Here is a 70,673-nt window from a genome sequence, read left to right on the forward strand (position 1 = left end):
AATGAAATAAGTTTCATCGTTAGTGCTTCCAAAAGTTCGGCCAACTTCACGCTTAAATCGTGACGTCATAATTTTTATTTAGCTAATAACTTTTTTTTTATAAGGCGGTTAAGTAAATTAATTACGGAATTTAAATACACTAATTAAGCATTAAAAAATGGCGAAAACCGGATGTTTAGTACTCCTATAGTTTTTGTTTTGGCACGTCGCCATTATTTGTTTATTTTTATTTTTTTTGCTAATAACTTTTTATTCTTAAATTCGGCTACAAAACTGATTAAAGCACTAACCTCTACTAACGAAGCACTAAAGAATGATATAAGTTTCATCGTTAGTGCTTCCAATCGACTTTTAAGCGTGAAGTTGGCACAAATTTTTATTTTTGCTTATAACTTTTTTTCCTTAAATTCGGCTACTATACGGATTGAAGCACTAACAAGCACTAACGAAGCACTAAAAAATGACATATGATTCATCGTTAGTGCTTCCAATCGTTCGGCCAACTTCACGGAGCTGAATTGCTCTATTGAAAAAAATGAACTTAGATAAGGTACATATCATAAATATACTTTTTTATAAAAAAAAATACATATTCATAGTTAGCTAAAAAATTATATATTTTATGCTTTTTTTTTGATTTATTATTTTCATGAAATTGTATAAATATAAATTTTGGCCTTAACAAGTTAATACTAAAGAAAAATTTCCAAAATTTTGAAAAATTTGATTGATTTATAATTAAATAACTTTTATTTTATATATTTCGAGATATTTTATTTTCTTTTATTTTTTACATTTTCAAATTTATTTTTATTTTTCTAAAAATAAAATAATTTTATATAATTTTAGTTTAAAATTTTTTTCAATGCCTAATATTTTTTTACCTAAAACTGATAATGATTATAATATTTTTAAAACGATATTAAAAACTCCAAAATATAAATCTATTCTAAATATACCGGCAAAATTAAAATTTAAAGTTTTTTCTTATTTTTATTTAGAAAATGAGTCTTTATTTTGTAAAAAAAAAAAAACCCATTATTATCATATCCAATATTCAATCCATATTAAAAGTCCACCATAATGACAATAATCATCCCGGTGTCAACACAACAATTAAAAATATAGAATCCGTATATGCTTCAATTCCTTAAAAGATCGTTATAAAATATATCCAAAATTGTCCAATCTGCTCTATAAAAAAAAATCTTCCAAAGGCGCCAGTTGGAAAACCTTTAGTAAGCCATTCCGTCTGGGGGCGGGTGGAAATAGATTTAATTGATATGTCATCTACACCAGATGGTATCTATAAATATATATTCCACCTTAAAGATCATTTGAGCAAGTTTACATGCGCTAGTGCTCTGCCGTCAAAAAAAGCGGAAGGAATTGTTGATATTTTAAGAAACTTATTTTATCAATTTGGGCCTCCAAAAATTGTGCAGAGTGACAATGGTAGGGAATTTAAGAGTAATTTATTATTTATAAATATCTAATTAATTCTTATTCTTAGATAACTTATTTACAGAGATGATAAATACGGAGTTTCCATCCATAATGATTATTCATTCCAGGCCTAGGCACCCTGAGACAAACGGGCTCATCGAAAGAGCAAATTCTACCTTGGAAACGCGCATATCTGCGTATATGCTGGAAACTAAAAAAACTGACTGGGCCCACCAGCTTCCCAAAATTGTTTCTAAAATAAATAACAATTATAGTAGAATCATTAAAAGCACACCTTACGAGGTATTTTACGCTCGTGATCATAACCAAGAAATAATCTCTAGTACAAATGAAATGGATTTAACATCATGTTCTGATAATGGTATTGTTTTTTACATTGATTACTTATTTTTTTATCTCTTTCATATTCTAAAGATGAAGTATTCTCCAACACAAGGGCGGCCAATAGTAAAAAATAATGTTATTTATTTTTAATTTTTTTTAAAAATTTAGTTTTTTTCGATTCTAACGAACCCTCGACATCAAATAATGGTATTAAAGATAAATTTTAATGCATAAATTGAATAATTTTTAAAAATATAAGATATGTGGATGATTGATACACCTTATCAGTTGCCAGACCATACATCTTCCGAATCCGATAGTACTTCTTCGATAATTGAAATTGGTGATATAAACATTATGTTTCCACTAATTATTTGTCTAAATTTTAGATGCTATAAAAGAGAAATATACTCATACGATTGATGTGGAGGACTCGATCGATAGCAATGGTAAAAATTACTCAAATATTTGTTAATAAAATTAATTAGATTTAACCATTATTGATCACATTCCTGGCAATTCTCTGCTCCTTACCGAGCCTACAGAATTAGGTAAGCTATAATTATAATTTCATTAAATTTATTCTACATGAAATGTTAGATGTTAGACAATATAAAAATCTAAATACATATATTAAAGAAGAAGATTCAAATAGTAATAGCAGCGGTAAATTTACCAAAGTTTATATTTCTTAAATAATATTGTTTAGATTTAGCATATATTGAACATGTTAGTGCAACTCGTCCAATCAAAGAGTATAACGTCATGGGTAAGATATAAAATAACAACATTTCCATTAATTATTTGTCCAAATTTTAGATAGCAAATGTTTATTTACTTGTGAATCAGAAGAGTCGGATTTAGATTTAACCATTATTGAGCCTTTTCATGCTCCTTTGCCTCAAGTAGAAGAAGATAAAATAATAGGTAAGATATAAAAATGACATTTATCATATAATTATTAGATGTTAAAAATATTGTATTCTAATACATTTCCTTTTAATTTATTCACAAAAATCCAAAGTAGGACTGGGGTTAGTCGAACCGATTTTTACAAAATTGGCTATAGCTCCTGGTTTTTTATAGATAATATAAAAAATAATATATGATTAGATATCTAAAACTATATGGTTCGGGTTTGGTTCGAATCCCTTGAGATAACAATTATAGAGAAACTTTTACAGAGAAAACAATTATAGAGAATGTCGTTTATAGAGAATTTTTTTATAGAGAATAATTTTATAGAGAATGATTTCACAGAGAATGTTTTTACAGAGAATGATTATATAGAGAATTTTTTATAAAAAATTTTATTTAAAGAATATGATTATTTTATAAAAAGTAAATCTATATAATATATAACATTTTTGTGTAAATTTGTGAAATCATTATTTAGGCTCTGCATACATAGGGGAAAAAAAATTACAGTTTTTATTATAATATTAAATATTATAATTACCTTATATAAGAGAATAATTGGGTATTTTTTATTGTAAGAAAATTATTACAATCGGCACAGAAAAATGTTTATCTTTGTACAAAGTTTTTCAATTATTAGAAGCTAACTTAACTAGTTACAGTTACATTGCCAAAGTAACTTTTAACAAAACTATTCTTATCTTTAAAAATAAATTTCGCGAATTCCTCACAAATCATGTCAAAATTTTGTTCTACCATTAGGGGAAATGTGCCATAAATGACCATGTTTGAAGACTAGCCACCACCCTTTAACATTTTATCTATTGGACCGATTTCTAATTCCTGTGAAATCAGATGTTTAAAATCCAAAAATCGCCCTTAGTAAATGATTTAAAATTGAGAGATTCCGAAACCCCATACGACATATATATTATCCATAGGCATTTAGCATTATTCACACAAAAAATTAGAGCTTAAGTTTTATTTAATAGATATATAAAGGCGATGAATAATAATAGACAGATGAGTATTGTCTGGTCCTGTATTGACTGGCCACAATTCACACATTAATAGATTAACAATTTTTTATTAATCATATTCTTTAAATAAAATTTTTTATAAAAAATTCTCTATAAAATCCTTCTCTGTAAAAACATTCTCTGTAAAATCATTCTCTATAAAAAAATTCTCTAACGACGTTCTCTATAATTGATTTCTCTGTAAAAGTTTCTCTGTAAAATACATTCTCTATAAATAAATTCTCTATTTTTGTTTTCTCTATAAAGGTTACTCTGTAAAATACATTCTATGTAATGGTTTCTCTGTAATGACGTGGAACCAAGGAAAATTATATTTTTATTTAACGATTAGGGAAAGAGGGGATATTAAATAATTTTTTTTATTTATTTCACAGATAAGCCGTCACTTTTTTTATTGTTTGCCGATGAGCAAAATTATGTGAACGCTGAATACATTGCTACTAAAATAGCAAAGGTTTCAAACAAAGATTCGTGTTTTCAAATTGTCCATAATATTAATAGTAGTCCTTATTCAAAAAATGTTGGCAACAAAATTATATGGAAAAATAGTTGTGCTACCAATAATATTGGGAATAGTATTTCTAATATTTTAAAAAGGGCCCCTTCTTTTATTTCATATTTAAATGATCGAGGGCATCAAAACATAATTTACTCTCAAATAATTGGAGAAAATAACCTAATCTTAGGTGATCACGTATTATTACCTATCCATAGGACAGATAGAACTAATATCTGTCCTAAAAATTTAGTAGGGAAAATATTAAAAATTGAAAAAAATAAAATATGGGTAGGTACGTGTGCTGGAAGAATTTCAACACCGTTTATTGCCTCTAGTCTGTATAAAACGATAAAATTAAATGATTTTGAAGTTCCCGACAAAGGTATATCAATCATAGGTAATTTAAGCTTTTTTTATTATAGTAACATACTCCTCAAATTAATTCATCTATATAAAATATATTAATTATTTATTTAAACTGCTAACAATATATAGGAGCCTCCCGGAGTGTTACAAACTATGGGAAAACGTCGTTATGTAATTGCAAAATGGGTTGCATGAACAAAAGATGCGAATGTTACAAGAACAATCTTAAATGTTCAACTAAATGTCATGTATCATTAAATAATTGTTGTAATAAATAATTTATTTTTTAATTCCGATTTTTTTTAAAATATATATTCATGCGAAAATATTTATGATTTTTATCCTTTTTGAAAATTTATATTAATTAGTTTATTATATAACAAATAAAGAAAATAAAAACTAGACGGCAAAAATTGACAAAAAAAGTATATTATTTTATTTTAGAAATAAAAACAAATTTAATAGAAAAAAATATATTTCGAATAAGGTTTGACTTATAAAAACAGGAGAAAGAAAATTAAGATTATATTAAAAAAATTTCTTAATAAATAAAAATATATTTATAGTAGAATTAGGCGTATTTGATACATAAAATTAGTCCTGACCCCCCCCCCCCCCAATAATAGCATCTCCATCGCGAGGTATCGCTTGGCTTGTTGCCTATTCAATATTATATCTATAATAAGTTCAATAAGAAATTACTTAAAATATATGGGTCTGAACCACGAATCTGTGCTCGGGGATTTTTTTTAAAAAAAATGAGTTTTGATGATTTTACATTTATATGATAAAATAAATTATTAAAGATAAAAGGTGGTTAAAGGGAAAAATGAATAGAGTTTAAGTTTATTTTTATTATATAAAAAAAAATAGCTAGATTTAAAAAAAAGTTGTTTTTTTTCGTTTTTTCAATTTTTTTTTGTTGTTTTTGTGAATATTTTTTTCAAAAATTTTAGGAAAGTAATAAGAAAGAAAGAAAAATTAAAATATGAGTTATTGCTTAAGTCGGGTATATTATTTTTTTTAAATGTTTTTTTTGTTATTTTAAATAAATATAGTATTAATGGGTCAATTCAATTTTATTCATTAAATTGAAATATAGTCTTAAAATCTAAGCAATTTTAGGAAAATTAGCATAAAATCTTAAATTTTGTATTTATTAGGGGTAAAATATACCCCATCTTTAAAGTTTAAGTGATTTTTTTAACCTTTGTCGAAATAAATTGATATTATTGAAATTTATACAAAATAAAAATATCGAAATATAGTAATAAACGAGTCAATTTTATTCATTAAATTGAAATATTGTATTAAAATGTATACAGACAGATGATTATTAAATTCATAAGAAATTCTCCAAATATTAAAATAAAAAATTTTAGGAAAGTAATGAAAGAAAGAAAAGAAAGATCACTTAAAGTAATAAGAAAGAAAGAAAAGAAAGATTTTATTAAATTCTTAAGAAATTCTCTAAATATTAAAATTTTTATATAAAGCTAAAATGTTTAATAAAAATTATAATTTTTAAAAAAAATTTTAAAAAAGATTCCAAAAAAAACGTGGGGATTCAAGATCTCGAATCCCCACGTTGGGATTCCGAATCCCACGAGATTCCATATCCCAATACGACATATATATTGTTATATTCAATATCTGTCTGAATTTTTTTTTTAAATAAAATTTTCCTGTTTTTTCGTTTTCCCCCTAATCATAGTTCCCGAGAATTTACACCCCTAGGCATAAGCAATGATACCCTGGTTTAAGCAAAGATTTTCATCAATTTTTTAGTTTGAATTGTTTTATGGTGTAGTTTGTAGAAAAATAATATCTAAGAATTTTTAAATATGATTAAGTATATTTTACTAATGGATTGCAAAACTATTCAATATTTACATCAATCAAGAATAAGAAAATACCCATCCACTAATGCATTGATTTTAATTATAGTTCAAACTTTCTCTTTACGTGGAATGTAGTTGATAAATATCTTGGAAATCTGCAATTAAGAATAAGGATTTAGTATCTTTCCATTAAGATTTTTTCGGAAATAAATATTATACTATTTTTAGGAAATAATGTTCCCCCTCTTTGATCCTTCTATCCTTTTTAAACTCTTGCAAGTCCTTATAGTTCTGAAAAATTGAAAGCCAGATTTTTTAAATAAATTAAAAATTATTATCCTTGAACAATACCTGTCCCATCAACAGATAAAATTTTTCTGAGTTCATATAGTGAAATTTATTTTTGAATATTTTAATTTGCTTGATTTTATAAATTAAACTGGGAAGGCGAATTAAGAAATAATAAAACTTCATATATATCTCTAAACCGATAATAGGAAAACATAGATATGATCATTCATAAAAGAAGAAATTGACTATTAATCATGGCATTATGGATTTTACCCCTATTATAATAATTATCTCCAAAACCGTTAAAATTTCATTCTGCATGACGATTTATTTCTTACTTATTTTTTTAAATATATTTTTTGGATTAATGAGTATTTTAGGCAATCATTTTAATCATATCCTTATGATAAAATGGATTTAGCTTGATTAAAACTTCAGAACCTTAAGGTGAAACAAAATTTAGCTAGGGAACAGATTTTGTTATAGTTTAATGAATTCTAAAGGAATTTCATAAATTTTCTCAAGACCGATTATTTAATGTTTCCGAAGCCAAAACAATCGTTTTCTGACTAAAAATTTTAATGCATATTTTTAAAAATTAAAATAACCGGACAAAAAACGACTGTAAGATTTTTTAGTATTTTCAAAACATTAATATTTTTGAAAAATGTATATAATATTTAAATATTTCTTACCATTTTTATTTTTAAAATTATCTAAATTTTTTATAAAAATAACAAATATTTCGCATAAAAGAAGAGAAAAGTATGTATATACAAAATGCGAAACAATTTTTGTAGTAAAAAATATAAAAGTGCAATAAATTTTTAAAACCCTATTTAATAATTTGTCAAATATGTATAAAATTCTATTTTTTTATGTGGGACACTTGTAATAAAGGGTATAAAATTTTATGAATATTCTTCATTTTCCTGATATAAAAACTTTCAAAGGGGAAAATGTTATGACAGTTGAAATTCTCTTTTTTGAAATATATATTATTTTTTTTCGTTTATATCTATTATCTCTATGATTTTTGGGTAGGTATTTATGTCATAGAAAGAATATGTTCCGGATTCGTGGTCAAATATTTATTTGGATTGGCAATCAGTGCTCTTAACCTATTCCAATTGATCCCTATTTAGTTCACATATATTTTGATTTTTTAGGATTTAGATTTAGGATTTTCAAATAATTTATAGTCGTTGCTTTTTAATTATATTTTCTTCATTCATTTTTAATTAGAGATCTATTAATATAGCGTAAAGAATTATTCAAATTTTAATATCGTCAGAAAGAAATAAAAGAGGGTAGGCATGGTTAATAAACATGTATGTAAAAGTTAAACTCTATTTGTTTAAAAAATAAATATTATCTGTTTATTGGTGAGATTTTGAAAGATAACTTTTAAAATATATCTTATTACGATTATAAAAAGATAGGCACAAAGATAATAGCTATCATTTTTATTTAATAAATGAACAATTCACTTGTATTAACATTAAGTCTATATAAATAATATATATATATAACATAAGATGTGTAATAAAATTTAATTTAACATTGTATGCTTATCAAAAACATTCTTTCTTTGTTCTTGAACCTGACCCTTCCATTTATCCTTGTGCAGGCCCACTCTACAAAACACATTATCATAAATTCCCATAGAATGTGAGATGCCACCACTTCTATAATTAATAATTGCAGTAGAGTCATCCTATAAAAATATACAATTTATTTAAAATAAATTACATATAGATATTCAAAATTTTGTATAAACGGATAAGGCTTGGATTAAATTTTTTTTTCACTTTCTCTTTCTTTTAAATAAAACTAGCCTGAAATATGTAATGACTGTATTTTGCAAACAAATGAATATGTAAATCAGAAGTATACCAATAGCAAGTATTAGTATCAAGCTCCATTGATATCGGTCGAGATTAAAAATTATGTTTCTAAAAAATAGATACCACAATCTTAAAATTTTTATTTTGCATTCCCTTCTTTCCTTATTGAGGGTAGTATTGTTAAATGGCCAATTTGGATAGATTAAAAATGGCCCGATTAAAATTTTAGCCAAAATAATATTGTGTAAGTCTGAAGATTTTGCTCATAGATGACAGAAAGGTTTGGATCTCTATTTCCAAATCTCGAGGTTTATACATAATATTATTTTGGGCAAATCTTACTTAAGCCTTTTTTAAAAATCGACCCAAATTGGGCCATTTAACTACATTAAGTGGGGGTAATAAAATTATAAGACACATGTAATATAAATGTAATTGTAAATTGAATTTAAATTGAATATAATATTAAATTTTCGTTTGTAAATTACATAACCTGAAGGATTGAATTCATTATATATATATATACGTGATATTTTGTATTAAATATACTTTTACTTTACCTATTTTACTTATTTAATAAAACACTTCATTGGCGACGATTTTTAGAGAAGATTTATTTGATTTATTAAATTTAAAGTAAAAGACTCAATGGAAGTAGCTCCTATTAAAGTTGAAGATTCAATGTAAGTAGTTCCTATTAAAGTTAAAGACTCAATGGAAGTAGTTCCTATTAAATTCCATATTCCAGAATTCGTCAAAGAAAAAGTAAATATTCAGGACTACTTATTTAACTTGGAGTTAATTTATAAAGTAAGAAATATTATAGATTTAAATACAAAAAAAGACCTGCTTTTAGCCTATATCGGAACAGACAATCTTATCAAAATTAAGAACTTTCACTTTCCAATAGATTTAGAGATGATAAATTATGATACTTTAATAAAAAGCTTAAATTTGGTGTTCAAGGATAGTTCGAGCATTTTCGTAAATAGGAAAATTTTTTTACGTTAAAAAGATGCAGTGAGACGATTATTGACTTTTCAATTAGGGTTAAAACTGTCTGTTCCCTTTGTAATTTTAAACCGCCTTTTGATGAACTTTTAAGAGATATATTTATCCTAGGAGTAGGCTTACTTGAGTTGGACAAAGAACTTCGGTCAAAGTATATCGAAGGCAATATTACTTTTGAAGAGACCGTGCGTTTAGCGATCGCGCTGTCTTCGTTGGAAAATGAAACCCAGACTGAAGTTAATAAAATAATTAAAAATAAGCCAACACAGGGTTCGAAAAATAATTATTTTTGAAATAATAATTATACAAACGTCAATAGATTCAATAATAATAAACACTTTAGTAACAATTATATTCCTAATAATAATTATAGACCTAGTATCAAACCTAACTCTATTCAAAAGAAAGTGATATGCTTTCGTTGCGGTAAGGCAAACCACATAGCGAAAGATTGTAGAACCCATGCCATACAAATGATTCTGCCACGGACACCTCGCCTGTCATTTTCAAATAAAGCAACCATCGATGCGAAGATAAATGGGTTGCAGCTAGCTATGGAGTTTGATACCGGCGCCGCGTGTAGTGTGATTGATGAGGTCACCTAGAATCGTATTGGCAGACCACAACTATCACCGGCTTATAAATTAGTGGGATATAATCATATCCAAATCGAAGTACTAGGTAAATGTACCGTAGAAGTCAAAGTAAAAAATATTTCAAAATTTTTACTTATTTGGGTAGTTAAAGGGGAGAATTCCCTTATTTTTGGGATGCCTTTCATTAGAGAATTTGATATAAAACTACCGGAAGAAGTTCGTATTAATAAAATAAATATGAATGTTCCCTCTTTAAATACGATTGCTTCAAAATTCCCTCAAGTTTTTAAAAAAAATTAGGTGAAATCAAACTGCAAAAGGCAGTCATCCGAATAGAACCGAACACGTTACCGATTGCATTACCAGCAAGAAGAGTTCCTTTTCCGTTGCGTCGAACCATTGAAGCTAAGTTGAACAGACTTTTAGACGAAGGCGTTATCGAGAAGGTGGATCCAACAATAACTCCAATCACTTGGGCTACGCCAACGGTTAATATCTTAAAGAAATCCGGTGCCGTACGGATATGCGGAGATTTTCGTTTAACAATCAACAAATATCTAGCGATCGATAACGATTTACTACCAACTTTCGTCGACCTAACAAATAAGATCGCGGGTGGTAAAATATTTTCAACAATAGATTTAAGAGATGCATTTTTACAATTCGGAGTTAGTCCAGAATGTAGGGACCTTTTAGTAATTTCGACACATGTCGGTTATTACCGATACCAAAGAATTCCATTTGGTTTGACTAGCGCTCCGATAATATTCCAACGCTTTATGAAAAACCTATTAAAGGGAATTCCTATGGTTAGTGTATTTTTAGACGACATAATTATTGCAGGTGAGAATAATTCCGATCACATAGTTAATTTGGAAGAAGTATTAAGAAGGCTGGACTGACCACGACGACCGATAAAATTAAAATCGGAGAAAAGTCAGTCACTTATTTAGGTCATGTTATTGACAGTTTCGGAATTCACCCTACAGAAGATAAGATCAGCGCTATAAAAAATTTTAAAACACCTTTCAATGTTAAAGAACTACGTTCATTTCTTGGAATAGTGAATTATCATGAGGCATTTATTAAAAATTTGCATTCTATTTGTGCACCTTTACACCGACTAACGAGTAAAAATGTTGGTTGGTTTTGGTCAGCTAAAGAAAATGAAATATTTATTAAAGTTAAAAATATATTGTCAAAAGAAGATACAATAATTCCTTATTCAGCCGATATCCCTGTCGTGATTTTTTGTGACGCTTCCGAAGATGGTCTAGGAGCTGTTATTGCACACCGATTTCTTACTGGCCAGGAGAAACCGATTGCTTACGCATCGAGGACACTTTCGGCGGCTGAAAAGAATTATGCCACAATTGATCGGGAGGCTTCGGCGATCATGTTCGCTATCGAGAAGTTTAATAAATATATTTTTGGAAGACATTTTATCTTGGTTACTGATCATAAACCATTACAATATATTTTAGGTGATAAAAGATATCTTAACAAAATAACAAATAACCGTTTAATACGGTGGGCGACGAAGCTATTAAATTATGATTATGAGATAATATATAGACCAGGTAATCATAACAAATGTGCCGATGCTCTGTCCCGTTTGGGGGTAGAGAAAGCAAAAACCAATGATGTTACAAAAAAATTCGAAGAAGAAATCAGAGGATTAAAAATTAATTTAATAGAAGATTTATCTTTCACTCGCAGTAAAGTCGTAAGTGAAACGAGCAATGATATAAGCCTAAAAGAGATTATTAAATTAATAAAAAATTATTGGTATATTGATAATATAAATAATTATTCGGAGATTGTAAAAAAATATATTTCGATTAAAGATAATATTTCGTTCGAAGAAGGATTATTATTTTATAATGATAGAATTATTATTCCAGATATTTTAAAAAAGGAGGTTTTATATGTGATTCATCGAGGACATCCTGGGATAGTGGGGATGAAATCATTGTGTAGATATTACGTTTTTTGGACAAATCTCGATACTGATGTTGAAGACTTTGTTAAATGTTGTAAGAGTTGTCAAGAAGGAAGGCCGGGAGCTAAAGAAGTGCCATTATACAATTGGAACATTCCTACCCGACCTTGGGAACGATTACACATTGATTTGACAGGCTCCGTATCTGGAAAGTATTGGTTAATTTGCGTAGACGCTTTTACCAAATGGGTTGAAGTTGCAATTTTAACACATATTAATTCGGCGAGTGTAATAAATAATCTGCGTAATTATTTCGCTAGATTTGGGTTACCTCGCTACATTGTCTCAGATAACGGTACTCAGTTTACTGGGTCTGAATTCAAAACGTTTCTTTTTAAAAACAATATAAAACATTTTAGATCGGCCCCTTATAGCCACAAATCGAATGGTTTGGCTGAACGATATATACGGACGATAAAGACGCGTTTCTATGCTGGAAGGAGATGTGGGACTCCGGACCAGTTAAATTTAGCGAATGTTTTAATTACTCACCGTAATACTCCCAATGCAACTACTGATAAATCCCCTGCCGAGATGATGTTTGGAAGGTCGCTTAGGACGATATTAGATAAGTGGAAATTATCAACGAGAGAAAGGACGGAAAACGCACTATGGAAACAAAAGTACTACAAAGATAGAAGTGTTGAACCTCGGGAGTTTGAAGAGCAGCAAAAATTTTGGATAGCAAACGAAAGGACATCAGGGTGGCATGAAGGAAAAGTGTTACAACGAAAAAGTGCAATATGGTACGATGTGGAATCAGAGGGGATCGTTAAAAACAAGCATGCAGATCAATTGAGGGATGCACATATACAAGAGAAGGAAATACCCGTTACGTTGACAGAAGAAGTGGAAAAGGCAGAACATGAGAATACAACTCTTGAAAAAAGAGTTTCGAAACCCCCACTACGTTATCACGATGAATTCAATTTATAGTGGGGAGAACTGTAATATAAATGTAATTGTAAATTGAATTTAAATTGAATATATTAACTTTTCGTTTGTAAATTACATAACCTGAAGGATTGAATTCATTATATATATATACGTGATATTTTGTATTAAATATAATTTTAATTACTTTACCTATTTTACTTATTTAATAAAACACTTCAACACAAATATTTGTGTACCTTAAGCCCTCCCTATTCAATTTTTTAAATTTATAACTTAATTAGAATTTTTTTCTGAAGTAACCCTTAATTATTTATAGGTTGGTATAATTCGATTCCAAACCACGGCACAATTAGAATGACACTATCTAGCAATACCAGCTACTACACTGATATCAGAAATTTTTCAGAAATCATCCAATAGCAGTGGTTGGAATATGTTGAGAGGAATATTGTTGTCATAATTTTATTATTCTAACTATATTAGGTCTAGAGAATAAAAATTAATTACCCGTAATTTAAATTGATTTTTTATTTCCAAACCCTAATGATGAAAACAGTAATATTAAAATTTTGAAGAAAAAGTAAAAGGAAGGAAATGAATTAATAGATATTTTAATAAAGTTTAAGAACTGGGACCATCTTTTGGAATTTTCATAAACTAGAATTTCAACCCATTTAAAAATTTTCAAAATGGTTCCAATAAAGTTGTACAATAAATATTGTGTGATTCATTTTATAGGGTTTATTTATTTTTTTAATTTTTTTAGTTAATAGCTTTAACAAAGTTTGGAACTGAAATAAGAACCTTGCATCAATCACATTCGAATTTAAGAACCAGAACCCACATTCGAAACCTCCAGGTTACCCAGTATGCAAAAGAATGAATTGGTCTGTATTTGGAAAAGATAAGAAGTTCAAACTTATTGAAGTTATTCCGAACTCAGATGGGGGGGGGGTAAATTAATTTGTAACTGAGATTTGGATGAAAAGAATATAATCATCAATAAAAAGGACTTATAAAATGATAAAAGATGGATATGCATATTCTTTTTGCACAGCTTTCAATAGAGATTTATGAGTGAATGTTATGAAAGTAAATCCCAATCTCACTTAGAAAATGTGCTATTAGGAGCTTCGTGTTTAGGGCTGAAATTTGACAAGCAATTGATTTGGATATGGAAGGTAGGAAGAGTATTATCAAATTAAGCAAATGATGATAAGAAAGCTGGTATATCTAGGGACATCAGTGAATGAAGGCCTAAACCACCTGATGAAAAGGTCATTCAATGTCAAATGAATCAGCCCACAGTCAACCCCATTGATTTCGATAAAAATTTGTAAGCAGGTTATATATGTTCTATTTTATTTAAAACAAAATCTAGATCATTAGATACAAAATCTTATATTTTATGAAAGGGCTCAAAGAATCTTAATTTTCTTGCTTATTTGCACAGGTGAAAGAGACTTGCATCCAAGAAAGTAATGCAAATATTTAAATAATTCATGTGTAATAAATTATAAAAGTTTCAGGATGGGTTGTTTTTATGCTGTGCCAATAATAAATATTGGATAGGCACCGATATTTAGTGTTTTCAAAAAATATAAGATTGGGTCAATATTTTTTAAAAAACCAATCTCATTTTTTATTGTTTTTGTATATTTTATAAATAATTTCATAATAATAATTTAATGAAAGAAACTAAAATACAATTTATTGCTGTAATGTTTAAAAAAAATTGTTAAAAATTTACACTTTTTTTATATTATCTGCAACAAGAAAAGGATTTTAAAATATTTAATGAATCACATAATGGCTCCAATTTGCCAATTTTTAAAAATGGTTACTCAAGATTTTGGTCAAAAGTAAATTACTCAAGCTTTTTAATTTTGCCCACAGATAGTATTGAGGCTTAGTTAATATAATTTTGCAAAAATCTTGTAGTCCTTTTTAAAAACCGGCTAAATAAAGTTGTTTAAACACTACATTTACACCACAAACATTTCAAGTATTTTAAATGAGTTTATTAACTTAGAATAAAAAAAACACTTATCATTTGTGAAAGTTAAATTGTTTTTTTATAGAAAATAATGATATTTTTATGATATTGATATAAAGATAGATGGTATATAAATATCGAATCAGTTTTTTTTGTATTATTGGAAAATATTGAATTGGTGAAAAATTTGGATCAACACACCATAAGTTGCTATAAACACTATTAAAATGAGCATAGGTAGTAGATATCTGTAAAGCCTGGCCTGTTAAATAAATTTGCACAAGTTGCTTGGCAGTAAAATTTTATACATCGACAGGTCTGGCCCATAAATTTTTTTTTACATGAATTTCCTGTCCGTCATAATCTATATTTCTCCTAGTGATAATCAAGGTTCTTATATAACTGCTCTAAGATAACCTATTTCTTTCTAAAAAACATTTATTTATCTCACATGCTTGATATCTGTATTAAGAATTTGTAATTAGATCATATCATGAAACTTGATTAATTTTAACGGGCATAATTAAAATGTGCGCCGTAAACTATGGGCCCATACGCGCCCTCTATCAAAGAAGTTTAATTAAAATTATATTAATAAAAAATCGTATAGCTTTATAAGATGATTTAGAAAATATTTTTTTAATTTAAAAAAAAATGGTAACATAGTAAAATTTTTTAAAAATAATTTTTTTTTACATGACTAAAATACGCGCCCTCTATCAAAGAAACTTAATTTATAAAAAAATGAATGCAGAATCATATATAGTTTATTAAAAGGTATCAAAAAATGATAATATTATATTTCAAAATTTTTTTATAACTTAGTGGGGTTTGAAAAACATTTTTTTGACGAAACCAAGCGCCCCTACACGTCAGAGACCTTCATGGGCTTTAATTTTTTGACCAAGCCCAGCCCAGCCCAGGCTTGAAGTAAAAAAATTTTTTGGCCCAAGCCCAGCCTATATTTAATGCTAAAAAAAATTCCCAAACTAATAATAAGTTTCACAAAAATTTCCCAAGCCTGGCCCATGCCAATATACAAAAAATTAATTTTTTTTTATTTAATGAAAATTAACAATATTTAAATATATTTAGGCAATCATTTTGTTTACAATACTGAAATTTATTATTAGAAGAAAAAAAAGCAATTAGCAACTGTTTTAAATAATTTAAATTTAATAATTTTAGACCCAAGCCCATTAAAAAAAATTTTAAAAACCCAGGCCTGGCCCAGACCTGCTAGAAAATATGATATTGCAGGCTGCAGGCCAGCCCATAAATATCTCTGCTATACGCCCCCAGTAAATATACATTATTTTAAAAAAATGTAAGCATATCATATTAAATTCATTAAAAGGTTTAGAAAATGTTAATATTAAGTTTATAAATTTTTATAACTTAGTGGGCTTTTGAAAAAACACTATTTTTCTTTTTTTTGACTAAAATATGTGTCTCTTACGAACCTCCGTAAATATACATTCTTTTTAAAAAATGAATGCAGAATCATGTTTAGCTTTTCAAGGAAATTCATTTCAATAATTAAATTTTTTTTAAAAAAAGTGAATAATACCATTTTCTGAATCTCCTTGAAAAGCTAAACATGATTATGCATTTATTTTCATAAAATAAAGTATATTTATGGAGGGTGCATAATTTTAGTCAAAAAATCTATAAACTTAATATTAACATTAAATCCTTATGAGCTTAATATGATTATGCTTTCATTTTTTAAAAATAATGTATATTTGCCAGGGGCACATAGTTTAGTCAAAAAAAAATATGTTTTTACAAAAGCCCACTAAGTTATAAAAAAATTTAAAATATAATATTAACATTTTTGATTCCTTTTAATAAGCTATATATGATTCTTGGTTCATTTTTTATAAATTAAGCTTCTTTGATAGAGGGCACAAGGAGCAATTTTAGTCATGTAAAAAAATTATTTTTTTAAAATTTTAATATTGCCATTTTTTTTAAATTAAAAAAAATATTTTCTAAATCATCTTATAAAGCTAAATACAATTATATATTAATATAATTTAAACTAAGCTTCATTGATAGAAGACACATAGGAGCATGTATTTTAGTCATGTCCTATTTTCAAATAAATTTATTAGTTTTAAATTCAAAAAAATATATGAAAATTTTAATGCCTGGGCTGGCCTATTAAAGTCACATAAAATGCCTCTGACTTCTTATGTATAAATTGTCTGGTTTGGCCCAAAAATTCTTTTAGGCCTAATATAAATTTTTCGATGGGCCAGGCATTGAGATCTCAAATAGGTTCGTATAAAAACTGTTATTCAAGTAACATAAAAAAACTTACGCCTTCATTGTGATATTCTGTATAGAAATCTGGACTAGGTTTGTTTATCATTGGATCAAGACATAATAAAAAGAGCATATATAGGAAGAGAGAAGAGAGCAATGATATAATAAATATAACTACAACCTTATTATTTAATTTGTAAAATAATCAATATAAAAATAAACTTTAATAGTAAATGTGTTTCTATATTGATATTTACATTCACACTTTGAACAATGTTGAATTTCTTTGTAAAAGATGACAATTGATCTGACATCAATACAATTACTTAAATTATTAAGCCCTTAATTTGATGTAATAAAATACTATTACCATTTACTAGCTGGTATATTGCCTATATAAATTTGTCTAAAGTTTTTGGGACTGAGAGTAGAGTTTGGAGGAGGTGGGCATGGAAATATACATTTACATCTCTCATCTCTATATTGTGCCTATAAAACAATCAACATTATATAATATATATTGCTAAAAATCTTAACTTCATATGTCTTGAATAAACAAACCAGCAAAAAGATTAACAACATAAATCTACTGAAGAAATCTTGGGTTCATAAAATTAATTTCTAGCATCTGTTTGACAAGTAACATGATATTTGATAGAAAATGACATAATGACAAGTAATTTAATTTTCCGATTTTCATTAATATAATATTATTATTTTAGAATGATAATGTAATGAGCTCTTAATTTGCTTATTAATACTTTTTATCAATGGAATTATAGATTTTTTAAGGTTAGGTTTTTTTTACTTTCTCTTTATATTTTCCAAAACAAAAAAAACGAAGAATCCAATATTATTTTTTATATCAATTATTTATTATAAAATAAAAATACAATAACATGTATTCCCTTTTCAAGGTAGTACACTACACAATTTTCCGGTAACTATTAACAAAAATTAATCAGCGTAGAAAAATCAATACATAATGACCTATAATTTAAGAATTATTTTTATGTTCCCTTTTCTTGCATTATTTCATAAACGCTCTCTGTTCGTCAATAATATCCGTTACAGCATTTTACCGTTGAGCCAGAACTTCACACCGTTGATGTTCCGTTATTGTCGATGGTTGTCATCTTGCGATTGTATCCTTCTACTTTGACATTATCGGATATACGATATTCTTGGTCATGCGGCGATTTGATTTTTGATTACATGATGTTGTATCGGTTGTTGTCTATCAAAGATTATCCTGCAGGTCTTTATTATCAATATTATTTGCACTCAAACAAGATATTGTTGGTAGTTTTGTTAATTGGTTGGTTGTGTAAAACCCAGACCCTAAGTTTGAGTCTAAAAAATTGACCAAACCAGCTCTGAGAACGAACCCCGAGCACAGACCCAGGGTCCAGACCCGGGGTTCAGTCTCGGGGTTGAGACAAAATCTAATTTAAATATCTTTAGATTGAAAGTATTCATTTTTTGTCTTGATGGGTATGACTTGGTCTTGGGTGGGGGGGGGGGGGGTGTAAAAAATAATATTTTTTGATGTCAAATAAAAGGCAATTAAAATATATTTTTTATTGTAACAATAATAATCACGCATAGAGGGCGGATCTAGGTCGGGGTCAGGAATATTTTTATCAACACAAAATATGGTATCAAATAAAATTTAATTTAAATATTTTTAGATTGAAAGTATTTATTTTTTGTCTTGATGGGTATGAATTGGTCTTGGGGGTAGATGAAGGGGGTTTGTCTTAATGGGTATGACTTGGTCTGGAGGGTGGATGGAGGGGGATGGATGTAAAAAATAATTTTTTTTGATATGGGTATCAAATAAAAGGTAATTAAAATATTTTTTTTATTGTAATAATAATAATCACTCATAGAGGCGGGTCTAGGTCTTGGGGGGTCAGGAATATTTTTATCAACCCAAAATATCGATGTGGGTATCAAATAAAATCTAATTTAAATGTCTTTAGATTGAAAGTATTCATTTTTTGTCTTGATAGGTATGACCAGGGTTGCCATGTCTCCCCCCATTAGCGGAAGACTTCCGCAATTTTTTAGCTTACACGCTGACATCTCTTCCGCAAAACTACGGCAATTGGAAATCTCCCGCAAAAATCTACCGTAATTTTTTAATATCTCCCGCAATTTTTTTTTAGTATTAAACATTTTCAATATATAAATAATAATTTTGAGAGACATTAATTGATTATTTTTATATTTTTAAAATAAATTTTAAATATTTGTTCGAAAAACATGTCTAGTTTGTAAATTTCTTTTCATCTTGTTTAATTTTTATCCAAATCAACATCAATTTATTCATATAAGTCAGTACAGGGGAGTATATCAACATCAATTGCAATACAAAAATATTCTCAAAAATAATAAATAATACAGATGGAATTACATTTGCGGAAATCGTATACATCTATCATGTAGTTCAACATTCACAGAGCTATAACATCACAACGAATCTTTTTCTCATAATATTTAAAGACTCCAATATAAGTGCAAACCTTTCTTGTGGCAGAACAAAAATGAGCAAGGCTATCAAGGGTTTTAGTACCTGAATCCTAGAGGTCAATTCTAGACGATTTGAAAGATGGGCATCCATATGCAATTCTAACGGGCATGACTAAAATACGCGTCCCCGAAAACTACGCGTCTACGCGTCCCCGGTCAAACGGGTTTAATTTATATAATATTAATAAAAAATCTTATTTAGCTTTATAAGATGAGTTAAAAAATGTTTTTTATGATTTAAAAAAAATGATAACTTAGTAAAATTTTTAAAAAATTATTTTTTTAAATTAAAACTACGCGTCCTTACGCGTCGCCGATCAAGATACATTTTTTAAAAAAAAATAAAAGTAGATTCATATTTAGCTCATTAAATGGATACAGAAAATGTTTTTTTTTATTTTAAAAAAAAGTGTTAACTTAGTAAAATTTTTAAAATACTAACTTTTTACATAAAAAAACTAGGCGTCCTTACGCGTCTCCGGTCAAGATACAATTTTTTTTTTTAAATAAAAGCAGATTCATATTTAGCTCATTAAATGGATACAGAAAATATTTTTTTTGATTTAAAAAAAAGTGGTAACTTAGTAAAATTTTGAAAAAACACTTTTTTTCTTCATTTTTTGGCTAAAATACGCGTCCCCGGTCAAGATAGATTATTTTTATAAAAATGAATATAGAATCGTGTATAGTTTTTCAAGGAGATTCCGAAAATGGTATTAATAATATTTTTTTTAAAAAAAATTGATTTTCGAAAATTCTTTTTTTTGACTAAACTACGCGTCCCTACGCGTCCCCGGTCAAGATAGATTATTTTTATAAAAATGAATATAGAATCGTGTATAGTTTTTCAAGGAGATTCCGAAAATGGTATTAATTATATTTTTTTTAAAAAAAATTGATTTTCGAAAATTCTTTTTTTGACTAAACTACGCGTCCCCGGTCAAGATAGATTATTTTTATAAAAATGAATATAGAATCGTATATAGTTTTTCAAGGAGATTCCGAAAATGGTATTTATGAATTTTTTTTTAAAAAAAATTATTTTTCGAACCGGGGACGCGTATTTTAGTCAAAAAATGAAAAAAAGAGTGTTTTTTCAAAATTTTACTAAGTTACCCCTTTTTTTAAATCAAAAAAAAACATTTTATGTATCCATTTAATGTATCCATTTAATGTATCCATTTAATGAGCTAAATATGAATCTGCTTTTATTTTTTTAAAAAAAAATTTATCTTGACCGGGGACCCGTAGGGACGCGAAGTTTATCAAAAAAAAATTATTAATACCATTTTCAGAATCTCCTTGAAAAACCATACACGATTCTATATTCATTTTTATAAAAATAATCTATATTGACCAGGGACGCGTAGGGACGCGTATTTTAGTCAAAAAATGAAGGAAAAAAGTGTTTTTTCAAAATTTTACTAAGTTACCACTTTTTTTTTAAATCAAAAAAACATTTTATGAACCCTTTTAATGAGCTAAATATGAATCTGCTTTTATTTTTTAAAAAAAATTGTATCTTGACCGGGGACGCGTAATTTTTTTATGTAAAAAATTAGTGTTTTAAAAATTTTACTAAGTTACCACTTTTTTTTAAATCAAAAAAAACATTTTATGATCCATTTAATGAGCTAAATATGATTCTGCTTTTATTTATTTTTAAAAAATGTATCTTGACCGGGGACGCGTAGTTTAGTCAAAAAAAAATATTTTCGAAAATTAATTTTTTTAAAAAAAAAAAAATTAGTAATCCTTGAAAAACTATACACGATTCTATATTCATTTTTATAAAAATAATCTATCTTGACCGGGGACGCATAGGGACGCGTATTTTAGTCAAAAAATGAAGGAAAAAAGTGTTTTTTCAAAATTTTACTAAGTTACCACTTTTTTTTAAATCAAAAAATTCTGTATCCATTTAATGAGCTAAATATGAATCTACTTTTATTTTTTTTAAAAAAATGTATCTTAACCGGGGACGCGTAGAGAGGTGTAGTTTTTAATTTAAAAAAATAATTTTTTAAAAATTTTACTAAGTTATCATTTTTTTTTAAATCATAAAAAACATTTTCTATATTCATTTAATGAGCTAAATATGAATCTGCTTTTATTTAAAAAAAAAATTGTATCTTGACCGGGGACGCGTAGTTTTTTCATGTAAAAAAATAATTTTTTAAAAAATTTACTAAATTATCATTTTTTTTTAAATCATAAAAAACATTTTTTAACTCATCTTATAAAGCTAAATAAGATTTTTATTAATATTATATAAATTAAACCAGTTTGACCGGGGACGCATAGTGACGCGTAGTTTTCGGGGACGCGTATTTTAGTCATACCCATTCTAACAGATGCATCTAATAAAGGAAATATTAAAACATTTCCCTCGATCCTTCGCTATAACAACAAGAATAAGAACATTTCAATAAAACTGTTAAAATTTTTTCCTCGTATAGTGAAAAATCCAACGATGTGGCTAGCTACATGATGGTAAATATAGCTGATTCAGGGTTATCAATGATTTGCATGTCAGCCTTTCTGCGCTGATAATGCCTCTGTAAATTTTGGCAAAAACCAAAGTTACCGAATTGAGGCAGCACAATAATGAATTAATACCATTTGGATGTATATGCCATATACTACATAATTCTTGTAAGAGGGCAATAAATGTGGGGGAGACCAGGGCTAGTCGGCACAATTTTTGACAAAATCGTGATAGCTCCAAAAATAATGATCATATAAGATCTTACCCTAGTAGCCCCGAACCCGTGGTTAGTCGGATCATCGATTAGGCTAGTCAAATCAAGTAGTTAATTAGGCTTCTTATGGGCCAAAAAAATTTTTATCTAGATTTTAATATATAACTATGATACTTTATTTATATAATATTCTATTTACAATAATAACAAATAAAATAACAATCTTTTTTGACAGAGAACCACTCTACATTGAAACCAATCTTCAAAATTATGAAAACTTTTATAATCCAATTTTAAAATTCTATCGATGGCGGGTATTAGGAACATATCGCGACCAAAATTGTGCTGACTCAATTCTGTAAATACTCTCTGTTTTTACCAAATTCCCTGAGACATTATCAGATCAGAAAGCTGATATGCAATTTATTGATAATCTAGAATCTGCTATATTTACCATTATATGGTTAGCTATATCTTAGGATTTTTCACTATTTGAGGGGAAAAATTTTAATAGTTTTATTGAAACGACCTTAATTTTGAAATAGAGGAGGATCAAGGGAAATATTTTAATATTTCCCTTATTAGATGCATCTGTTAGAATTGCATATGTATTCCCATTTTTCAAATCGTCAAGAATTGACCTCCTTGATTTAGGTCCTAAAACATAGATGATAGCCTTACTCATTTTTGTTCTACAAATATAGTTTTCATTAATATTGGAGTCATTAAATATTATGGAAAAAAGATTCTACCAACATTGTGATGATAAGTATCTCTGTGAATGTTGTACTACAAGATAAGTGTTTACAATTGTCGCAACTGTAGTTACATCTGTATTATTTCTTATTTTTGGAGTACCTTATTATGTATTTAAACGTGATACGTGATAATTAAATCCCATGTTATACACGCACACACGGTAGATTTCCAATTGCGGTCATTTTGCGGAACATTCGTATAAAATATAATTTTAATTGTAAAATTAAAGTCGTTTTTTGAAATAAAATTTTATCTTGTTTACATTCTTTTATATTTAAAAAAGATCGTTGGTTTTTTTTATAAATTAATATATTTTATTAAATCAAATGTTATTTTACCTCCTCCCCTCCATCCACCCCCAGACCAAGTCACAAGTTACCGACAAATTTTTTTTAACAATTTTTATATTTCTACCGCAATTTTCATATTTCTCCCGCATAATACTAAATTTCTCCCGCCATAATTTTGACCTGGCAACACTGGGTATGACTTGGTCTGGGGGGTGGATGGAGGGGGGGGGTGTAAAAAATAATTCTTTTTGATATGGGTATCAAATAAAAGGTAGTTAAAATATTTTTTTATTGTAATAATAATAATCAATCATAGAAGGGGGGTCTAAGTCTTGGGGGGTCAGGAATATTTTTATCAACACAAAATATCGATGCGGGTATCAAATAAAATCTAATTTAAATATCTTTAGATTGAAAGTATTCATTTTTTGTCTTGATGGGTATGACTTGGTCTGGGGTAGAATGGAGGGGGGGGGGTGTAAAAAATATATATTTTTTGATATGGGTATCAAATAAAAGGTAATTAAAATATTTTTTTATTGTAATAATAACAATCACTCATAGAGGGCGTATCTAGGTCTTGAGGGGTCAGGAATATTTTTATCAACACAAAATATCGATGTGGGTATCAAATAAAAGCTAGTATAAATATCTCTTGATTGTAATAATTATACTCTAAATAGGCGAGATGTCTTAGTTAGTCAGTGACGCAAATAAAGAATAATTGCGCTAAAAAGAATCGGTAGTAGAATAAGAATATGTAAGTCTGGTTGCGCTAAAACGAATAAGTAATAGGATAAGAATATGTAAGTCTGGTTTCGTTTGCTTTAGAATAAATAATAACGATATCTCCAAATAATAATAAAAATGCGATTAAATTTATTCTTTTATTAGTGTTTAAATACGCAAATATATATATATCAAGTCGTTAAAAAAGTAATTTTTATTAACAAGTAAAATTATCGCGTACTTAGAAAGTCAAAAACTTCAAATTATATCTAGTAAATCAATTTAAGGTAAATCAATTGATGGTTTGAGGCTTCGTATGTAGAAATAAAATAATATATTATTTAGTGAATGTTTTTGTATATGTAAATAGTCATAGTTTAAAGCTTCAATTAACTTTGTATATTATGATATTAAATTATATTATGCAATAGTCAGGAATATTTATATAAACACAAAATATTGATATAGGAATCAAATAGAAGGTATTTTAAATATCTTTTGGATGGTAAAAAAATATTTTTTTAATATGGGCATTAAATAATGGGTCACTAAAATAGTTTTTATTGTAATAATAATTAAACTCTAAATGGGCTCTAAGTCTTGCGGGACCAGGGAATTTTTTATCAACACAAAATATTAATATGACTATAAAATAGAAGCTAATTAAAATATTTTTCTACTAAAATAACAATATTCACTCTTGGTCTCTTACTGTTAGTGTTGTTAATTGGTTGGTTGTGTAAAACCCAGACCCGGGGTTCGGGTCTAAAAAATCGACTAAACCAGCTCTGAGCACGAATCTTGAGCACAGACCCGGGGTTCAGACTCGTCCCAGCAAAAGCAAAGATCATATTATTTTTAAAATCTAATTTGGTGGTTCCATCCTTGGGGGATGATATATAGGGTCGGATTCGACCATGTGATTCCTTTATAATATATGTTAAATAATAAGGGTCTTTATATATTTTAATAAATTTTGGTAGGTATTTAGCAAATTAGCTTGGTATTTAGAAAATCCCTAAACGTTGAGTAGTATCTGTCTGAAAATTTTTTTTGACCTAACCAGGCCTGATCAAAAAACCAAGTTCCATACAATTTTCATAAAATTTTGCCATTTATTTTTATTGTAATTTAACAACAGCCTTAAATTTAATTTTATATTCTATTTATTTCTATTGTAAGATTTAGAATAAATTTAAATTTGTGATAATAATCATATTGGATGAAAAGAATAAAAGGCTCAGCTCAGGATGGAAAATCCTATGAGGTTAGAAAATAGGGATTTCAATATATCTATCTGCTATATTTGTCGAGGGAAAGTTTGAGAAAAATTTTTTAAAATTAGAATGGGTCCGACTGGGCTTGGAAAATATTTTTATAAATTATATTGGGCTAGGGCTTGGAGAAAATTTTCAAAATTATTATAAGCTTGAATATTCGGGAATTTTTTTATTATTAACTATGGATCAGACATTGACCTAAAACAAAATTTTTTGCAGGCCTGGGCTCGGCTTTATCAAAAAACTAAGGCCCATAAAATCTGATTTTGATTGTATTTTTAAATTCTTCATGCTTTTTTAAATATTTTATTCCAGTTCTCAACTATCAAAATTCTTATGATTTCTGCTTGGGCTTGGGAAAATTTTTTTAAAATTAATATGGCCTTGGACTTTGTTTGGGAATTTTTTTAATATTAAATATTAGGCATAGGTGATCAGCAATATTTTAACAAATAATATTGATATAGGTATCATCATTATAAGCTTTAAATATATTTTGACTCAAAACATAATTTACATTTAGTTTTAATGGATTGAACCTGCCCTGAAGGAGGGAGGGGATTATAACGAATAAAAATTGGATATTATTTCAAATATCCGGTAACAACTATTATAAAAGTAAAGAGAAAATTCTCATTCCTCCTCAATTTTTACGATCCCAGCAATGCTGATAACGGGAGCTCTGGTATAGAATATCTTATGAGGTGTACCTCATTTTCTCCTAAATTTTAATATTTTTATAAAATATTTTAATAAAGTATATTTAGTACCATATAATAAAAACTAACTAATTAGTATTAGCTAGTAATTAATAAACAACTTCTAAAATATAAAAAAAACGCATGTGAAAGGTGACTGATATTTTTCATCACAAATTATAAATTTACAACATAATTTCTTTTTTAAACATGAATCTTTATTTTATTTTATTTAATTTCAATAGTAATAAATTAAAATAAAATCTTATTTTGTTTACCCCCTTTTATTTTATATTTAAAAAAAAATAATAATACTCGTTTGTTGCGTTTCACTTGACTGTAATCGTAAATTATGAGGAGAGGGGAGGGGAAATTTGTTTATAAAAAATATTCAATATAAATATGATTTGTTGTAACACATTTCCATAATGTGAAAAAACATTCTTATATAGTTAAATAACTTTCCATAATTATTGTAAAAAACATTTTGATAAAATTTAAAAAAAATATATTTTTGATGTAATTTTTTAAAAATTTTTTAATAAAAGTTTTAAACTTTAATGGAGACTAACCTCAAGGTTATGAATCGAATATAGTTTTTTTTATGTTTTGAACACAAGTTTAAGTGGGACAATGAGAATTTAAAAAAAATTTTTTAAGATTTTTACAATAACATACATTGTAAATTTTTTTAAATTTAAAATATTATTACAATATATTAATTTTTACTTTTAGTTATCTAAAGAATCGAAATCAGGATAAGAAATTTGAATAATTTCTTAATAAATATGACCGAAAATTCAAATTTAGGGTTTTCAGCTAATTCTTATTTGTTTAGATTTATTTTATGATCAATTCGAGACACTAAAATAAAATAAAAACCATTTATTAATATAATTATAAATTCAATCATTTAAAGAAATGCATCGAATTCCATTTTCAATGAACTTTGTGGTGTGAGAATAAAAATTTGAAAAATTGTATGTAAAATAACTGCTCAAAATACTCTTAACAATTGCAATAACTTTTATTCTGTTAATGGGGTTAGGAGAATTCTATCGGTATTGATTTTTAATAACTCCAAAAAATTTTCGATCGAATTTAATTGTGGTGAACAGAGTAGTAAAAATATAATATTTTGATAATTTTCACTAATTATCCTCTCTCTATTTCAGATAACACCCCGAAAGAATATGAAGTTTCATTATGTATATCTAAAATTATATATATAAAGTTAGTAAGTAATCGAATATTATATTAACAAACCTGAAACTGGAGATAGTTTCGAAATACTAGCGATAGTAAAATTTGACATTTTAAAAAAATAAAATGAATATAATTGTTTAAAAATTATTAACACTCCAATAGGAATCTTTGAGAAAATTAAAAAATGGCGTAAATGAATAAAGTTGTTTAAAATTTATTAACACTTCACTTAATAGGAAATTTGAAAATATTATAAAATCTCAATTAAATTAAAAAGGATCGGGGTCGAATATTAACAAAAATGATCTCGATCACGATCCTAAATTTAAGTCAGGATTATAAATCCGAGAAAATTGGCAATTTTAGGAATGATTCCAGGATCGGCAATCTTTTGATTCGATTATTTAAAAACTCTGGTTGTAGTGATTTTGTAAAAATTTCAAATAAAGAAAATGATAACTTATTAAGCTTGGTATAAAATTAAAAAAAATTATATTATTTTGATTTCACGGCTTTGTCCATATAAAAAAAATGTGTGTGTATATATAAACACTAATTTTAACTTAATATTATATTAGTAATTGAATTAAGCTTTTATAGCTTAAAATTCAAGTAGGGGAGACCGGGGATAGTATGTTCCCGAGGTAGGTATTTCCTTTTTTAAAAATTAATAAAGTTTAAGATTTGAAATTTAAGCCAAATATGTATTTTAATAAGGTGCCTATGTAGGTCCAAAAATGTTTCGGACAAAATTGCTCATGAAAAATTTCAATGCAAATTTTAATTTTAATATACCAAAAGTAACTTTTTAAAATTTTACATTTTCAATAATAACTTTAACGTTGTTTAGACTTAATATTAATTCTATATGATAAAGAAATATATATTTATCAAATTTAAAAATATTGAAAAAATTAATATCTTAAAATAAAATTTTAATTAATTGTGAAGACTTAGGGCAGGCTTTGGCGGGGTACGTATTAGCCATTTTTAAGCAGGGATTATTTTGAATAAAAAAAACCAAACTAAATTTATAAAAACACTAGAAGTCACTAGTTTGTCTAGGACCACTAATGACAATATGAAGATAATTGACTTATTTTTTGTAATTAAATGACAGATTTAAGTGACAACAAGCACTTCCAGGTGATATATGTGATATAGATGAACCCTAATAAATTTAACATGACAATTTATTTTTATTTATTTACTTAGAATCAACACTTTTATATAAAAAATTTTAAAAATCTAAAAATAAAAAGCGCTATGAGTATGACACTTAACGTGAAAGGATAATAGGTACCCGGTGTTTTTCATAAAACCTAAATTTTCATTTTTTTAAATTTCGCATTAATAGAAATTTTTTTTAGACCCAAACCCCGTGTCTGGGTTTTACATAACCAACCAATTAATAACACTATGAGTGATTATTATTATTACAATAAAAAAATATTTAAATTACCTTTTATTTGATATAGATATGAAAAAAAATTATTTTTTACACCCCCCCCCCCCCCCCCCCCCCCCAGACCAAGTTATATACATCAAGACAAAAAATGAATACTTTCAATCTAAAGATATTTAAATTAGATTTTGTCTCAACCCCGGGTCTGGACCCCGGGTCGGCCTGAGCACATAAAAGGGTCGTAAATTTTACGACCAAGCAAATTAACAACACTACTTGTTGGACGATTTAGATGGAATTTTTAGTATAATGTGTTAATATATTTATTTATTTTTTCTCGTAAACAATGTTTATTTTTATTACATTTTCCCAAATTAACTTAATAAAATTTATAACTTTTCATAAACCATTATTTATTTATTTAAACAAATAATTGCTCTTTTATTAATTATCTTTTGTAATTATTATTCTCCCTTCCCATATACCATACAAAACTCATTTTTAAAACAAAACTTTTTTTTAAAATTTTTACGATCTGCTATTCCTTTTTATTTGCAATTTTACTATCTACTATTTTTTTTATTTTTAATATCTGCTATTTCCTATTTTACAAATTTTTCATAATTGCTTATTTTTTACTTTTTCATTAAAGAATTAATTGCTTTCCTTTAAACACCAAATTTATCTTTTAACTCCTTTATCTTCACCTTTAGAAATTGCACGTTAACAAACACATGTGTTACTTTATTATTATTTTTTAACAATTATTTTCCGCTATCTACAATTGATTACATTCCCAACTCATATAAATTTTTTTATCTTCCAACCTTCTCCCACCAATAGTGTTGTTAAAACGCCGCGAGTCGCGACCCCGACCCAAAGCTCGGGTCGTTTTATTCGACTCCGACTCAATGTTTGGGTCGTTTTTTTCGACTTCGACCCAAAATATGGGTCGTTTTTTTCGACTCCGACCCAAGTCCAAGCCGAAAAAAACGACCTCGACCCAAAATATGGGTCGTTTTTTACGACTCCGACTAAAAATTTGGGTCGTTTTTTTCGACTTCGACCCAAAATATGGGTCGTTTTTTACGACTCAAACTTGAAGTTTGGGTCATATTTTTCGACTCAAACTTGAAGTTTGGGTCATATTTTTCGACTCCAACTCAAAGTTTGGGTCGTTTTTCTGACTCAGACTCAAACATCGGGTGGTTTTATTCAATCCGACCCAAAATATGGATCTTTTTTTTTAAAGTCGACTTAAAGTTAGGGTTGCTTTTTTTCACCCTTAACCCAATATCTAGATCATTTTTTTTGACCAAAAGTCAAATAACATTTAGTATATATTAATATTATAGGCGGGAAAGTTACTTAAAGCTTCTTTAAATTATAATACTCTGGATTAACTATTCATCATAGTTATTTTTTTAAATTTTTAAGTGAAAATGCACCATAGAAAAGAGCCATTTGTTATGATGGTTATTTTTGAACTTTTTTAAATGAAATAGATAAAAATATATATTGTAGACATGTTAAATCAAAATTTCAGTGAAGATGTACCATAGATAAGTGACAATTGTCATAATCGCCATTTTTGAGCCTTTTTGAGTTTTTTTAAAGGAAATAGCTAAAAATATATATTCTAAACATGTTAAATTAAAAATTCAGTGAGGATGTATCATAGATAGGTGACAATTGTCATAATCGCTATTTTTGAACTTTTTCAAATTTTTTTAAAGGAAATAGCTAAAAATATATATTCTAAACATGTTAAATTAAAAATTCAGTGAGGATGTATCATAGGTAGGTGACAATTGTCATAATCGTTATTTTTGAACTTTTTTCAATTTTTTTAAAGGAAATAGCTAAAAATATATATTCTAAACATGTTAAATTAAAAATTCAGTGAGGATGTATCATAGATAGGTGACAATTGTCATAATCGCTATTTTTGAACTTTTTCAAATTTTTTTAAAGGAAATAGCTAAAAATATATATTCTAAACATGTTAAATTAAAAATTCAGTGAGGATGTATCATAGGTAGGTGACAATTGTCATAATCGTTATTTTTGAACTTTTTTCAATTTTTTTAAAGGAAATATCTAAAAATATATATTCTAAACATGTTAAATTAAAAATTCAGTGAGGAAGTATCATATATAGGTGACAATTGTCATAATCGCTATTTTTGAACTTTTTCAAATTTTTTTAAAGGAAATATCTAAAAATATATATTCTAAACATGTTAAATTAAAAATTCAGTGATGATGTATCATAGATAGGTGACAATTGTCATAATCGCTATTTTTGAACTTTTTCAAATTTTTTTAAAGGAAATAGCTAAAATTATATATTCTAAACATGTTAAATTAAAAATTCAGTGAGGATGTATCATAGATAGGTGACAATTGTCATAATCGTTATTTTTGAACTTTTTCAATTTTTTTAAAGGAAATAGCTAAAAATATATATTCTAAACATGTTAAATTAAAAATTCAGTGAGGATGTATCATAGATAGGTGACAATTGTCATAATCGCTATTTTTGAACTTTTTCAATTTTTTTAAAGGAAATAGCTAAAATTATATATTCAAAACATGTTAAATTAAAAATTCAGTGAGGATGTATCATATATAGGTGACAATTGTCATAATCGCTATTTTTGAACTTTTTCAAATTTTTTTAAAGGAAATAGCTAAAAATATATATTCTAAACATGTTGAATTAAAAATTTAAGAGGATGTATCATAGATAGGTGACAATTTTCATAATCGCTATTTTTATCATTTTTTAAAGAAAATAGCTAAAAATATATATTCTAAACATGTTAAATTAAAAATTCAGTGAGGATGTATCATAGATAGGTGACAATTGTCATAATCGTTATTTTTAAACTTTTTCCAATTTTTTTAAAGCAAATAGCTAAAGATATATATCCTAAACATGTTAAATTAAAATATCAGTGAGGATGTATCATAGATAAGGGACAAAAAATGTTATTATATATACGAGTAGTAAGGTACATAATAATTTTTAAGTGATAAAATGAGATGCTAATATATTTCTTGTAATTTTAATTTATAAAAAAATTCTTAAATATGTTATTGTCATAGACTGGGTCAGAAAATCAACTATCACATAAACTCATCTATGTTTTATTCATATTATATTAAGTTTGAGGATATTAAAATATTTCCTGTTTGAAGTTTCTAGTTAGGATAAAATTTACTTGGCACATCTTACAATGATATTTATACCTTGTTTTTTTTTCGAGAATAAATTTTATGCGATATTTCATGAAGGAAATTACATATCATTGTACAGAGAAATAACTTTGTATATATTATCTGCACCAATATCTTTTATATCAATCTCTATCGATGACATTTTAAATTATATTGGAAAACTAGATTGTGTAGATTTATAATTATTAATTTAAAGGATTAAGATTTTAGAATTAATTATAAATATATCTTAATAATTTTTATATGCATTTAATATTTAAAATCTCTCGTTATAAGCCTATTTAGCAAGAAAAATATTGACTAATCCTGAAATTACGATAATAGATATCTATACCTTTATATAATCTATGAGAAAAATTGCTCTCATAATATTCTTCTTAATAAAATAGTGAATAATTAACGCCTGAAAAAAAGTATAGCGCTTTATAACATGGTTCAAAGTTAATCCCAGTATCAATTTTAATGTGTAAAACATTTAAGAAATGATTTAAATTGGAGAACTTTTATTAATAAAATTTATGTTAATAATATTAAATTATAATTTTAAAAACAAAAAATGAATAAAATAAAAAAATTTATATTTATACCCCTAAAAATAATAAAAAAAAATTTGGAAAGTTAAAAAAAATGATTATTAATCATATCCCTATCCCTAACAATGAAGAAAAGAAAAAATCTCAACAAATTTGCCGTCTAGCTGGCACCACTAAAAGTAAAATAAAATATCTTTTATAATTTTAGAATTTAAATAGTCACTTCACTTCCATCGATAAATACAAAAAAAAAATTATATCAAGTTACTTTAAGACAATACCACTTGACCCACATATTTTTCTTAAATTCTTTTGATTTTATTCCTATAAAGTTTAAAACTAACTTAACCAACTACACACATGCATCTAATTCTTTTACAATTTTAATTTAATCAAATTTTACGATGCTAATATACATTGCCTCGATAATTTATCACTATCAACATTTAACATGAACTATCAATATAATTCAATCCATACATAATTTCACAATTTAACTAAGCGATCCATAACCCTTTTTACTCCTAAATAATTATAGATATTTAATTCTATACCCATTTTTTCAACTATCTCTTAATATACCAATTTTATTCAGCTCTATCCCTTGCACAATTGGACTAAGCGATTCATAACCTTTTTTATCTTTAATTTTATATTATACAATCCACAATTCCCTCAGATAATTAGCATTTACATTTCTCATATATATTCCCAAATTTTTCTTTTATTTCTATACGAATCTTTTATTTTATTACATTTTTATACCCTTGTTTTCAGCTAATCCCGATGCCTCGTGACCTCACTATTATCCTCCAATCTAACCTTAAGTATTTTATTTTCTACATTCCCTATAACCACTCCCTTCTCCCATTTTCTAGTTATTCCATACATCCTACCACATACTAATTGATTAATTACATATTCCAAAACAACGTTACAATTCTCACATTCGCAGCAACTCTTTTCAAAATATCTAAAAAAATAATCATTTTTCTTCCCATCATTTTTTCTGCCGGTGACAGGCCATCTTTCCCACTGCACTATTATAATATAAGTGCGCTACCCACAGCTCAGCTTTACATTCTTTATGTTTCTTTAACCAATTTTTTATAATCGCCGTCATCCGTTTAGCTTGTCTATTCGAACTGGTATGATAAGGTGGCACCATGATATGTCTCATTTATTTTAAAACAAAAATCCTTGAATACCGCACCTACAAAAGCAGGCCCTCCATCTGACATTATTATCCTTGGAATTCCAAATTTTGCAAATATTTTCTTACAATGTTTTATAACTATTCCCGCGGTTAAACCATGCACCTCTTCAAATTCAATCTACTTAGAAAATGAATCCACACTAAAAATAAATTTTTTTCCTTCTCATTCAAAGAAATAAAGAAATCTATATGGCCCTCTCCCAAGGCCCTCTAGTTTTTGGCCAACTATCACCCTTTTCTTTCCGGGGCATATTACACCAGGCATTGCAAACATCACAACTTTTACCCAAATTATTAATTTCTTCATTCATCCCAGACCACCATACATATTCCCTTCCCCATTGTTTCATTTTAGTTATTCCTTGATGACCCGCATGTAACATATTTAAAACCCTTTCTCTTAATCGTCGGGGTACGACAACTCTATTCTCATTAGACAATCATCAATTATTATCAATTCATCCTCTATATTTTTTATATTTATTCCCTTTATCATCCCACGTTTTTTTTCCTGTAAAAAATAATTTTATCAAAGCCATTTCCCTGTCTTTTAAAGTATATTCTTGTATTTTATTTCACGTAGTAGGATTACCCTTAAAACCCTCCGTTAATATCCTAATCAACGCCTTTTCACCAACCATCCACTATAATATTATTCTCTCCATCCACTCCTAATCTCGATAAAACATCTGGTAAATGATTTTCTTTTCTCTGCCTATATTTCAATTCCAAATTAAAACTACCCACTAACAATAACCAACGCTGAAGTCTAGGTGACATCTTAACTCCTTATTATCTTTTTTAAACAAATGTATCAGTGGTTTATGATCTGTATACACCACAAATTTTCTTCCAATCAAATATTCCCTGCATTTTCTCAATCCTAAAATAACTGCTAACGCTTCTTGCTCTATCACCGAATATCTCGTTTCTACCTCTCTAAATACTCCCTAGAAAAATATTACCGGTCTTTCCATTTCTTCTATCAAATATAATAGAGCTCCTCCCATTTCTTTGAAGCATCTACTGCCAAAATTACCTCCAAATCACGATTAAAACATATCAAAACAGGTTCTCTACTAATTTCCAATTTCGGCCCTCCATTCAAACGGCAATTTAAGCACTGCACAATATTGTTGAACATATCCCTCTTTTAAACGGAAATCCACCTCATAATCTACCAATCGACTTAATTTTTTATCAAAAATTTCCCCATATTTATTTTCCAAATCCATCACTGCTTTTTGCAAAATCTCCAACTTTTGATTTACCTCAATCGCTGCCACTACTACATTGCCCTCAATTTTTTTCCTTACTAATTCCGCTGGTATAATTTCTAACACCGGACATTTATATCTTTCAAATGTTCTTTCTTCCGACTGATTACTATCCAAATACTTTCTGGTATTATTATTTTCTCCTCCCAATATCCTAAATTCCAAATTTGATTCTTTAAAACTTCATCACCTCCTATACCACAATTTTCCAGCCACGATGCCTCTACAATTATCTCATCCTATTTCTCTTTTAAAATCTTTGACACTAATTTCCAATATATTTCAACTTAGCTCATTAATTTTCTCAATTTCTTGACATATCCACGTCATATTTATTAACCAAAATATTAGGCTCTACCTGACATTTATCACACTCAATTTTTAAACTTCCCTGAATTTCCTCAACATTATTTACCATACTTTCAACTTTAATATTTTCTGAAACCACATTTTCCCCCAATTTATTCTCCAGGTTTTTACCACACACCTCCTCTACGAGCTTTTTATGTATTCCAATATTTTCCTCAACTATATTTTTCACTTTGAACATATTTCAAAAATTATTTTCCAATCCTAATTTTGATATCCAAGCCCATCCCATAATAGCACCAATTTCTTCTTTTATTATCCAAAGATCGAAAAAATGCACTACCTCTTTTATTAATACTGGTACATTTACCCTTCCCAAAACCATAATTTCAGCTCCATTTAATTGTCTTACTATCAACTTATCATTTATTATTTATTTATTCGGCCATAATTTATAAAATTCCTCAAACCCCATGACCTATATAGTAGTTCCTGTATCTAATAACATTGTAATTTCTTTATTTTCCCCTATTAATTCTCACACGTGGACACTAATCATAATTAATATTTTTCTTCCCTACTAAAATTGGTATATTACAAATTTGTATGTTCGACTTGGACCACTTATTTCCCTTATTTTTAATGACCAAATTATTATTATCCTTATCTTCTCCCAATTTATTTTCAAAATTTAATGCATTTTCTGATAATTTTTACTTTTGATTCAAGGGATTTTCGATATAATACCCCCAAATTTGCTCCTTGGCCGTCATATAGTCACTCTACAGGATATTCTCGCACATAATGACCGATATTTCTACATCGGAAACAAATTAGTTGGGAATTATTTCCTTCATTTTTCGTTTCCTTAGGTATCACATTATCATATTCATTTTTAATATTCAATCCTGTTATCCCATTTTTAACCAACGAAAACGCAACCGATGGAAAAGCGGACACTTGTTTGCTCTCTTATGAAACATCTATCCGAAGTATGACCTGTTCTTTCACAATTTAACATGACATTACCTTTCGTTCATTTTCTTTTATTTTGAAAGCTGACACATAACATTTGGCATTATGACCAGTATTTCCCGATCTTCCACAGATAATTGGTAGAATTCTCTGCATTACTCTTTCATTACAATCTCTTGTATGACCATATTTTCCACAATTATAACACGTTCCATTCGATGACGTTCTTTGATTTATTCTTTCCTTACACTCTTTGCTTATGTGACCATACTTTCCACATGCAAAACATGTTTCACTTGATCCCGTTCTAATTGACCAACACCCCCTTTATTTTCCTCCTTTTCATTTTGATTTCTATTAATATTTTATTATATACCTTTGATTTGCCTCGTTCAATTTTTTAATTTCCCATTCCATTTCTTCTACTTTTTTAAGTAGTTCTTTTTCTATTTTCTTTTTTTTTATATTTTCAATTTCTACTTCTTTTATTATCATATCCTTTACCATATTTATTATTTCAATCACCTTTCATATTTTTATTTTCCGTATTAATTTCATTTCTTTCTTTTTCAGAATATCGAATGATATCTGTTTTATTAACATTAATTCCAAATTTTCTTTTTCAGAAACTCTAACAATATCTGTTTTTAATATTCCATTTTTTTTATCATTTTTCATCAGTATATTTTTTTATTCTTAAATTCGGCTACAAAAGTGATTAAAGCACTAACCCTACTTACGAAGCACTAAAGAATGATATAAGTTTCATCGTTAGTGTTTCTAATCGTTAGGACAACTTCACGCCTAAATCGTGATGTCATAATTTTTATTTATCTTATAACTTTTATCCATATGGCGGTTAGCTAAATAAAGAACGGAATTTAAATATAGTATTTAAGCAATAAATAATGGCGAAAACCGGATGTTTAGTACTACTATAGTTTTTGTTTTGGCACGTCGCCATTATTTGTTCATTTTGTTTTTGTCGCCAATAACTTTTTATTCTTAAATTCGGCTACAAAAGTGATTAAAGCACTAACCTCCACTAACGAAGCACTAAAGAATGATATATTTTATCGTTAGTGCTTTCAATCGACTTTTAAGCGTGAAGTTGGCATAAGTTTTTATTTTTGCTTATAACATTTTTTCCTTAAATTCCTATACGGATTGAAGCACTAACAAGCACTAACGAAGCACTAAAAAATGACATATGATTCATTGTTAGAGCTTCTCGGCCAACTTCACGGAGCTTATTTCATTACATAACTTTTCTATTTTATCAAATTTTCCATTTTTTTCCCTATCCATTTGTTTTATAAATCTTATTTTATTTGCCTATTTCTTAATATTTCTTCTTTTATACCAAAAATAAATTATAATCCATAATATTAGCCTTAAATAAAGCTAATACTAAATAAATACTTATAGACATATTTTTGATTTCCACTTAATTATATATATTCTTCTTGTTGAACATTTTTTTTATACTTTAATTTATACCTTACAAATTATTCCAATTCTAAATTTAAATTTTGTATATTTATAGCAAACTTATTAAAAATTTTATTATAACAATCTTTATAATTCTAAATGGAAAAAAATATGCTAATGCAATTATTTTTAAAATAATAATAATTTTTTTTAGCCTTCGTATAGATGATAGTAATTGGTTACGCCGAATAACCTTTTTAATAATCATACGTGTCTTTTTTTTTACACGGCACCACTGTAATAAGCTCTTAATTTCAGGATTGTGCATTTGACCAGTAAAATACGTTTCGGTCAATTGACCGATATTTGACAGGTCAAATATGGTCAAATACGGTCAAATGGGGTCAAATTCAAATATATGTTTTTTTAAGTTAATATTAACTTTATTTTGAATATAATAATAAAATGAATCTATAATATTAATTTTTTAAATTCATTGTCATTCAATAACTAACATGTAGCTATCTGTAGCAGAGGTTTGTTCTGATCCATATTCAATATTATCATTTTCTTTAATATTTTTTAATCAATTTTCCTGATGTCTTAGATCTTCAATCGATTTCTATTTTCATAAGAATATTAACCCAAATCGACCTATTTCTTTCAAAGTAGAACTAGGAATTATTAGTCTCTTAATGGGCAGGGTGGACAAAGTTTAATCTATTAACTATGTCGGAATTGATTGTTTCTGGAAATTACTTTCCACATAATTTGCTATATTAAACATGCTATTTTTGCTTCTGAAATTAATTATATCACTTAAAATATTTTGGTCATCACGACCTTGTAAAATAGCTAATTCTTGAATTATATCACATACTTGTGAGTTTTCCTCTTGATATTGTGGACACAAAAAATAAGCAAACATTGTGATCACATGTATTTACATCGTTTTTCCCTTTTTTAAACATATTTTTAATTTATTTTTCCTTTAAATTTTTTAGAGTATTTGACCGTATTTGACAGGTCAAATACTTTTAAGGTCAATTGACTGAATTTGACTGGTCAATTGACCGACTTGCCAACCCTGCTTAATTTGCTTATTAATACTGCTTATTAATGGAATTATAGAATAGGCCTTTTTTAACTTTATTTTTTTCCAATTTTTCTATCATAAAAAAAAATATTTTTTAAAACAAAAAAAACGAAGAATTGAAAATAATAATTTTTCCAATATTATTTTTTTTATCAATTATTCATTATATAAAATAAATAAATACTTCGGGCCGGGTCGGGTTGGGCCTTAGAAATTTTTAAAAATATATCTTAAATTTATCAATTTTATATTGAATTTTTTATGTAAAATAAAAATATGTGATTTTATTTATAGAAAGTAGACGCCAAATAACATATATCGTTTATTTTGCGTAATTATAAAAATTAATTTCTATATTTAAATAAATTCGGGCCGGGCCAGGCCGGGCAAAACTTTATAAATAAATTTCGGGCCGGGCTGTGCTTAAAAAATTAGGCTCGATGCAGATCACTAACAGATATATTCTAATTCATTATTATGTAAAATTGTTAGTTCTGAAACACATATTTTATGAAAAATAAATGTATTTAACTTCACAATATTGGCGACAATCGTTATGAAAAACATTCTTGGGTATATCGGAAATTCTAGTGGAAGAGTTGATAATAATTTTAGTCATATTAGATAAATATTTAATAAATTTTGATATTATTAGTTATTTTAAATGTTGGTAAAGTTTATTCCGGTTAAAAATAATTATTCCGACACGGAATTAACAGATTTATTTTTATGTTATTTTGGTAATCATAATATTTTAAATATCGAAAACAAGCTCTTCCATTCCACGGAAACTTGACGATCTATCTCACATTTATGGAAATTAAAAGAATATAGGAGAAAACCTCATAAGGTTTTTTTGCCACGCGTATAGACTTTAATCGACTTAAAAGGGCGGAAGAAAAGACTTTGTTGGAATTTTTTAATAAACTTTTTATTGGCCAAATGTAACTATGGTAAGGATGTTGATGTCGTTGATAGCAGATTGGGGGATCTATTTATGTCTGGTATGGATTTACCTAATCTTGGAAGTGATCTTCGAGCATTATATCCGAAGGGTGTAAGGAAAAGACATTTCTTTCGAACTTATACTTAATCTTGCGTTTGCATCAGATAGCTAATAAAAAATTAATTTGAAAAGGCATCTGGACAAAAGCTCATCGTGTTTTTTTAAAAAATTGTTTATGATTTATAATAATTTTGTTAGATATCTATATTATAATTTTCCGATGTCCTCAATATGTCACGTAATCGCTACGTCATGTCATTGGTACGTGTTTATTTATTTATTATTATATATTTTTTTGTTGGAATCATCTGCTTTTATGAAATGATAATATTTTGAGAATAAATTTCTTAGAAAACATAAAGCTAACAACATCCACCACAACAGCCAAGCACGATGCAAATGAAAAGCAGCTATTATCCTCAAAACTAAAGGTAATAATAAATGTATATTTTTAATTTTCTGTCCAACCATAATAAAATAAATTTAAATATCTCTTAAAGACAAGTTACATATTCATTCCTGTCCTAGTTTGTAATAGTTATTGTTGATATTTAATTTAATAATTAAAATGTCAATCAAAAAATCATTTTTATTTTATTTTGTTAAAAAAATCCCTTATGTGTTTTATGATATAAATTATGGGGACATATTTTCTTCGATTAACAAAACAAGATATATTTTTTTGTTTTGAGTTTTGTATTCATAAAAGATCATCATTATTTTTATATTTGAAGAATATGTAATTATTTTATATATGATAATACATCATCATTGATTTTTTTATGAAAATATTAATTTTTCTGGATTATGTGAATTAATTTTTTTGATATAATTAATTTGTTTTATTGGATCAATTTTTTTGCAATCAATTTTTTTATACAAATTGATTAAAGATATTTAGCTTTGAAAATAGTGTATGTTTCAAGGGATTAAGTTTAAATCTTTTAATTACTATTAATTAACTTTCTTTAAAAGATATTTAGCTTTGAAAATATTGTATGTTTCAAGGGTTTAAGTTTAAATATTTTACTTACCATTAATTAACTAATTTTTTTAAACATCTTTGATATTTTATAATTCCTTTAATATATCAGGGCTCTTAAATAAAATAACTATCTATATTATAATTTTCAGATGTCCTCACTACGTCATCGCTACGTCATGTCATCGCTACTTATTTATTATATATTTTTATTATTTATTACTTATACTTATTCTAAATTAGTGTGCAAGTAAATTATATTATATTGAAACAAATTTAATATTTAAAGTTTTCTAAGAATATTTGAATGTTACGAGTTCAATTTTATTTAATTTAGAATAAATCAAAGTTACGAGTTTTATTTTATTTAATTTATTTTAAAATTTTTACATCTATTTTAAAACTAAAATATCATGCTTATATAACAATTTTAATATTAACATAATAATTTATATAAAAAAAATCAATTTTCACAATTTATAAAAAAAATCAATTTATACAAACATAAAAAAAAACAATTTAAAGGTTAGTATTAATCGGTCATATCAACATTCCACCCTTTAAAAAAATGATCTCCACTCAGGTTTTTCTTGCATGTGAATCTTATCGTGCAGTCAACGTTTCTTGATAGTTTTATTGTCATTAGTATATTTCATTAACTTTTGCTATTGAAAGTTTATTTGAAAGAAAAATATTTTATTATACATATATATTTTTTTAGTCTTTATTTCATTATAAAATTATCGAATTTTTTGGGCAAAATTATATTCCTGCTTGGTCTTTGACTAACAAGACTCTGTTCTTGTACTCCTAAATTTGAATCATCATTTCTTCTAAAACTTACAGTAAAAGGTATTGCATTTTCAGTATTTGTTTTCAAATGTGTCGTTTCATCAAGAGGTGTGCTATTCATAGACCTTTTTTTAATTTGGTCTAAATGTCTTCTAATAATTTTGTCTCCTGTATCCACTTCAAATGTTAAATTCCCATTTTTATGTTTTACCGTGCCTTTGTCCCATATATTATCCTTGAAGGTTTTATACCAAACTTTGTCACCATTCATGATATTTCTATTTGACGATAAATTGCGATTAAATTCATTCACTTTATCTTCTTGCGGTTTGATTAAGTCCCATCTGGATCTTATGGTTCTGTTGAACATCACTTCGCTTGGTATCTTGTTGGTTGTCGTGTTTGGTGTGTTGCGATAATTAAATAATAACTTTTCTAAAGCTATATCTAAGTTATTTTATCATTACTTTCCATATTCCTTTTCATGCATATTTTCATTGATCTTATCATTATCTCACACTAACCATTGGACTGTTGGTGGTGAGGCGTGGTGAAAATGTAATCATCCATGATCACTACAAAATTTTTTATACAAGCTACTTGTAAAATTCGTACCATTATCACTGATTATCATATCGGGTATACCAAACAAACTGATTATTTTTAATAATTCTTTAATTGTAGACTCAGTAGTTATATCTCTCATTCTTCTAATGATAGGAAACTTGCTAAGTGCGTCAACACATACCAAAAAATTGCTACCTTCTAACTGTGCAAAGTCGATGTGCACGCGTTCGAACACTTTTACAGCTGTTTCCCATGGATTTTGTATATTATGAGGATTGTCCGCATATTTATTACACGTATCACAGTTTCTCACCTCCTGATCTATTTCAGCGTTTAGACAAGGCCACCACAAATAATCTCTTGCCAACAATTTCGTTTTCCCTGCACCAAGATGCCCTTTGTGTAATATCTCCTTTCTCATATTAATCGGTATAATGATCCTATTCTCTTAAAAAAGACAATCTTTAATTAAGCTCAGTTCCATTTCCATATTTTTATATATTTTATTCTTTATCTGTTCATGATTCTTTATATTATTAATTACCTCCATTAATTCGATATCAAAACTAGTTTCTTGAACTATTCTTTTAAAATTTATTGGTAAGTCGCAAAATTTGTCATCAATTATTTCATCATCTATCTCTTGTACTATTTCTTCTGTGTTCATTTGGGGTAATCTTGACAAACAATCCGGTACTACATTTCGTTTCCCGGGTCTATGCATTATCGTAAAGTCATAAGCTCCCATAGCCAAACTCCATTTTTGAAGTCGCATTAATATGGATGAATTATCCTTAAGTCCCTTCGTAAATATATAAACGAGTGGCTTGTGATTTGTGAATATTGTAAATCTCGTACCAATTAAATATTCTTGAAACTTTTTTACCAGGTATATAACAGATAAAGCTTCCCTCTCTATATTGTAATTAAACTCTGATTTTAATAAAGCACTTGACGCGAAAGCAATGGGTTTCTCTTTGCCATCACTTTCAATATGAAATAAGACTGCGCCTAGACCTTTCTTTGAAGCATCAGTTGCAATGCCTATTGGTAGATCCGGATTATAAAAATTTAACGTAGGCGGAGTACTTATCAATTTTTTTAGGTCGTCGAAGCTTTCTTGATCTTTATTAACTATTTTGTATAAAGGATCAGCTATGTCCGCAAAATTACATAAAAATTTTCGATAATAGCTCGCCATCCCCAAAAAGGTTGCCAATTCATCTTTTGTCTTCGGTTCCGGCATGTTAAAAATAGCTTTTATCTTACCATCGTTGGGATGTATACCATGTTTGTCTATATCATGTCCCAAAGAGCGCATTTTATCTTGCAGGAATAAACTTTTGTCGAAATTGGGGGTTAATCCAAACTTGATGATCTTTTCGAATACTTTTTTAATGTTCTCCAAATGTATTTCATCATTATCACCTGTAATTAACAAGTCGTCAATGTAAAATATAACATCTTTTAAATCACCGAAAATGTTATCCATAGTTTGTTAGAAAATTGCCGACGAAGTTTTTAAACCAAACGGCAGTCTCGTAAACCTATAATAGCCCTTATGTGTCGATATCGTAAGGAAATCTCTTGATTCTTTGTGTATAGGTATTTGGAGAAACGCGTTTTTAAAATCTATCTTGGTAACCTTTAGATAATTTTGCGATTAAACCATTAATGCGTGGTATAGGGTACTTGAAATCTTGTAAAGCAGGGTTGATAGTATTTTTGAAGTCGACACAGCCGAAGTGAGCCATCGCTCTTATAAACGGGAGTGAGAGGACTAGCCCATCTAACATCTTCAACAGGTTCAATAATTTTATCGTTTATCCACTTTTGAAATTCTTTTGTTATCAAATCAATTCTAGAATAAGGTATACGCCTTGGCCGTATGATTTTCGGTGTGGCATCGTGTTTTCGTAATTTGACAAAGCTGCGTAGCATTGGTTTTTTGTTAAGTTTAAAATTGCATTGCTTAATTAATTCTTGTATAGTATTATCATAATTATCTTCGACCATATTCACAAATTTATCTAGTATATTCCCAAAAACTGTTATCCAGGTCCTTCCTAACAGTGCAATCTTATCACTCTAGACTACATAAGCAGTTAAGATTTGACTTTTGTCCTCGAATTTTGCCTTGACTCTGGTAGTTCCTAATACATTTATTGTGTTTCCATCATATCCAGTTAATTTAATATCTGATTTATTTAAGATTTTTACTCAAATCTTTTTCGCGATATGAATCGGTAGGATACTATACCTTTAGCCGGTATCAATCTGCATCAAAATAGGCATGTCGTTCAAATATACCGTAACCTTATATGCATCGTTAGCTGTGTAATTATTATCGGTATCTATATTGTTTATGTCTAAATTGTATAAATTATATTCTTTTCTTTCTAGTTTGTCAATCATCTTCTTTTATCTCTTCTATATTTACAGTGTTTATTTTATTTGTATATCGTGATTGATTATTATCGTTGTTATGATATTTACAATTGCATACTTGATTTCTTCCTTGATTTCCAATATTATGATTATCGTTATATCTTTGAATAAATCTTGAATCGTTATAATGTCTGTTATATCTGTAATTATAATCATTATTAAACCTATAATTATTATAGTTATTGTTATTATAATTAGCTCTATTATCAAATCTCAAAGAATTATTGTACGATCCTGGATAGTTTGCTCTGACGTTGTTGTAATAATTCGCGTTATAATTCTGATATCTAGGGTTGTAATTATTTCCTTGATATCTGGGGTTATAATTATTTCTTTGAAAGTCATGGCCTCTTGTTGTCCATCGTTGTCTGTTATCGTAATTAGATTGTAAATTTTGTCATTCGTCATGGTCTCCATATCTCACCAATTGTTGATTTTCTTCTGTTTTCCTGCCTCTTTGCCTTTCTACATGTTTCACGGTTGTATCATCTTCTGTTTTTTCGTTTGAAGAAATATTTTCAACTTTAGCAATTTAATGAAAGAGAAATGTAGGGTTGAGGATTTAATCTAGAATGGTTATTAGGATGGTCGCACAGGATAAAAATTAGACAGAAAACAGACACTTTATTAAATTCAATAGAAGAAAAATGATAGTCTTTATTGATTATATTACATGAATATTAACGTTGATGTGGTCTTTTTATTTTATAATATGGTTATACAAAAGAAAACAAGTGGTCTTAGAAAATGAAAATATATATCTATATATATATATTTAATCGCCTTGAGATGTATTTATATACATGTTAATTTCATTGAATAAAAAGATAATATGAACATATTTAAATATATATTACAACAAATTGAATAAGCGAAATATTTAAGAAGTATTTAAATATACAATGAATTACAACAAATTAAGCTAACATGTAACACAATTATATTTTCTTTTAATTTTAACTCTTCAAAATCATCTCTTAAAGTAAGAACTTCTGCTAATGTAATGTTTTCTTTTAACGTAATTTTCTGCCTAATATTTTTGCTGATTGATGAAATTTTTACTTTTTCAATAACTCTACTATCACTTAGCAAACATTTATTTTTTAAAATGCATAATCTACTTACTCAATTGATGTAACTTTCGTTTTTACCTTGTACAGCTGCGTTAAATAATAATAAGTTGGAATTTGTAGATTTCCTCGGGTGTAATAACCTTTTCAATCAATATCGATGGAATGATGAAGTCGGTAGGTGAACATATCTATTTGAGCTTGATATATACCTCATAGTCTTCTTTTAAAGGAACCTGCTTTTTCGATGTCCGAGATCTGAGTGTCCTTGAAGATGTCTTCGAATCTATTCAAAAAAAGATCGCCATTGCCTGAGTATATTGGAAATTCAATATTTATATTAACATTATTATTGGGAATCTATTTCATATTTATTTATTTATTTACGATTTCCTCGAATATGTAGCGGAACTGCCACCATAAAGTTTACTAAGAATATTTGAATGTTATGAGTTCAATTTTATTTAATTTAGAATAAATCAAAGTTACGAGTTTAATTTTATTTAATTTATTTTAAAATTTTTACATCTATTTTAAAACTAAAATTTAACAATTTTCATATTAACATAATAATTTATATAAAAAAATCAATCTTCACAATTTATAAAAAAAATCAATTTATATAAACATAAAAAAAACAATTTAAAGGTTAGTATTAATTGATCATATCAACAATATTTTTAGCTGTTTCATAAAAACTACTCTTTTAAATATAGTTATTTCTTTAAATCATTCTATTCTAAATTAGTATGCAAGTAAATTGTATTATATTGAAACAAATTATATATATGTATATAAAAACTACACTATTAAATATAATTATTTCTTCAAATCATTCTATTCTAAATTAGTGTGCAAGTAAAATATATTATATTGAAACAAATTATAGTCATGTATTTTAGATATCAAAAAATAAAAATAAATACATATAATATTTTTAGCTGATTCATAAAAACATTACATAGTAAGTTGAAATTTGTCCCACATAAAAAAGGACCTTTAATACACGGTGGGGTATATTTCATCCGGAATGATTTTTTTATTTTATTTATTATACAGATGTTATGAATATATCCCATATAAAAAATAATATTATTTATGTTTATTTAAATATTTTCGCGCGCAAAAAGTTTCTTATTTTATCATTTCCGTCTTTCCATTTTGTTTTTTCCAAAATATTTTTTAAAAATTTTTTAAATCAACTTTAATGGAATTCTCGTATGTTTGGGATATAAAAAATGGCAAGAAACATTTATATATTCTATCGATATATTTATCATAAATATCAATAATATTAAAAATGATCACCTATTTTTTTGACAGTTACAAAAGTATCCGGTGATTTATGTTCCGCTGTATAATGCTTATTTTATATTTATTTTCCGAGGCTTTTCTTCTTTCTAGTCGATGCGACTATTATCAATAGTTTTGCCATTCATAATTAAAATATTTTGTTTATATATAATAATTGAATTTTAAAATTCTTAGGTATTATTTTCAAAATAAATATACATGAAAAACTTTCGACTAAAGATTATCGAGAATCTTTTATATCAAAAATTATTGTATTGGGAGTATCATCATAGTTGCAGACCAATACAATAACGACTCCTGCAAAACACCATAAAAAATAAGTGGCTGATGATCTAAGGAAAAAGGGATCGGATCACAATCCCATTAAATTATTGATTCGGAATCGCGGAAAATACTAAGAAAGCGGTGCCACCACTATAGCACAACAAAAGACGAAATGAGGACATTCTGGGAATGTTCAATTTGTAAAGTATCACTATGTATTAAACGCGAAAAGAAATTGTTTTTTAATATTTTCCTAATAAAAAATAATTTATATTATATTTGCATAATACACAGTCGGACAAAAATGTCCCTCCCCCATTTATAAATTATTTTGTAATTTTTGTATTATATCGAAAAAATATTTTAAAAACAAGCTCAATCATTATTTTATTTAAGTTTTTATAGGTTAGCAATAGAAGGTTTTTTTTTAATTTTGAAATGTAGCAATAAAGGGTTAAATATAGTTAAAAAATATTTTATAAGTTACTATTATTTCTATTTTATTGATAATATATTTTAATTTATTTAAACATAATATTTATGTAAACATATCATCCATCTAGACCTCGATCTTACACGATAATTATACCAGACAATGGGTTTAAATTTCCAAACAGTGGATATTAATCCACCACACTGGAATGCTCTCTAAAGGGTTCAATGCTAGCTGACTCCTATATAGGTTTTATTTCAATAAAAATAATAATAAATTCTATTTATTCTTTCCTTTTTCTTCCTTTTTTCTATTTCTTTTCCCTTTCACTGTTCCTTTTCTCCCTTTTTTCTTTACCTTTCAATTTTTATAGGATGCTGATTTGGGTCGATTTACAAAAACAACCCTATTATTATTCTTGACAAAAAATCGAACCTATTATTATTATAGACAAAATAATAATATATAATCCACGGGATTTGGCAAAATATAGGTCAAACATTTTTGCCATCTACGAGCAAAATCTTCAGTCTTACATATTATTTTGGCTAAAATAATTGGGTTGTTTTTAAAAATCGACCAAACTTAGACATTTTAACTATCTTACTCGCCTCCCCTCATTTTCTTTTCATTATTTCCTTTTTTTTCCTTAACCTTTTCTTTCTTTCCCTTTCCCTTTCCTTTACTTTTCTCTTTCTCTTGCCTCTCAATTATCTTTTTCTTTACCTTTTCCTCTCCCTACTCCTTTCCATATTTCCTTTCCTTTCCTTTCCTTTCCTTTCCTTTCCTTTCCTTTCCTTTCCTTTCCTTTCCTTTCCTTTCCTTTCCTTTCCTTTCCTTTCCTTTCCTTTCCTTTCCTTTCCTTTCCTTTCCTTTCCTTTCCTTTCCTTTCCTTTCCTTTCCTTTCCTTTCCTTTCCTTTCCTTTCCTTTCCTTTCCTTTCCTTTCCTTTTCCTTTCCTTTCCTTTCCTTTCCTTTCCTTTCCTTTCCTTTCCTTTCCTTTCCTTTCCTTTCCTTTCCTTTCCTTTCCTTTCCTTTCCTTTCCTTTTCCTTTCCTTTCCTTTCCTTTCCTTTCCTTTCCTTTCCTTTCCTTTCCTTTCCTTTCCTTTCCTTTTCCTTTCCTTTCCTTTCCTTTCCTTTCCTTTCCTTTCCTTTCCTTTCCTTTCCTTTCCTTTCCTTTCCTTTCCTTTCCTTTCCTTTCCTTTCCTTTCCTTTTCCTTTCCTTTCCTTTCCTTTCCTTTCCTTTCCTTTCCTTTCCTTTCCTTTCCTTTCCTTTTCCTTTCCTTTCCTTTCCTTTCCTTTTCCTTTCCTTTCCTTTCCTTTCCTTTCCTTTCCTTCTTTCCTTTCCTTTTTTCCTTTTTTCCTTTTTATCTTTTTCCTTTTTATCTTCTCTTCTCTTCTTCTTCTCTTCTCTTCTCTTCTCTTCTCTTCTCTTCTCTTCTTCTTCTCTTCTCTTCTTCTTCTTCTTCTCTTCTTCTCTTCTCTTCTCTTCTTCTTCTTCTCTTCTCTTCTTCTTCTCTTCTCTTCTCTTCTTCTTCTTCTTCTCTTCTCTTCTCTTCTTTTATTTTCTTTTCTTCCCCTTTTTCTTTTCACTTTTTCCTTTTTATCTATTTTTTCTTTCACTTTCCCTTTTTCTCTATTTTTTATTTCACTTTCCATTATCCCTTTTCCTTTCCTTTTTTTCTCACCCCATTTCCTTTTTCCCCTTCTTGCCTTTCCATTTCCATTTTCATTCTCTTTACCTTTTCCTTTCCCTGCTCCTTTCCAGATTTTCTTTCCTTTCCCTTTTCCCATTTTCTTTTCCTTCTCATTTTCCTTTCCCTTATCTTTTTCTTTCCCGTTACATTTTGATTCCTCCTTTCAATTTTTCTTTTCCTTGCTCTTTCTTTTCCTTATCCTTTTTCTTCCTTTCATTTTCCCTGTTTATCTATTTTTTCTTTAACTTTCCCTTTTCTCTATTTTTTATTTCACTTTCAATTATCCCGTTTCCTTACCTTTTTTTCTCAGCTCATTTCTTTTCTTCCCTTCACCCGCCTTTTTCTTTCCGTTTTTCATTTCACATTTTCCTTTCCATTACTTTCCCTTTTTTTTCATTAACCCTTTATGCGACATAAATATGACAGTTTTAAGGTTGAGCTAACAATGTCGTTCATGATGCTATTTTAGAGGCGAATACCAATGCTCATTTTGCGTTTTTCTTTTACCAGCGGCCTAAGGCATATGCATCAGCTTTATCGGGACGCAATAGCTATTGTACGCTGCTTTGGTAGGCCATTATTCATTACTTTTACATGCAACCCTAAATGGGATAAAATTATGCATGAATTATTTCCTCATCAGCCTCCAGACGACCGCTCAGATTCATTTGATCGCTTTTTTCATCAAAATTTAAAATGTCAAAAATGATTTGTTCTAAATTTTAACAGATACACAAAAAATAAGTAATCCTCATCATTTTTTTAAAAAAATTAGCCTAAATTTAAATATATTCAGGGATGGGGAAATTAGAAAAATTTTTTTATACTATAAATGTTAAATAAACAGGGCCGTAGCCAGGAATTTTCAGCTAGAGGGCCAGCTGCTTACTTGAAGGGGCGACTATTTTTGTAAAATAAAACAAATAGTTAAGCATTAATAGAAATTTTTTGCTATTTTTATTAAAAATTTATTAATGTAATATGAATACAAAATAATACTATATATACAATTCTTTAAATGCATGATGATATTTTTTATACATAATATTTAGGATATTTTCAAAATTATGTGTTTTTTAACTTCTGCAGCTAATAATCCTTTAGCTATTTCCATATTATAATACAACGTTTCCATATTTAAGTTTAATAATGATTCTAATCGGGCCATTTTATCCGATATTAAATAATCAGGGTCAAAGGGGTATAATGTATTAAAACATGATAGAAGATTATAGTCATCTTGTTTAAATCTATCTAAAAAATGATCAATACAAAGTAATCAATAATTTCATAATAATTCCTTTTTAAAGAACTCCAATTGGAGTCTTTTTCACAATCAAATTGTAATCTGGTCTCGACTAAATCTTGAAAATTTATAGGCGTTTTACGTATCCTTGATAATTTGTGGGGAGTGAGATTAAATTTTGCTAAAAGTTTTCAGCCTTAATTCTAATCAAATCAAAAGAATTATCGCTTCTTTTATTTTTTAATATATTGATAGAATCAATACAATTTTTAGCATCCACTAGATTGGTACCTACTGACTGTAAATACTTATTTAGGGGATCTATTGTTATTATATCTCATAAATTATAATGGCTAATATAACGTAATTTATATTAACCCATTGAGATAAAAGACTGACTGAATCATGAGTGGAAACCTCTGAATTAAGGTTCTATTAGAAAATTTAAATAATACTTCACCAATAGCCTTAAAATTCTCATAAATGATGTGAGATGCTTTTAAATGACCAGTCCACCTCTGGTCTAAAAGTCTCTCAAGAGTATGGCCTGTATATTTACAGGATACGTTAAAGCGCCTAAAAAATTATATAACGCATTGGATAAATTAAAGAAATTAGAAATGATAACAATATTATTATGTTTTGAACCACAAGATGCAACATGTGGTTTTAGCGATGTATAAAAGGAACTTTTAAATTAGTTTTTCTTTTGAAGTAGGGTTTGCACCTCTTTATTTCGGCCAGAAATAATGATTGCCCCATCATATGCCTAGCTTATTATATTCGTTGAATTAATATTTAACTCATTAAGTTGCTTTAAAAGGCAATTAGTAATGCTTTCAGCAGAAAGACATTGTGAATTACTAATTCCTATTAAATTTTCCTGGACTTCTCCAGAAAAAATATAGCGAATAATTATACTCAGGTTTTCACAACATTGTGCATCTTTTATCTCACAAGCCTTAAGACAAATAAAAGGCATCTGGCTTTTGTTATATTTATCTGAAATATATTCAAACACGATATCTGCCATAATAGATATTACTTCGATTTGAATCTGGGGTGATGTATATTGGGCATTTTTGGGTATAAATTTCATGATTTTATTTAATTCAGGATCTTTTTGGATGGTGTATGATAATATTGCTGTAAATAGTCCAGAGGAATAAATTATGTTTTCATCAGTTGCAGCATCCGTAATTTTTAATGAAACAATCCAACTAAAAGGTAGCTCCTGTATGCTTAGAAATAGCAACAAATCAAATATTGTTTTATGATAGTAAAGGTTATATTAACACTTTTATTTTTAAAAAACTTAAAGTTATAAAAATAAAACAAAACAATGATGAAAATACTATTTAAAAAAATATTAAAATTATAATTGACATACTATATCTATATTCTATATAAAAATATATAATTAAGAGAAGAGATATTAGAAAAATAATTTAAAATAATATATTTAGGTATGATCGGCGGGGCTCAATGACCCATGTATGGATATTCAGTTGGATCGAGAAATTTCAATTGATATTCTTTGTCGAAGGTAAAAGCCTACTTTTAGATCACCTGTGATTAAACGTAACCTAATTATGGTTAATTTGTTGGCTTACCAAAATTTTTGTTATTTCAGTATTTTCTTCATAATTCTAAATATTCATGTTTTAAATAACTGGTTATATTATGACAATAATATTGTGATTGAACCATAATAAATAAAATAATTATCATTGAAATAAGTACAATATAAATTTTTTTAAAAATTTTGGGGGCCGGGAAAATTTATGGGGGCCATTTTGAGGGCCAAAGATTTTTCCTGGGGGCCTGACCCCCCCCCTTTCCCTGGCGCTGTAAATAAGTATAAAATTTTTTGAAAAAAAGTATAATTCAAATGCTTTGATGATTTGCATAAATAATTACTTTGACGTATACCTTTTAAAGTAGATTTTTTACCACTATAATATTAAACATTTATAATCGATTATTCTGAAACCTCCCATGGAACAATCGCCACAACGTCCACACCCGATTTATCGGAAGCAAATCATAATCAAGGATGATGATATAATGATTGTCAATTACAACTTTCACTATAAATTTGATTCGGGGGTTGTCTTATTCGCGCAAAATATCGTTTTTCCAGCGGTTCCGTCCTCCATAATCTATCAGGTCGGGCAGGTTATGCCATCGTAAGTGCTGCTGTTGACCGAAGTATAAGGGTTTTCTTGTTATCCAGGTCCTTTTGCCATAATTTTTGTAATTATTTCTGAATTTACTGATTCCTTATAAAATTTATTTGGCCGAATGCGCCGGTTCTGCCACTCCAAGTAAAGTATCCATGTTTTTATCTATTCTGTTTTTTAAGTGATCTGAATGTCTTTCCCATAATTTTTTCTCTTTTTCCAATAGATATGATATAGAGAACAGAGGTGTTTTTTTTTAATTTACCTGGAATCTACAATTATTCTCCGTAAAAATCGGTCCATATCTCTTTTTGTATACCAGAACCCTCTATCCGCATAATCCCATTCTCGGCTTATTGTGGTCTTAATTTTAGTGTTGTTAAACGGCTCGTTTTGAGCCGATTTTTAAAAACGGCTAACTCAATATTTTAGCCAGAAAACTATTGTCAAAGTCTCGAGATTTCTCTAATAGTTGTTCAAACCTTTGTTCCTCCTACAAACAAAATTTTCAGGCTTGCGTAATATTATTCTAGATGAATATTGAGTTAGCCGTTTTAAAAATCGGCTCAAAACGAGCCGTTTAGCAAAAACTACTTAATTTATTGTTAAATCTTAACGTAAGGCTGGTGAAGATTTGGATATTGTATATAGTATTTCGGGATTTCTTCCTTCGTGTTAGGCGTCTTTCTAAGAAATTTTAGTGTCAAACAAATCTCTCAGCTTCCCAGCTCTTCTTGGCTAACGATATTAAAATATGTTTTGTGTCTAAGTTTTTACAAAATTCTTTAAATATTGCGAAAAAGTCCTGTCTTGTCTATGGTCTTCCGCTTGTAACATATCGGGCTATCTTACAAGATTGAATAATTTGCTGTTTTTTCCCAACTTGTATATTTGATATAGCCTTTAATTAATCATATATCACATTGTTGATATCTGGAAACTATTCTCATTTATTTATTGTTTATCAGCTAATGGTAGTTTGGATAGCTTGTCACAATTTTCAAGTTTTTTGGTTCCCCTTAAATATAAGTAGTAATTAAAATTAGCTAAAAGAATGGCCATCTAATTAACCTGGGAGCCATATCACTAAATTTGTGAGACTCATAAAGATATTAGAGTTTTTTGATCAGTTATAATTGAAAAGGTATTACCTACTACAATGATTACAAAATTTTAAGATAAAAAATTATCGATGATTTTTTTCAACTTCGACAGAAATCGTTTGTGACCTAGAAGCGATCGTTTTATCGATATTCGACGAAAATGTGGATACTAGGCCTATTTTATAATTTGAGGCGTCCTTGCTAGTGTAATGGGTAATTTGGGATTGTAGTGGATCAATATAGATGCTTGTATGATTATGTTTATAGCACCTTATCTCTCCTTTGATTCCAATTTCCAGCATTTGTTTATGTATAATAATAATTCAAAACTCAACTATTTGTATTTCATATACATCTTTCATATGATTTTTTCTTCCACACTCATACTTCGTCCTCTTACATTTTTACATTCTTTCAATTTTTCATCTTTATTATTATTGTGTTTTCATAAATCTATGAAAATTTATCAGATGAACCCTGTCATGTTATTTATTGTATTTTGTATATATTTAATTAATTATTTGATTATAAAAGAAAGGGAGAATTATTTTTTTATGAAATAATTTTGCACGAAAAATTGTATTCATTATTATATTATTTGCAACTAGAATTTGACTTGAAATAAAAGAGAAATATTTGAAATAATTTATATATTAAATTAAGTGCATCGCCTATATACTTTTATTCTGACCTATCTTAATTTGATTTGTGTTTTCCTTTGTTATTGTTAGGTTAGTTGCAATTTTCCATGTCAAGTTTTGGCAAGTGATTTTGGTAATAGGAAAAAAAATCCCGGAAAAAACCCCCGGAAAGAAACCCCCGAAAAATAAAGCCCCAGGAAAAAAACCCCCGGAAAAAATACCAGCGGATTTTTTTTTTCTATAGAATTTGTCACAAGAAGCAATTCTCAATTCCAAACACGTCGAATTGTGATTCGATTTCCTCCAGAAACTTGGAACGTGAATGAGCACTCTATCCAACGAAGAACGCACAAATAATCAATGCGAAGGTTGGAATCATCGTTTTTCTAATCTGGTTGGGAATAAACACCCATCAATCTGGGTATTGATTTAAAAAAATGAAATGCAAGGTGGCTACCGATGAAACTTAATTTGAACGATGGTGTGTAGAGAGTAGGACACCGAAAAAAAATCCAGAGTTATAATACTCAGATTCGGTTAAAGAAACTTTGCGAGGAATACCGTGATGGGGTGCGAAGCATTTCAGATTCTATAAGAGCGATTTCCTTCTATATTCGATGTTAATCAATATAATTATTATTCTAAATTATTAAGTTTGTATATAGATAATCATGATTTATCAATAAAATAAATATATTTTATTACAATTGTTAAATTTAGTCTACTTAATTTCGTAATTAAGGATGGATATTGTATTTATTATTATAACAAATAATTTTACGAAAATGAAATACATGGGTTATTTTACTGGGGTATTATTCCCCAGTACCAATTTGAACTTCAGCATTTTATCTTGCTTAAGCATTTCTTATGGAAGGGTATATGAGCAATCTTTAAATAATAAATTAGGGCCTAAAGAAATTTAGCTTATTAATATATTATATTTTTATAATATTTTTTTCTAAAATACTAATTTATCTATGCATTATAAATATGAGTATATCCATTATAATCCAAATAAAAATATACCTATATTATTAGGTAGTGCCGATTTTTAAAAACGGCTAACTCAATATTTCATGCAGAGAAATATTTCGCAAACCTGATGAATTTGCTCATAGAAGGAACAAAGGTTTAGACATAATTAAAATCTCTAGGCTTAAGCAATATTTTTCTGGCTAAAATATTGAGTTAGCCGTTTTGGAAAATCACCTCAAACCGAGCCGTTTAACAACACTATTATTAGGTCTTAAGTAAATTTTATAAATATGAAAAAAAAATCCAGGGGTTTTTTTCCCGGGATTCGATTATTTTATTACAATATTATTGTTCTATAATCCCGTCACAAATCTACCTCGTAAAATAGTATTCATTTGTTCTTCAAATTTACAAATTTTTGATAGTTATTATTTTAACCGGATTATAAAAACAATTATTAATTATTTGCCATATGTTCTGGTTTTTGAAATTTAAACTTTTCATACATCTGATTTGTTTGACTTGATATTTTTTTTAGTAGATTTATTTAGTAGAATTTTAATTGTCCTGGAAGTTGAGGATGTGCTAAATCAAAAATTATATTATAAGTATCTGCATCGATATTGATTAATAAATTTGTTTTCTCATTTTCCTTCAGATATTATTCACCTATAAAAATTTCTCAAATTGGGATATATGAATGAGTATCTATGATTGTGAATCTTGTGACCACATCTAATTTATGCGACTGCACCATAATTTATTATATATTTCTAAAAGTATTTTATTTAAGAAAATTAATAAAAAAAACAAGGATAATAAACTATAATAATATATTTTTGATCGCTAATTTTTAATATTATTTTTAAATATTTTTTAAGATTATTTTTTAACGTATTTTTTTCTGATATATCTTTTGATGCTAATTTTTATATTATTTTAAAATATTTTTTAAGATTATTTTTTACGTATTTTTTTCTGATATATCTTTTGATCGCTAATTTTTAATATTATTTTTAAATATTATTTAAGATTATTTTTTACGTATTTTTTTCTGATATATCTTTTGATCGCTAATTTTTAATATTATTTTTAAATATTATTTAAGATTATTTTTTACGTATTTTTTTCTGATATATCTTTTGATCGCTAATTTTTAATATTATTTTTAAATATTATTTAAGATTATTTTTTACGTATTTTTTTCTGATATATCTTTTGATCGCTAATTTTTAATATTATTTTTAAATATTATTTAAGATTATTTTTTACGTATTTTTTTCTGATATATCTTTTGATCGCTAATTTTTAATATTATTTTTAAATATTATTTAAGATTATTTTTTACGTATATTATTTTTAAATATTGTTTAAGATTATTTTTTACGTATTTTTTTCTGATATATCTTTTGATCTTTAATTTTTAATATTATTTTTAAATATTTTTTAAAATTATTTTTTACGTATTTTTTTCTGATATATCTTTTGATCGCTAATTTTTTAGGTAAAAATATAAACATGTTACATAAATATTTCTTATCGTTATTTTTGAATTTTTTTAAATTAAATAGGTAAAAATATATATTGTAAACATGTTAAATTAAAATTTCAGTGAAGATGTACCATAGAAAAGTGGGAATAAAGATGTACCATAGAAAAGTGGGAATAAAGATGTACCATAGAAAAGTGACAATTGTCATAATCGTTTTGAACTTTTTTGAGTTTTTTTAAAGTAAATAGGTAAAAATATAATTGTAAACATGTTAAATTAAAATTTCAGTGAAGATGTACCATAGAAATGTGGGAATTGTCATAATCGTTATTTTTGAACTTTTTTGAATTTTTTTAAAATAAATAGCTAAAAATATATTTTGTAAACAAGTTAAATTAAAATTTTAGTGAAGATGTACCATAGAAAAGTGACAATTGTCATAATCTTTATTTTTGAACTTTTTTGAATTTTTTTAAAGTAAATAGGTAAAAATTAGTGATGTTAAAAGTTACTTTTGAAACATAACTAGTTACAGTTACTAGTTACATTGGCAAAAACATAACTAGTTACAGTTACTAGTTACATTTTTACAAAAGTAACTAGTTATTAGTTACAGTTATTTTCAAAAGTAACTAGTTACTTACCTTATACATCCTTTATATGCGCATTATTTATTTATTGAATACATTTATTTAATATAAAAAAAATTAGGATAAACAAAGTATAATCAGTTATTTAAAATAATATACAATTCATTTATATAAAAAAATATCGCAAAATTGAATATTTACATCGAATATAAAAATATATATTTGCATTGAAAAAAAAACATTTATTTTTCATAAAAATTAGAATCAAATAAATGTTTATTTGCTTTTAACAACAAATTAATTTCAAAGTTATTATCTAGGAGACGTGCTCGTTTATCTCCAAAAATGAGCTTACCTAGACTGAACAAGCGCTCTACGGGAGCACTTGATGTTAGAACAACATTATATTTAATAAAGAGTAATTTTAACTTTGGAAAATCGTTATATAAAGAAAAAGTGTTGTTATTAGATTTGATAAAGTTTTCTATAAGTTCATTATCCAGAATATTTTGGCGCTTTAGGTCAAAAAATCCAACTACATCAAGTGATGTTGGTTTTGAGCATGATTCATTCGTCTGGGATTCACTTTGAGGTATTAAGGTATTTAAATTTAAAATTTCCTCCTTTTTTGCTTTATTCCTTTCTTGCCTAATCCAAGGCCAGTCAGTTTTAAATAAAGGGTGAATAATTGCAGCAATGATGTTGTCATTATCATAAAGATTATTAAACCTATAATGATATTATTAATTTATAAATAATTATTCGATTTAAGTTACCTTTTTTCAATACTAGCTAATATAGTATCCTTTAAAGTTTGACAATATTTTAATCCCTGCACATCTGCCATACATATAAGTATTTGTGTTATTGTTGGGAACAATCAGACATTTTCACAAAATTTTAAATTAATAAATTTAATTTAAAAAATAAATTTAATTTAAAATTAATTTATCACAACATATTAAAAATAAAATTAATTATTTGAATATATCTTTAAAAGTAACTAGTTACTTTTGGCAGTTACATTTCAAAATTTTTAACTAGTTACAGTTACTAGTTAAAATTTTAAAAATATAACTAGTTACAGTTATTTTTTAGGTACTTAACATCACTAGTAAAAATATATATTGTAAACAAGATAAATTAAAATTTCAGTAAAGATGTACCATAGAAAAGTGACAATTGTCATAATCGTTATTTTTGAACTTTTTTGAATTTATTTAAAGTAAATAGGTAAAAATATATATTGTAAACATGTTAAATTAAAATTTCAGTGAAGATGTAGCATAGAAAAGTGGGAATTGTCATAATCGTTATTTTTGAACTTTTTTGAATTTTTTTAAAATAAAAGCTAAAAATATATCTTGTAAACAAGTTAAATTAAAATTTCAGTGAAGATGTACCATAGAAAAGTGACAATTGTCATAATCTCTATTTTTGAACTTTTTTGAATTTATTTAAAGAAAATAGGTAAAAATATATATTGTAAACAAGATAAATTAAAATTTCAGTAAAGATGTACCATAGAAAAGTGACAATTGTCATAATCGTTATTTTTGAATTTTTTTAAAGTAAATAGGTAAAAATATATATTGTAAACAAGTTAAATTAAAATTTCAGTGAATATGTACCATAGAAAAGTGACAATTGTCATAATCGTTATTTTTGAACTTTTTTTAAATAAATAGAAAAAAATATATATTGTAAACAAGTTAAATTAAAATTTCAGTGAAGATGTACCATAGAAAAGTGACAATTGTCATAATCGCTATTTTTGAACTTTTTTGAATTTTTTTAAAGTATATAGGTAAAAATACATATTGTAAACAAGATAAATTAAAATTTCAGTGAAGATGTACCATAGAAAAGTGACAATTGTCATAATCGTTATTTTTGAACTTTTTTAAGTTTTTATTACAGTAAATGAGTAAAAATATATATTGTAAACAAGTTAAATTATTAATTTCACTGAAGATGTACCATAGAAAAGTGACAATTGTCATAATCGTTATTTTTAAACTTTTTTGAATTTTTTTAAAATATATAGCTAAAAATATATATTGTAAACAAGTTAAATTAACATTTCAGTGAAGATGTACCATAGAAAAGTGACAATTGTCATAATGGTTATTTTTGAACTTTTTTGAGTATTTTTAAAGTAAATAGGTAAAAATATTGTAAACAAGTTAAATTAAAATTTCATTGATACCATAGAAAAGTGACAATTGTCATATCGTTATAAACAAAATTCCTTAATTCGCTTTTAATTATTATAATCAAAATTAATGATGAGTTTTTTTCCTGCAAATCGTTCCTTGATTTTATAAAAACTCGAGATATAAAAATTTCGGTGAGATTTATTATGATGTATTAATGACTTAAAATAATACAAAATTCCACTATTATAATTAAACTTTACTCTTCACAGCAATCAGAAATGTTTTTAACATAATGTAAAATAGCTCGCAAATGTAATGTTGTTAAACGGGTCGTTTTGAGCGGATTTTTTTAAACAGATAACTCAATATTTTAGCCAGAAAATATATTGCCAAGCCTCGAGATTTCGATAATATATATCTAGACCTCTGTAGTTTCTATGGGCAAAATCTTCAGGCTTCCGTAATATTTTTCTGGAAGAAATATTGAGTTAGCCTTTTTTAAGAATCGGCTCAAAATGAGTCGTTTAACAACACTACGCATATGTATAATTAATTTTAAATTAATTTACTTTTTCTAAATATGTTTACTAAATATAGGTTATTTTGTATATCAACTAACTATAATATCTTTGACATATTTATTTAAAATCTATAAATAAATATATTTTAGATATTTATTCACTTTAATAAATATCTAAAATTACAAGTTTATTGGAATATTTTAAAACAATAACTAAGATTATATGCCAAACACTACAAGTGTATCTAAGATTTTTTTTAGCTATTTATTTTAAAAAAATTCAAAAAAGTTCCAAAATAACGATTATGACAATTGTCACTTTCCTATGGTACCATTGAAATTTTAATTTAACTTGTTTACAATATATATTTTTACCTATTTACTTTAAAAAAACTCAAAAAAGTTCAAAAATAACGATTATGACAATTGTCACTTTTCTATGGTAAATATTCACTGAAATTTTTATTTATCTTGTTTACAATATATATTTTTACCTATTTACTTTAAAAAAATTCAAAAAAGTTCAAAAATAAAGATTATGACAATTGTCACTTTTTAATGATACATCTTCACTAAATTTTAATTTAACTTGTTTACAATATATATTTTTAGATATTTATTTAAAAAAAATTCAAAAAAGTTCAAAAATAACGATTATGACAATTGTCACTTTTCTATGGTACATCTTCATTTAAATTTTAATTTAACTTGTTTACAATATATATTTTTACCTATTTACTTTAAAAAAACTCAAAAAAGTTCAAAAATAACGATTATGACAATTGTCACTTTTCTATGGTACATCTTCACTGAAATTTTAATTTAACTTGTTTACAATATATACTTTTAGCTATATATTTTAAAAAAATTCAAAAAAGTTCAAAAATAACGATTATGACAATTGTCACTTTTCTAGGGTACATCTTCATTGAAATTTTAATTTAACTTGTTTACAATATATATTTTTACCTATTTACTTAAAAAAACTCAAAAAAGTTCAAAAATAACATTTATGACAATTGTCACTTTTCTATGGTACATCTTTACTGAAATTTTAATTTTATATCTGTTAATTGTGTTGTTTATTTAAATTTGTGATCAGTTGAAATAATTTATTTTAATGTTAATTGAGTATTAATTTAAATATCTATTGAAATGTTTTAGTATATATACCAGTTGATTATTATACATATTATTATTATTATTTGATTTTTAAAAAGTAGAAATAAAATTAATTTAAAACTCAAATAATAACTTGTTTTCTTCATGGCGCCCCGGTACGTTTTTGTAAAAAAAAGAAGAAAATATATAAAATTTGCTTAAAATTAAAAAAAAGTAAAAATTAAATTAAATTCGAATTGAGATGACTACCTAATCTATTGAGATGACTACCTTACCTATTGAGATGACTACCTAATCTATTGATATGACTGCCTAATCTATTGAGATGACTACCAAATCTATTGAGATGACTACCTAATCTATTGAGATGACTACCTAATCTATTGAGATGACTACCAAATCTATTGAGATGACTACCTAATCTATTGATATGACCAATGCCTAATCTATTGAGATGACTACCTAATCTATTGATATGACCAATGCCTAATCTATTGAGATGACTACCTAATCTATTGAGATGACTACCTAATCTATTGAGATGACCAAGAATCAAACCTTAGCACGTTCTTTCATGTGAAAAGCTTCTTTCTTCAGGGTGTCCTGGCTCTGGATGTTGGACTGGAATATGATGATCAACACCTAATCTAATGTGACAACCTAGAAAGGACCGATATGAAAGTTGGACGTTAGGGTATGAATTCTATATTGTGAGACCAATGATGATTACTTATTATTCTAATCCACGTAAGAAGAAAAGTTATTATAAATTAAAATTTTATGCCGAGATAAAGGCATGTTGTAAATTTACTTATTAAAATAACTTAAATGTAAATCAGTAATGGACATATTTGAACACATAAAAAGCCTTAAAAAAATTATTTACTTAATTTCTTAGTGAAATATTGATATTTTTTTGATTTCTTGTATGATGACCAATTGTTGTAAATTAACTAAACCTAAAGATGAATTTTTAGATATAATTAAAAATAAACCATTAAAAATCCTAAACAAGAAGATAAAACTTTAATTTTAAATACATTAAAATGTAATTAAAACATGAATTAAAAGGTTTAAATCACATGATTGATTTAAATAACCCTTATAAGTAATACTTAATATGATAAAAATGTTTTTGAAATAAAGCTTTTGAAGACAAGTTATGTAACATCTTCATTTTAGATAAGTATTTAAATGATGTGATGAGATCATTTTCTAAAAATTATCTTATGAAGAATTTTTATTAAAAATAACACTTTTTGAATTAAAACTAGGTTGTGAAATTTAAATTTTTTATTTAAAGAGAGGGAAATGTGAATAATATTTTATTTGCATATTTTAAACCTCGGAGATTGAAAATAAATAAAAATAAATTAAATATTAAAACGCAACTTAAATTATTAAAATAAAATATATAAAACGCAAAATTTAAAAAAACGTGAAATTTTACATAATAATCTTTTTTGATTTATCATTCTTACGGAATTCTACATATTTATCATTCCATATTTCAAAATTTTTATTCCAAATTCCTTTTTCCAAATTTAAAATTTTATTCCGTATTCCATATATTCAAATTTGATCAATTATTCCTTATGATAATGATAACGTACAACAATTTTAAGAAACCTACGAAAACGTATGGACTCACGCGACTCAAACAGACTTATGCGCCCACCGAGCAGCAACTTGATACTTTGTCGAAGAGGGGAATGTTAATTGTGTTGTTTATTTAAATTTGTGATCAGTTGAAATAATTTATTTTAATGTTAATTGAGTATTAATTTAAATATCTATTGAAATTTTTTAGTATATACCAGTTGATTGTTATACATATTATTATTATTATTTGATTTTTAAAAAGTAGAAATAAAATTAATTTAAAACACAAAAAATAACTTGTTTTCTTCAATATCTTTACAATATATATTTTTATCTATTTATTTTAAAAAAATTCAAAAAAGTTCAAAAATAACGATTATGACAATTGTCACTTTTCTATGTACATCTTAAGTGAAATTTAAATATAAAATGTTTACAAAACATATTTTTACCTATTTAATTTAAAAAAATTCAAAAAAGTTCAAAAATAACTATTATGACAATAGTCACTTTTCTATGGTACATCTTCACTGAAATTTTAATTTATCTTGTTTACAATATATATTTTTATCTATTTACTTTATAAAAATTCAAAAAAGTTCAAAAATTAAGATTATGACAAGTGTCACTTTTCTATGGTACATCTTCACTGAAATTTTAATTTAACTTTTTTACAATATATATTTTTAGCTATTTACTTTAAAAAAACTCAAAAAAGTTCAAAAATAACGATTATGACAATTGTCACTTTTCTATGTACATCATAACTGAAATTTTAATATAACATGTTACAAAACATATTTATACCTATTTACTTTAAAAAAATTCAAAAAAGTTCAAAAATAACGATTATGACAATTGTCACTTTTATATGTACATCATAACTGAAATTTTAATAAAACATGTTTACAAAACATATTTTTACCTATTTACTTTAAAAAAATTCAAAAAAGTTCAAAATTAACGATTATGACAATTGTCACTTTTCTATGGTGCATCTTCACTGAATTTTAATTTAACTTGTTTACAATATATATTTTTACCTATTTACTTTAAAAAAACTCAAAAAAGTTCAAAAATAACGATTATGACAATTGTCACTTTTCTATGGTACATCTTTACTGAAATTTTAATTTTATATCTTTACAATATATATTTTTAGCTATTTATTTTAAAAAAATTCAAAAAAGTTTAAAAATAACGATTATGACAATTATCACTTTTCTATGGTACATCTTTACTGAAATTTTAATTTTATATCTTTACAATATATATTTTTAGCTATTTATTTTAAAAAAACTTAAAAAAGTTCAAAAATAACGATTATGACAATTTTCACTTTTCTACGTACATCATAACTGAAATTTTAATATAACATGCTAAAACAATCCATATTTCATAATTAAACGATCCAAATAAAACAATCCATATTTCATAATAAAACGATCCATATTTATTCATTAAAAAACAACAATCTAATACCTATACATTTAAAAATATATAATATTATAAATCATAATTATCCAATTCTTCATTCCCCAAAGCATTCTTTGTTCCTCGCTGACATCTTCTCCCATTAATCCAATTCTTCATCCCAAATCTCCAACAAAAGACTTTTTTTAACAATAAAACCCCATGTGATCTTCTCTTACTTCTTCTCCACCAAGGAAAACTTAAATCCCCTGTCAGAAAATAACTGACATTTGATGTATTAAATTAAATGTATTTCTTCTTTTTTTTAACAGGTACAACACGCCCACCCTTCACAAGCCCAGCGTCCCTCTCTCTGTGGTGGTGTTGTATCGAATCGCCCTTAGAATTGTATCGAATCGCCCCTTTGAATTTTATCGACTTTGAATGGTATCGATTTTGAATTGTATCGAATCACCTCTTTGAATTGTATCAGGATGCCTTGAAGACGTTCAGGGAATTTATCGAATCGTCTCCACTTATGATGATTTATAATATAATATCTCCGATACCTTTCAATAAATAATCGCGAAAACACATATTACCAATAATGACATGTACATTGGGGTATCTGCATTTACAATCTATGGAACATTAATATGGACAATATAATATCAGCCCAAAAACATAATAATTCATTCATTTTAAGACATTTGGGAAATATGAGCTATAATATACATTATTTGGGTATGATTCATGGTAATTAAGAAATAATGATTTTACATATAATAATGTAATGTGAACATATGGTCTGTGTGTGAAATGCAATTTCAACACATGTAATTTTCCTTCTGTCATGTGAAAAAAACAAAGCCACATCTTTATAAATATCTCCTAAAACGAATATACAAATCCATCTTTAGGTATTAAAAATAATTGCGAAACTTTGCCGAACAAAGATTTTAAATAAAATTACAAGACATATGTATAGAAATAAATTTAATATTTTATAGGGAGGAAAAATATATAATATGTAGAAAATAAAATATTTTCCATCTAGAAATTACTCAGTATCCTAAAAAAAATATCCCATTTCTACCTAACTCTGCCATCACAATTAGCACAAATTCACAAAAATGTAGAATGCAAAGTAACAAAAATTGAGAATATAATGGGCTATATGGTATATACGTAAAGAATTTTTAATGTACCTTCACAATATAAAATAATTTGAGTATTTTCTTAAAAAAAATGTTCATAAAATAAATAGTAAAATGTGATGTGTTATAAAATTATTACAAAGATAAAAAAAAATGTATTATGCAGTATAAATTTACAAAATTATTTACACAAAAAAAAAACTTTCCCCAGTATGCAAACTAAACAATATTTTCACCTCAAGGCATACCCCTCAACATGGGCTGACCTTATCTGTAAAAATATTTTCCCTTCACATCATTGCATACCATAAAAATAATATAATAATTGCAAATAAAACTTTTTATAAAAATTTATAATTTAAAAAAAATATATATATATTAAATATAAAGACTTCATAATTTAAAAAAATATTTCCCATCATCTAATATATCATATAAATTCCTACCCAATTTATCATATAAATTCCTACCCAATTTATCATATAAATTCCTACCCAATTTATCATATAAATTCCTACCCAATTTATCATATAAATTCCTACCCAATTTATCATATAAATTCCTACCCAATTTATCATATAAATTCCTACCCAATTTATCATATAAATTCCTACCCAATTTATATATATATATATATATCAAATGCAGACACTAAATCAAAATAACTATCCACATCTAACATTATAGATATTATTCTGACTTCATCATACTTCAATTCCTTTAAATTATCATTCATAATTAAATATATCATATGTGTAATTCACATTACACCCTATTTCATAAAAATGGTTAATTACTTCAAAATAAACAACATTAACTCACCCTCACTAGATCCCCTAATCACATATCAACCTTAATTTAAACTGAATTACCTATACAATATATTAACATTAATTAATAATAAATTATTCCACACATATCCATCCCTTTAAAAACCCAAAATGCATAATTATAAAACACACCTTATTACGAAAGTCTATTTCCATATATATTTTCCTAAATTTCAAATATTTAAATATTTAGCAATCCTTTCTGTCCTGCTGATCATGAGGTCTTAGCTTCCTATGACGGAATACCTATAATACCATTCAATGAGTTTTAAGGCATACCAAATAAAAAGACCATTTGTATGTACAATATACATCTAGACATATAATATACCAAATATTCCTGCCTAATACTCATTACATACTTTCTATCTTAAACCTTTTAGGTTAAATATTTAATATGAAATTACAGAAACCCTTAAACTTACCTCTTAATCTCACCTCCTGACCCCCTGTATCGTGGCTAGTACTACTGCGCTGCCAAAAATTTATCAGATAAAATATATATCAACAAAAATTTTGTTCTATCTTTAAAATACCGAATAACCCTGGAATCGAAACTATCCTGTAGTCGCGGTCACCAATAAAACAATCCATATTTCATAATAAAACGATCCAAATAAAACAATCCATATTTCATAATAAAACGATCCATATTTATTCATTAAAAAACAACAATCTAATACCTATACATTTAATATATATAATATTATAAATCATAATTATCCAATTCTTCATTCCCCAAAGGTCCATTCTTTGTTCCTCGCTGACATCTTCTCCCATTAATCCAATTCTTCATCCCAAATCTCCAATAAAAGACTTTGCTTTAACAATAAAACCCCATGTGATCTTCTCTTACTTCTTCTCCACCAAGGAAAACTTAAATCCCCTGTCAGAAAATAACTGACATTTGATGTATTAAATTAAATTAAATTTATTTCTTTTTTTTTAACAGCTACAACAGTTTACAAAACATATTTTTACCTATTTACTTTAAAAAAATTCAAAAAAGTTCAAGAATAACGATTATGACAATTGTCACTTTTCTATGGTACATCTTTACTGAAATTTTAATTTTATAATTTTACAATATATATTTTTAGCTATTTATTTTAAAAAAATTCTAAAAAGTACAAAAATAACGATTATGACCATTGTCACTTTTCTATGTACATCTTAACTGAAATTTTAATATAACATGTTTGCAAAACATATTTTTATCTAAACAGAAAAAAGTACTATTTTAAAAATCCTTTAAAAAAATATATATTCAAAAATATTTACGATCAAAAGATATACCAGAAAAAAAGTACGTAAATAAAATATTTACGATCAAAATGTATCAGATAAAAAGTACCTAAAAAATTAATATATAAAAAATCATTTAAAAAATTTATTTTTAAAAAAATTATCAATCAAAAAATATATTAAAAATTATAATATAACAAATTAAAAAAAATTATTCAAATAAATATATTTAAAATCCTTTAATAAAAATATATTCAAAAATATTTACGATCAAAAGATGTATCAGAAAAAAGTACGTAAAAGATTAATATATAAAAATATTTATATAAAATCTCAAAAAAATATATTTAAAACATTGACAATCTTAAAAATATTACTTAACTTATAAATAATAAATTCCTCTCTTAAATTAATATCAATTAAATAATAAATTAATCTCTCAAATAAATTATAAATTTATTAATTTGTAAAATAAAATATATTGTCTAAAAAAACCAGGCAATGTACACATTGCCTAAATAATTAATTCACCCTGCCTACCACCATAACACATTGCCTAAAATAATCAGGCAATGTGTACATTGCCGAAAATAACACATTGACTTTAATATTATATTTTCCTATCAGATTTTTCTATAACAAATAATAAATTTATACACACTTATTTTTGAAATAACTTTACCTAATAAATTTGTATAGGATTTGAAAATAATATTAGTTATGATAAAAGTTTGCGGTAATAACCTAAACGTTTTCATATTTTGCATCAATACAGTGTCCAGTATCTACTAAAAATAAATATCTAAATTATAAAAAAAAAAAATTATATCAAAAATATTTATATCATATCTTACTTCTTATATTTATGGCATCTATTCCTCCACAACTTCCACTTTTATTTCATATCAATTACATTTCTTATTACTATGAAACCATAAAAAAGGTAAAATTAGAATTAAGATAAATTTATTAAGAAAAATAAAATTAGATTACATGATAATTCTCAAAATATATATATTAAGAAAATTAAACTATAACAATTCAAGCAGTTTTGAGAAGCATAAAAAAAAGTTATAGTAAAATAAAAACTATGTCAAGATTTAAGTGCCAAGTGAGTCAAACTAATGGAAAGGGATTAATTTTGAAACTTATACCAAAGATTAATAGATAGTGCTTATATTTTATTGCTTTAATTTGTGAGACCTGCAGGCCTGGCCATAAGCACGGGTATTTTAAATATACCCGGGCAGGGCCTAAAATTTACTCTAAAAAATACCAGGGCCGGGACTATATTTTAAAACCAAATATTTTAAATCGCCATTATTAACTATAAAAATAAATATAATATTTTAAAAAAACCAGAGCAGAACCTGAAAACATAAAACCAGGGTCGAGCCGGGCCGAAAAAAATTTTGGAAAAAAATCCGGGTGTACATTTTAGCTTAATGCTTCATTGGTAAACAGTATAAATTAAAGTGTCAAGATTCATGGAACAAAAAATATAAAATCCCCAACAAGAAAATTTAATAAGCGATATATAATATAATTTTTTTTTGCCATCATTATAACAGATCAACTTTTTATTAAAATATGACTTCCCTGACTGTAACTTTGATATTTTTAAAATTTAATAGTAGTAGTAGTATTAAAAATAGTTAAATAGATTTGAAAATGTGCTAATAAAATGAAAAAATTTATAATAGATAATTTTGCCGCAAATGCTAAGGTCAAGCGATAGGGTTAGCCAAAATAAATTTGATTTAAATCACCTCGATTTTTTAAAAAAAAATCAGTGACTTAAATCGAGATTTTTAATAAAATTAATTTAATCAAAATACTTAATATATGGAAGGCAAAGACTTAGATTATTTTAGAATTAAATAATTTTTATATGAAAAATAACTAAATTGTACTAGTAATCTTTACTTATTAGAAAAAAAAACTTGATTTATTTTGTATTTCATTGTTTAATTAATTGCTAATTGTATAATTCTAATCTCAATGTAGTGAGAAATTATTTAATATTCTAAAAAAATAAATTAGTTTGTTAAATTCTGGGCTGTGAACCGTACCTTCTAGGTTCTGGTTCAGTGAAATACGGGTTCAAGGTCTTTAGTCCAGAAAAATAAAGACTTATAAAATTTAGTAAAAATAAGAGAAACGTCTAATATATTTAGCATTTACCATAAAAATTTTTTTATCATTATAATTAGAATAATACAATACAATTTAAAAAATATTCTGTTTTTTAAATTTTATAAGAGAATTATCATAATATCTTCCAAAATCTAGATGTTAAAATTAAAGGATCAATTTTTTATGCCTAACTTTGACAGTGCAATTGCAACATCTCATGTAATCGACATTAGTATTTGAATTTAATTGTTTAAAAGAAAACGTTTTCCTAAACGATTCCTAAGTTTGGAATATATATACCCCATATGATGAAAATACTCTCTACTGAAGCTGTGATTGTTTTACTATGAATTAAATGGCCCTACTAACTATCATTCATATTTTATTTATTTCATCGGTAAACATAATTTTATTAAACGGGTCAGATATTGCGTGGAATTCTACCATGATTGGATAAGAGATTGGTTGAAGATATAAAATTAGTCATGTTCCCTTGCCATTTCAGTGTCATTATTTGGTAAATTTGAAACATATTTAGGGGGTTAGAAGATAGGATAAGTAATGGGTGGATGAAACTATTCTAATAATGTTGATTTTCAGGATAGTGGGTTATAAAAACAACAATATAATAATA

The 70,673-nt window shown here is 26.6% G+C and overlaps 1 protein-coding gene and 1 long non-coding RNA gene across 2 annotated transcripts; one reads left to right on the forward strand and one right to left on the reverse strand.

Annotated features, from left to right (window-relative positions):
* Window positions 1-8,206: 8,206 nt before the first annotated feature.
* On the reverse strand, window positions 8,207-18,033 carry LOC135922937 (putative protein 2). Its single transcript, XM_065457477.1, has 5 exons — window positions 17,904-18,033; window positions 17,737-17,855; window positions 17,589-17,691; window positions 17,422-17,547; window positions 8,207-8,463 (listed from the first exon to the last, which is right to left on the reverse strand). The coding sequence occupies exons 1-5, from the start codon at window positions 17,946-17,948 to the stop codon at window positions 8,299-8,301; spliced, it is 558 nt and encodes a 185-aa protein (XP_065313549.1). The 5' UTR covers window positions 17,949-18,033; the 3' UTR covers window positions 8,207-8,298.
* Window positions 18,034-40,450: 22,417 nt separating this feature from the next.
* On the forward strand, window positions 40,451-50,256 carry LOC135922732 (uncharacterized). Its single transcript, XR_010571014.1, has 3 exons — window positions 40,451-40,487; window positions 48,057-48,175; window positions 50,133-50,256. It is a non-coding gene; the product is annotated as an uncharacterized LOC135922732 (long non-coding RNA).
* The last annotated feature ends 20,417 nt before the right edge of the window (window positions 50,257-70,673 follow it).

This window comes from Gordionus sp. m RMFG-2023, chromosome 1 (assembly GCF_954871325.1).
Source record: "Gordionus sp. m RMFG-2023 chromosome 1, tfGorSpeb1-WG-v2, whole genome shotgun sequence".
NCBI classification, from domain to species: domain Eukaryota; kingdom Metazoa; phylum Nematomorpha; class Gordioida; order Chordodea; family Parachordodidae; genus Gordionus; species Gordionus sp. m RMFG-2023.

Excerpts from the sequence above, each read along its gene's own strand:
- LOC135922937 (XM_065457477.1), bottom strand. The coding sequence starts at position 17,948 with ATGTTGTTAATCTTTTTGCTGGTTTGTTTATTCAAGACATATGAA. Across the intron at positions 17,692-17,736 it reads AATATACCAGCTAGTAAATG|TAATTGTATTGATGTCAGAT; the intron begins GTAATAGTATTT and ends TAATAATTTAAG. Across the intron at positions 17,548-17,588 it reads GAAACACATTTACTATTAAA|GTTGTAGTTATATTTATTAT; the intron begins GTTTATTTTTAT and ends TTAAATAATAAG.